Here is a 72089-nt window from a genome sequence, read left to right on the forward strand (position 1 = left end):
AATAAGGCTGCTAAAATCATTATTGCACTGTGGAAATCCTGGAAATGTGCCAATAATTTAATTGACTTATGGAATATTATTCTATTAGCATATACAATTTTGTGTAATGATTTTTGAGGGTAATTTTAATAGACGGCAAGCAAATACATCCGCAATCCTCCTGTCAACACCATTTGTTGTAAGTATAACTACTGTTGATGAGAATCTATTTTGAACCTGCATATTCGACTGAACCCTTAACATGCTTTTTTTGTTTTTTAACAAATAAACATAAGAAAGTGACTGAGATCATACGGGGTATTTATACATTGGTGAATTTATTCGAACGATGAAAATATCTGCATTTCATAAATCACTAATACAGAAATATTTATGTGTAACGCTAAGCGAAGTAAATTATGTTCTTTCAAGCGATCTCTAAATTGTTTTTGTATGTTTTTTTTTATATTCTCTCCTTCTATGTTTCTAAAGCATACATATAAAAAATGTAAATGAGGTATAAATAATCAGTAATAATCCTCAAAACACCCTTATACATACACACTTATAAGAGATAACGTAACAGTATCGACACGGCTCCGAATAATGGAAACAAATCGCGACCCGAGAATTACAAGGTTCTAAGTGTCGATTTTTGGCCAAACTAAAGTAATAATGAGGCAGTCTTCCAAGTCACATTATCTACATACTATATCAATATGGGGTCAATATTTATTATATTTTTTCATTAAACCCCAATACTACCGAGTTCTATGTGCACTTTACAAAATATCTGTGGTACTACAGAGTTCTATCATAATCTAAAAAGATCCGTCGTTCTACAAAGTTCTATGTGCTTTGACATTTCGTGGTTGTGAATACATTTAAAGTTGTCAAAATGGTTTAAATTGCAATATGAAGAGTAAAATCTTGTTGTTTTGTATTTTAAATTTATTATTAATACTTTATGCAGTGTATTTAACAATAAACCACGAGTATTTACTTAAACTACTATAGCTTCAAGATACATAACCTCAAAAAATGTTTTAATTGTGAACTCACTAATAGATGAATAATAATATTGTGAAATGTAAGTAGGGTTTAATTATATTATCGTTATTTTTTGAAATTTCGTTACAAACGACGTTACAGTTACATATTCACAAACCGTTAATTTCAATACCTACATAATTGATTATTTTAATAATGTGAATGTCGAACGAACATTGTACACTTTATTCTTTAACCTTTTTGGTAATAATAATGTCTAAATATTGAGAGTATTTTAAGGCTATTTCATTCATTTATTTAATGTTTTAGGTTTAAAAGTCTTCCTGGAAGTGATATAAATGTTTGAGATGTTTCAAATCTCAGTAGAGGAGGTGAAGAAATGGTTATGTTGTATTCTAAAATCCCTATTCCTGAGAATTCCCACACTATAGAGATTTAGTATACTAATTATACAATATCGTTATGATGGATCTGAAAGATATGCCTCTTGCTGGCTAGAAGTTTATTCTAAAACTGAGGCGAATAATTTAATAGAAGAATTTTTACACAACATTCCCTCAGCCATTAGTAACAACGATCTTGTATACATAATTACAATAAATGTATCTGATGTAGATGCAAGACAACAAGCCAGTTGAAATTAAACAATGAACATTGAGCTTGTTGCATCAACAATAGTTTTGTATTTGTATTAAATTATATTTTCAACATAATTTTCATTTTAAAATGATATTAAACCAAAATTACAAAAAAATATTTAAGTTTTTCCGAATTTCCCATTTTCCCAACAATTTCTATACATTTTCTCCGGAAAAAAATATTATATTAGATAACTTTCAAGAATTTTATTTATTTTAACTGAAACTATGTATCCTGAATCACCAGGATTTCCATACAAATTTCAGTTAGAACCTTGTAGTAAAGGCGATTTGTTTGAGTTTCAGGTGGACAAAGTTCTAACTGAATTTATGATACATAAAAATAACCATTAAAAACTAGTTTTAACGTAATTTTATTGATAGCTACATTATAGCAGTACCATCATTGATATATTCATTAAAAAAAATAATTGAAAACATTCACAATTAACAAAATACAAGCGTTCAAAACTTCAACAGTCCATAACTTTTTTGCTGCAGTTGTTCACTTAGAACCCTGTAGTTCTAGGGTCGCGAAATCCAAGATTCTTCTGGATAAAAAGTCATTCAGGGATAGCCAGAAACGAGGAAACAACAGATACAAGACCTTTAACTTAGACACACTTCCCCCTAAGTGAAGCAAAGAAAATAAAGACACAATTAATAGAGCTATGGTATAGCATAATACACAACATCCGCCACATAATCAATAATGCAAAAATGTATTCCATATACCTAATACAATATCTGTCATTACTCTTGCCAGGAAAATGAAAACATCACAAGAACTCCACTACTGACGGATAACACTGAGAACCTATATACACAGATTTAAATTTAAGGACGATGACTAACAGCTACGCATTTCAAACATTGTGGGGTGTCATTAACGACTGCCCAATATAATAAAATGGGCAACAATCATGAAATTCATCTCCACACACCTCACGAAATACTAAACAACAAAATATCACAAGATACTACACACAATATCATTGAATTCTGCCAGCGCCAGAAGTAGTCGTGGCTCCCACTTCTCACCTCCCTAACTAGGTACTTCAAGGCGCAAGGCCTCAGTATTGTGTGCATAAAAATATGAGAGATGCATTTTATTTTATAATTCTTATACCTCAGACTAAGTCTACACGATAAGCAATGTGGATCCCACTCATCACCCTCCCTACTTGGTATTAAGGCATACTTCTAGTACTAATATGATATACGCACGTTGACTTCTGTTATGTTAATGCATTTGCATGTTACTTTATAAAACCTAAGCAACAGACTGGAATCCAACGTTCAAACGCTACGTGCGTTACAGCGACGTGGCAGTCAAATAATCTACAGTCAACGCATTATTCAATGTCAATAAACATCAGATAAGTTTTTGGATAATATGCATTCTTTCACAGTACTGTAAACACCTATCTTACTTTCCTTAATCGTTACCATATTATAATATAATACTCGCCAAAAGTTGGCAAGTCAATAATTTAGGTATTAAGAGTTAACAACGGATTATGTGCCTATAAAAATATGTATTCTAGAAAAAAAAAATCATGGTCATCCGATATTAATATAGAACATGCACATAAAGCACAATCCACTATGCCTGATTTTAGAGGGCTTATCAATATAATTACAATTATTGGTCCATAATATCGCACCCGGGAAATAATAATGGCACAAGTCCAAATTTGTCGTTATTGAGTTAAGTATGCAGAAATGTTCCAAGATATCATTCTATCCGCACAAATGGCGGCATAATTCTTAAAAATATAATGGTGGCCTTAAAAGCATTTCTGTCATTATCATATAAGATTTTATTTGAATTCAAGCAGAAATAGTGGCACAATGATCATTGTGCCATTGTTATTGCTGATTCAAAATGAGATGACTCATGTGTATCAAATTTACGCTATTATAAAGTAAATTAAAAAAAAACTGATTTAAGACACCAAAATAAAATATTCAAACTGCTCTCCTGCAAAAACAAGATTTTCGAGTTGTGCCACTATTATTTCCCAGGTGCGATATGATTTCAAGACTCACCATTTTTTTGCAGTATCCCCACAATATAATATACTACTCTAAAGTGGTGACACCCAACATGAAAAATCACTACTTTAGGGCTGTCTTTAAACAGTGAAATCGAAGGTAATATCTCCCACTTTCGAACCGACGTAAAGATCCATTCATATAGTTCTTCTTCATCTTCTTCAACTTCAATATAATCAATTATCACAAGATTTTTTAGGTTGTTATCTTGGCTGCGTGATATGTGACCAAACACAATGGAATGAGCATAGGAAGGAAGAAAATAAATATTACTGTGGACATCGAATTCGATAATATTATTAATATTTTAATAAATATTATGCATATATTAATGATAACCGAATGCAAATTTATTCTCGAATCTACAATAACAGGAGATGATTTACGATTACTTTAACAGGGCCTCGAATAGTCATACGATAAAAGAATAATATTATGCTAATTTCTTTAAAAGTACGAAAAGTTTAAATTCTAATATCTCGCAATAGGTAGGCGCTTTCTCATAAGTATTTTAAAAAGTGATCATTCATGCCGAGACAGTAATCCTTGTTGTCGTACTACATCATAAAGCGTAAAATTACTGTGGAAAATTGAAATTGAATAGTATAATATTTCTGAGATAAAATATTAAATCGAAAGTGCTACGTAAAAAAATAAATTACTTACTTGAAAAGTTCAAGTCGATAAAACTCTCAGAAGAAATGAAAATTGATAGTTTTCTTTTTCAAACTACTAACGCTATTTTGTCGAAAAATTTTAGTAACATAGGTTGCTTGTTTAATAAGATTTTTTGTGACCAATATTTCAATTTATAATAAAATATATTAACTCCCTAGAGAGTAAAAATGATTTTAAAAAGGCTTTATAAAGATTATAATATATGTTTTATCATATAAGTTCAACTTATTTGAATTTATTGGATGAGAGTAACATTTAAAAGATAAATATGATCATAATATTATGAAAAAGACCCATTACAAAATTGGAATTTTTAACATATTGGTATGAGGTGGTTGTTTTAGTATTGTTTTACCGTTTATCTATTTTTTTAATTACTTCATTCTAATCCGTCCCGTTGTACACTCAGTCATAATTGAGCGTACCATATTTAAGTTTAAAGTATCGGCATTTATTTATGTCAGAGAATGTTTAAGGATTAGTTACTTAAGACTGATGTTGTTATGCAGTAAGTTTAATCTGAGTGTACCCATAGGCGAGAATAAAATGGAGAACAAAAACAAAAAATAATACAAAACAAAGCTTATTCAAAACTGACGAAGATTCCATATAAAGAAATCTTCACGTGCGCAGTAATTTCGGTAAACCTTGCATTTTATTTAACAGAATAAAATTGGCTTCTGTGGCGACCAGATCGGATGGACTCAACAGGTGGTTGCAGCGATATTAGCATCTCTTCCCTTTCCATACACATTTAAGGACATTCTCAGAGATTGGGGTTTACGACCTGTATTTCTATACCTCATGTCCAAAAATTTTAGTAAATGTACCATGAAAAGTTGACCTACTACTAAACAAAAGCCTCCCTTAGCTATTTTCATTTTTTCCGGTCGCTAGTTATTCGCTCCCATATATTCCACCAACTAAGATGAATAATTCGTCTATTCAGCGTATTTCAGGGCTGGTTATGTAGAAATTTACTCACTTGTAGGTACCACCAGCAATTATGTACCCTTCGAGTAAAATATCAACCCTCGGCTATTTTATCAGTTTTACGATAACTATAAAATCACAATAACAAAAGATAAGTCAGGACAAAACATTCAAATTACATATTACGTTTATATAAAAATGATGACAGTATTTAACACTTCATAAAATTTAAAACTACTTAATCCAATGAAGAAAAAATCATTGTAAGTTGTCTTACTAACTAGTTATGTGTTCGTCTTCTAATTCATGAATAAATATGTATGTGGTGATGTGAAAACTGTTACTTATTTATAATTAACTATTTCTTTTATGTACCATTCTAATTATTGGACATACATAATTTTGAAATTTATATATGTTCCAAAATTCAATTCCATGTTTCAAAATTATGAATGTTCAATAATTAGAATGGTACATTCTAAAATCTTGTGAATTATTCGTTCAATAAAAGAAATAGTTAATTATAAATTATTAGCAAGTTCAAGAATATTGTATAAAAAATATTGGTGAAATCCACGACGTCGGTTAGTAATTGAAGTAATAAGTATCTACTTTGATTTAATAAACAAAAATCGATTGCCAAAGTAGCTTGATTTGGAAAAGCTGATGAGTGGGTATTAAAAGTGGCCAATAGTTAAAATTTGTCGCAATTAGTATGTCACTGCGTAGCATAGAGGTAATGCGCGGATAGGGCGTAAACCCGGGAGATGCAGGGTTTGATGCCCTGCCAGGGTGGCTGACTTTTTTCAAAAAAGATTTTTTCTATTGGTTATAATATAATCTCTCAGAAAGTGTTTTTCAAAATTATGTATGATACTTATTATTTTCAATAATATTACGTATTTTCTAGTTTATTCTTTCCTACCTTAATACTAAAATCAAGTTTATTTTTTCCAGGCCGCCATACTAGGAATAGTAATTCTGCCAGTCAGTCACCACCATCTGCCACTGATGAATTCACAAACGGTAAGTTTTTTTATTGCCTTTCTGTAATAAGACACTAATTAATTATTCGTATATAAATTTTCATGTTACTTACATTATAAGTTATAAAAATAGTTGATGGGTAATTAAAAACAAAAAAAATCATTTTTGTTTTAAATACTATAATACATAGAAAAAAAATACGTGTAACATCATTCTACTCTGCATTAATTTTTCGACCATGTCCGATCCTCATAGGATCATATGGGCCTCCACAGAGTGAAGGTTTGTATTAACAGATTTTGTTTTTTACGAGAAATGGATATCAGCCACTTGCTCAACATATTAGGTCCATACGTCCAAATTGAAAAAACGATATGTGTACTTGTCAGACCCAGGGTTCAAACCTGAGACCCACGACGCCAAAGGCCAACGCATAAGCCACGCGGCCATCGTGGGTAGGTAGGTAGGTTTTGTTATTAAAATAAAACATTAGCAATAATAATAAATTGTCAGCGTTTACGCAATCATAATTAGAACAGTAGTGTTTGTTTTGATTGAGAATTATGAAAATATACATGGCAATACAATATGTACTCCATTAATATAAATAAGAATACAAATCTATGAACTAACACTCCACTCATCGAGTCCGTCACGAGACGTAGCTACTGCTATTGTCACGAGTTCCTCATTTGAAATAGTACATCCGTTATTCCACTCGAATCAAATCTCTCAGTGCATTCTTATAATTAATCTCTTGATCATATCGATCTCATCGGTACATCATTGCCTCGCGATTATAATCTCACGTCACGTCATCATTCTTATTATTGTATCCAGTGTATTCTTGTATCAACCAATAAACCCATATCTCAACGACCAATCTACATCACTGTTTCCATCTACCTCCATCATCATACCGCCAAATATATTTTCAGCCGGGCTCAATTCACTGCTGGATGAAGGCCTCCCCCAGCTCCCTCCACTCTTCTCGGTTCCTTGCTTTTCTCTGCCACGTAATTCCACCAAACCTGACAAGTTCGTCAATCCAGTGGGTTTTGGGGCGCCTCTTTGGCCGCTTAGTGCCTCTCGGGTACCACTGAATGACTGTATTCGTCCAGCGGTTGTCCGTTTGCCGTGCGATATGTTCGACCCATTTCATCAATTTGGTGACCTCTATCACATCTCTCACTCTTATTTGCTTTCTTATTCATTGGTTTCTTCTGCGGTGCCGGTATGCCACGTTACGCAACTCTCAATTTTGGATCTCTCGTGACACGTAAACATTTATAGTAATGCAACAGCAAGTGTAAAGCTTCATAAACCATCCTGTAGGTTTCCAATTAGCAAGGGTGTCCGCCAAGGTGACTCAATCTCACCCAAACTATTTACATCCATTCTAGAAGATATTATATTTGGAAGCATCGACTGGGCGAGAAGAGGAATCCTCATCAACGGAGAATACCTCAGTGACCTGCGCTTTCAGACGACATTGTTGTCTTCGCGGAAACTCAAGAAGATCTCCAGGGCATGATGCAACAGCTCGAAAATGAAAGCTTGAAAGTAGGTTTAAAGATTAATGTCTCAAAGACAAAAGTAACGATATACTACTTCGCTAATCTAAAAGAGATCTTCATCAACGGCAATCAAATCGAGAGGATCAACAGCTATGTCTACCTCGGGCAGCAAATGTCTGTAGATGGAGGCATAGATGACGAGATTACTCGAAGAGACAAGCTAACATAGAGTGCATTCGGGTACTTAAGTAATATCTTCAAGAGCGACCTTCCAATATGCTTGAAGCGTAAAATGTTCAACCAATGTGTGCTACCAGTGCTAACGTATGCTTGCAAAACATAGACTCTCAACACCGCCAAATACCTACTACGTATTTAGATCAATATTTCTGTCTAAAGCAATATCCTTCATAAGCCGTAGTCAATCCACTGCAGGATTTTGGCCTCATATAGCTCATTTTTTCTGACTCTCTCTGCTGAGCTCTGCTGCTACATACATCCATTGAATTTAAGTATTTATCAATTCAGCTTGTTTTAGAGCATCATTGTGGTTCTTAAGTACCGGTTGAGTGCCACTGTATGACTCAATTTGTCCGGCCATTGCTAATTAATTAGCTTGGCGATATTTATCACATTGCTTATAATTCTCAACTGCTACTTTATTGACTGGTTTCTTTTGCGGCCTTTCCGTGATATGCTCAACATGCACCTTTCCATTCAACGTGGCATTACTCATAGTTTATGGATTAGAAAGGTTTTGAAAAATAAATCCAAAATAACTACTATCTTATACGAAGTTTATATGCATACTACAATTTTTGGCGTCAATGGCATCATCTAGAAATATTAAATAAATGCAGATTTTAAAAAATTACCTTTAAATGAAAACTGGGAAAATAGATAAGTAAAAGTCTTTAAGCTTTCAAAAGTGTTTGATTAGTGAACGATTAAAAATAAATCAAATCTACATACATTTTATCACGTAAAACAATGCAAAATATTTATATCGTATCATTTAATTATGTGCGTCATCCTCATAGATGATGACTTTTATTAGCTAATTGTACTAATGTCAACTAAATATAATATAATATAGCTTTTAATTATGATTTAATAAAAAAAACAATTTGGATTGACGTGAGACAAACAAATTAGGCAGTGTCAGTCAGTTTGAAATTGGATAATATATTAATAACCTAAGTGATGAAATTATTTTTTTATTGAAAATATAAACATATTTAAATTAATTATATTTCTGTAGAACACTGGCAGTTAATTTGTGGAGGAGAAAATAGCGAATTCAAATCAAGCACGTGGAAAATTCACATATTGTGTTTTTAGGATATAGCAAGTCGATTTGAGTTCTGCATCTGAAAAAAATTGCATATAATTTTCTTCAGTATTTAAAATTCAAATTATTTATTTTACATAATACAATGAACATGACAAATTACAAATTCAAAGCGTTGACGACATGACATAAATTAAGTGTAAGTAACAATTTCAAATAAAAATACAGTAATATGAGTAAAGAATACAATAAGAAAATAAGAAAAATAAAAGCACCTACATCGAAGTACACAGAGAGTGACCTATTTTGATAGATCCTATCTTAAAAACCTCTAAAACAACGTACACCTAAATTCACCCTCGCGTAAGTGGAATATATCAATATCCAAAGCGATTTGAGTAAACATAGTTATTGCCCTCCCAATTAGCATTACTAATTGGCATTCTGCATCTTGGGAGAACAAACAACGGATGTCCTCGATTCCTAAGATAATTATCAGAGACACACAGGCCAATACCACTAAGAATAGCAGATTTTCCATTTAAAATATATAGCTGTTTGGATATAAATCATAGCTTATAATATAACAGTAATCTGTACCTTAGAGCTCAAAGGCTGGAAGTCACATATTCAATATTTTGCAGGAGAGCAGTTTTAACATAGTTATTCTAATATAGTTAAAATACTCACCGCGTTCGGACTAAAACTCCATATATTGGATTTTCGCACTTTTACAATTATTAATCTTTTTGCTATAGCTTAAAGAAAAAAATACTTAAATTAGACATCCACTCTTTCAGCTATAAATAATAATTTGACTACCGTAGTTTTAGAAGTAAGTATTTTGAAAAACATGTGTCATTGGACTCCTAAAATGTTCAGCATTAAGAGAACGTGAATACATATTTAAATCTGCATACTTAACTAAAAAATGATAAAAATGTGACTTCCGCACTTTCAGCTCTAAGCAACTCTAAGTACTTAACTCAGCAGTTTGTTTAAACTATCAATTTTCTACGTTATTAATTTTTTTTAAATAATATAAATCTTAGTAAACAAAGAATAATACATAATTATGTTTTTAATAAAGTTCTAATATATTATTATCTAATAATAAATAATTTTGTTTTAATCTTATTAAACGAAAAAACAATGCTACACTATATTCTCGTCATATAATTTAACTAGACATTACTAGTCTTGGGTATTTTACGCTTCACATGAGCGGTAAGGATACTTCGTAGCAGCGTAGCTCCGTAGAGGGTCTACGGTGTGTAGCGGTTCTACGAGTCGTAGAAGGGTGTAGAAGATGAAAGAAGGTTATGTGTTTTATTGTCGTCTAATTTTAGTTTATAGTCCAATCCCAAGGTATAGCCGACGTTAAACGTTGTTTCGCATACAGCATGTAAAATACATACGTGTATGTATTATTATAGTGGGTATATTATGTATTATTGTATTTTGTTGTAAAAAATAAAAATAGTTTACTATGGCCTCGTAGCTTTACAGTTTAGATTGTGAGATTTTCACTGTTATAATTAATTGTATTATATTATTTTTATTATTTACTGAGCAATACTTCTACGTGACGTACGGAAATATAAAGTCTACAGATATACCTACACATTGAAGAAATGAACTGATTTCGTAAAGTTTCTTAACATTAATTATACGTACGCTGTTAAGATTCGACATAAATAGTTCATACTGAACTTTGTCACTCATAGTTATTTGTTTTCATTGAACTAAGAATACAATTTGCAGACGGTGCTGGTTAATTTTTTTAAATCAAACAAACCCTGCCCTAACCAAATCATAGTAGTTTAGATACCATGCTATAGGTGATCCGACAAAACACTGCACACTTTTTTAGTAACACTTAGTTTTTTCGTTGAATTAAGAATACAATATATTATTACAGATGGTTTTGTTAAGTTTTTTTTAAAAAAACATTAAGCCCTGCCTAACCAAACCGTTATCAATAAAAAATATTCTTGTATTAATAAAATATTGTTCTACTATTATCTTATATAGCTTAGATTACGCAGGGCTTAATTAAATTAAGGGTTTAATTAAATTAAGGGTTTAATTAAATTAAGGGTTTTATTAAAAATAAACAAATTATACACACATTGTAGTGTTAGTTTATTGAAAACAAATACGTTTCATTGACAAAGTTTAGTGTGCAGTATTTATGTCGGATGTTTACAGCCTATCTCCACCCTTCGCTACTGTTCGGCAGCTATATGGACAACAGTTAAATGAAGGTTCGCGCCCTTTATCTGCATTTCACCTCACCATTTCATCGCCGCTATCTAACACTACCTACGCGTGTTAAATTGTTACATATGAGTTATTCGAGAATAGTTGAATCGTCCGCCTCTTTACCTGCACCTCACCTCATCATTGTATCCAGATATCAACGGTGGAATATTAAGGTAAAGTTTGGACGGAAGAAGGATATGCGCCTATATTCAACCATTATCAATCGCGAGAGCTTAGTCGGAGCTAATAATAAAATTCAGTCCCAAATGAGTAAACAAACTGGTAAGATAGTGACAATGAAGTGGCTTGGTTAGTGGCAGATAGTAATACATGCCTATATCGGGTCTAGGACGATTCGGCGCCGGGATAACTGGGCGCCACGCAATCGAATAAAATTCAAAAATAAATAGACGTTCGTGAATTATTTGCACTTCTAAAATATTAAGTATATTTAATATTATTATTTATATTTATATTATTATATATAAAATTATTTAATAATTCGTGAGAATTTTAATTTACACACGTACATAAATAATGATTGAATTGTGCATATGTTTAAGTTCTTAAGAGATTTATTTTATTTTTATATAATAAAGCCTCAGGCATGATAATTCTCAATCCGCAATAAAAAACATTATGTTTTATTTAAACTGTAAAATCGTAACGAAAATCTATTTATTTTATTCGACAGAGCGGCGCCCAATAATTGTCCTGGCGCCCAGTTGGCGTATTCTCACTATATCTATATAATTAAAAAAAATAACCTTATCATGTGGATGTGTAATCTAACAGTCGTGGGTGATCGCTATTCATTAATAAAAATGTCACATTATAATTCATTTCAACCGTTGTGATATTATAATAAAAAATTAACATTGAACGCGATTCACGGCTCGTTACCAATTCAACAACAGAATGAATAAAATTAAATAATCACAACGGTATTATTTCCGCCCGGCAAAATCGCCGCAAATAATTTCAATCAGGCCCGAAAGAGCCCCGACACACATTCGTACGCAAAGTGACATAGCCGGTTGTATTATTATTAGCCAGTGGCGGTCGGTGGTGATACATTGGCTGTTGTCACGTAAACTTTCGACATAATGGAGGTAACTTCCCCGATTTATGGCTACAATCACGCCCGCTTGTTTTGCCGGATAGCCTTTTCTAACTCGGTCCCTCTCGTTCTTACACTGAAATCAACTCCGCAAATATGACCTATCTTTATCAGCAAACTATTTTTTTACCTTAGTAAGTATACCCTAGTCAAATAGGGTAGAGGTGGGAAAACTGGTCGATTTTCAAGACTAAGTATACTTACTACCAGGGGCCTTATGTTGTAACTTGTGAGTTGAAGTCGCCCAGCGACATGACGTCATATGACATCATTGTGACGTACTACCGGAGTTAGTAAATAGTCTTCGAGAAATTAACGCTACTCTAATAGCGTTATTCATTGTCCCCATACACAAATAGGTGTTTCAGCATAATAATATCTATGGTTAGCCGTGTACATTGGGCGGCTCGCTTTGATGCGTGTATTGACCATACGTCACAATTACGTCATGTCGTCGGGTGACTTCATGTCACAAGTTACAACATAGGGCTGCAGTATAAAAAAATACTTAGTATCGAAACTTGTTCCAAATTGCTTACTAGTATTTGAGATATTATATAGAGCGTTTGGCGTGCAAAGCTATTTCAGTGTTTTTTAGAAACCATTTTTACACATTTTTTTTATAATATAATTATTATCCATTTACACAATCACGCATAAAATTTGAATTCAGTATATAAGTTTTAATTATAACACTAAAAAAACTCGACGTGACGAAATCAGATAGACGCGTAAATACTTATCAGTCTCATACTCAACTGAAACTAAAACTAACTCCATATTATTACTATAAAACGAACTTGTCACCATTTCTGTCCTCCACTATACCAACTTCACAACTGGGGAGAAAGGCAGAGAAATGACGCCAATGACAGTTGAGTATATCACGGCTCGGCATACGTGTATTCTGCTATCTCGCTCGCGCGCATTTAATGTCAATAGTATTGAAAGTCTACCAACAGTACCAACTAGAGAGTCGCGGCGATGATCTCATCGCATGCGTTCGAACTTCGAACAAGTTTATTGGGCCACACGTACTGAGTATGGGTAGTAGCATGCCAAGACTTGAGTACACAAACTGGTGACAGTATTTCTAACTCACCTCTAATAGGGACCAGTGGCGAAGGGTAGAGGTAGGCTATTAAGATCCGCACATAAATACTTCACAGTATACTTTGTCAGTCATACGTATTTGTTTTCATTGAAATAAGGCTACAATTTACAGCTGATGGTGTTGATAAGTTTTTAAAATTTAATTAAACCCTGTAAAAACCAAGCCATTATAGATAATAGTCAAAAAATACTCATCTATTTATAAAATATCTAACATTATTATAATTAAATCATACATAATTTTGAATGATTTAAAGATAGAATATTTTTTTTAACTATTATAGTTTGGTTTAGGCAGGTTATAATGAATTTTAAAAAATGAACCAACAAGACGTATGAATGACGAAGTATGCACAATTTTGTCGTATCGCCCAAAATATACCAAAATTATTATGGTTTGGTTTCGGCAGGGTTTCATTGATTTTTAAAAACTAGCCAATAACATCTGTAAATAATTGTAGTCTTAGTTTAATAAAAACAAATACGTATGACTAACAAAGCTAAATGTGCACTATTTATGGCGGATCTTCACAGCCTACCTCCATCCCATGCTATAAGTTAGCTAGTTAACTAGTTAGCTTAGCTCAAAATTTCTCTGAGGAAATAATGCCATTCGACCATTCCAAATGTATTTTCTTTATAATTCAATAAAACAAAAAATAATCAAAAATTTATTCAACGTGTCATAAAATCGAATACTTAACCTTTCTGCGATTAATCATTAATGCAATTATAAACAGAAATGTCTGGGTTGATTATTGGTTAAACCATAAATTTTTATTAAGCATTGCTAAGTTCATTTGAACTAAATAAAAAATAAACACATTTACTTCAAAAATTAGTAGGAGTATGGCGTATGCAGATGACAAAGTCGTGTTTGACTCGACGATCGTAAGGTTGGAGGTAACCGTGAACAGGCTCGCCGCGAACTCAAAACGTGTGGGTCTTCATCTAAATACGGCTAAGACCAAATCCATGTGCAGTGCTGCATGCATTGACACCGACACTCCTCTGCGGGTTTCAGGTCTGCCCGTCGAGCTGGTGTCCAGGTTCAAATACTTGGGTACCACGATTGCCGATGATGGTGGTATTTCTAGTGAGCTTGGAAACCGCATGGGTGTGGCGGGCTCTACGTTAAACCAACTTGGAGTCACATGGAGGTATTCTGTGAGGACCAAATGTTGATTGTTTAGCACGTGCGTGCTACCTATGCTCCTGTATGGCTGTGAGACATGGCATCTCACTAAGCTTCAAGAATCTCGGCTTTTGAGCTTTGAGAATCGATGTCTCCGCCGAATCTTAGGGGTACATTAGTACGACCGCGTTACAAACACCCGAGTTCATGGGCAGATACAACAGCCTTCGGTGATTGAAGTTATCACGAAGAGACGCTTTACGTGGCTGGGACACGCATTCCGGATGCCGCCAAAAAGTGCGGCACTTTGTACCCTTGTGGCACAGTCTCAAGGGTTCCGTTGCCGTGGCCGGCCCTCCCTCACCCTGCAGCGGTGCTACAAGAGCAACCGACGTGCTGCAGGTCTGACATGGCGGGAGGCACTCGAGTTGGCGATGGACCGAGGGAAGTGGCGCCAACTTGTGCTTGCCCTATGTCCCAATGTTGGGACGTGACAGGGTGGAAGAAGACTTCAAAAATTAAGGTTTTAACATTGAAATGAGAATTTATGCAAAATTTTCAAACACTATTATCTTATAATACGGTATTTTGAGTTGTTTCCCTATAGAACTAAGGTATAAGTATTGGTCATCGGTATGTAAGGAAAATCTGTCCAGTTTTTAATGTCTATAACTTGAAGACCAACAGCTTATATGATGTTTAGTAAGAGAGACATGGTACTATCTAGCGATAATAAGCGCTTGGTCAGGTGATGAAAGCACGCAGTCTGAAACAGTACGCCAAAGCAAAGGCTGATTTTACTCATAATGCAAGTACACATTAATTTTGCGACTTTATGAAACATCAATGTAAGTTTATACTGTCGGAGCTAAATTAGATCTCATGCACTAAAACAGGTGTGTCTAATTTCAAGTAATCTGTATTTTACTTTTCAATATCAAAATTGGCAGTGTTCTACTACACTGTCTTATTGACATTTTTTTAATTTAATAAAACCTTTAATATTAATTGAATGAGGATATTACGGCGTTAAAAATTAAACAAGTCTTTCATCATCATGTTTACATAGTGTTATCTGTGTAATAATATGTCAATGTGTGAATCGATGTTTTATTGTAATTGTGAGTGATTGACCAAATCAGAGCCAGTTTGATTTTATTCAAAATTTACGCGTTTTTAACAAGATGCACTTCCTCCCTACGAAAACGGTATATATTTTCTATCATAAGCGTTTTAATTCCAGCCAGGACAGAAGAAATTATACTCATGTGTAAACAAGTAGTCGATTTAAAAATGTAACTTTCCGAGGTTTGTTTTTTTTCGTACCGAGAGAGTATGTCGCGATTTCAGCCAATAAATTAAAAAAACCAATTCTATAAGCCACACAAATATTTTAATAAACTAACTATACTCTCTTTTGTGGTCGTTTCCTCGTGGCTGAGAATCGTGACCATCTTTGAATTTAGTCATCCTTTGGGCGACCAAGATTTTTCATCCCTCTCAATCCTCTGTTTTTCTCTGGGCAAAGTGAATACTGCCCCCGTTAGCTCCGTTACTTGGTCGCTACAACTCTTCGTCTGCTTTGCCTTACCTGGAGGCCACCCAAAACTACCAGTTACTCCAGGTCGTCCGGTCCATGCTGAAGAATATGTCCAAAATACTGCATATGTGTCGCTACATTTAAAAATCAGCCAAGTCCACCTTTAGGTATTTTTGATTTTTTTTTGTGAATTGCTAAAGAACTACTGCTTTCTAACATTTCTGCATTATCAAAATGTGTAATTTATTAATTTTAAATATTCTATACTCGAAATAATATAAACTTTCACCCTTTTGACTGTGTATTTGAGAAAACAAAAAGCTGTTTTTCTCCTATTCATCTATTATGGACTTGGCTGATTTTGAAATCTAGCGACACATATACTATATGTATATAAGACATAATATATATAAGACATAATGTCGAGAGCCATTCCTTTTTCTGCAGTCTCTGGATGATTGACTGGTTAGTCCTGTACTGTTACCAAGAAAAACAAAGCATTCGGCGCTAACACTACATCTTTAAGACATCAATTATTGCCTTCCGCTTTCTTGCCTTTAGAGTACATGACTCGACACTGTATAAAGTTATTGGAGGACATTAATGTTTGTCAAGCAAATTTCTCAATTTGTTGCCAATTTTAATTCTCCGATTCTTCAATAGTATAGTAATAAAACATTCCATCGCATTTTTCGCAATATGTGTGTTTTTATCTCTGATTCACATCCGCCTTTTTACTATTGGTCAATCCCGATCATAACCTAAATAATTAGTAAAAAAATAAACATATTTAGTCAAACCCAACCGCAAACAAAGGCCCCATTTTAAATTACTTACTCCTCAACTCGTGACTAAGTCCAGCTTCCTGGCATTCTATTTAAAGTACCGTAAACTCCAGTAATATAAAAGGTAATATGTAGTCATTGCTCTAAACAGAGGCCCCATTTTAAATTACTTACCCCTCAACTCGTGACTAAGCTCAGCTTCCTGGCATTCTATTTAAAGTACCGTAAACTTCAGTATTATTAAATGTATGTAGTCATTGCTCTTAACTCGTTTTCTTAATTATTTGTCTTTTAAACCTCAATCAATAATATTATACTTAAAATGATTTATCCACATTTTATAATAAGACCATTTTTTGTGTAGAAGAGAATGTTTAATATTTTTATAACAAAACATTGAATACATAATCAATTTATTAACCGAGTGTGCGATAAAGTCGATTGTTATTTTTTAGCCTGAAAAACAAAAAAAAAACTATTAGTAACAAAGGTCACCTTTCTTGGTGTGCTCTACAATCTACTCACGTCGTCTTGCCTTGGGAATAAAGGTCGCCCCATGTGTGTGCGTATTACGCGCCACCACTGAAGAAAGCACTAAACTTTTTTTCATTAATTGATTGTATACAATTGTTTCATTGGAGTTCTGCAATGGTTTCGCTAATTAGTCGAATTCATAGAATATGTTTTTGAAGTCAAAGTTTTTACGCACGTAGTCAGTGTTGCCAACTGTTGTTGACAAAATATACCAGACGGCTTAAAAAATAAATCAGTAATATATCGATTTGAGTTCAGAATAATTCACCTAAAGTATCGACCATTTTACTAACAAGTAATAATGGATGACGATATTCTAGAAACTCAAAGAATCTAGCCACTTTATTTGAAGAGCAGGGAAACTAGAAAACCTAACAAAAGGTAAAGTCCCTACATTTTTCAAGAGGTGTATTAACTTTATAAAAAAATCTCACTTTCATACTATTATATCGTTTCTTGGTAGCAACAGTGAAATAATGTAAAAAAGACGATTTTGAGATAAGTATGTCAATCATTTCCTGAAAACTATGAGCGGAATGCAGAATCCAATATTTTGATCTTAAGGATAAGTTGCCGAAAAGGATGACTTAACTATAGACTATACTGAATATAGAGTCAAGGAATCTTTAACGATATACTACTTTTGTTATGAACAAACCCCCTTCTGTATTACCATTTACTACTGACAGCTGCCGTCAAAATAAATTCGCGTGTCTATAAAACAGTCCATACACTCAAATTCATTTAACAGTTAATCTCAATATGGATATTGGTAGTGTTAATTCATTTGGTATGTACTTGCAGAATATTATTTTACTTTTTATACGCCAGCCCACAGAAATACAAGATGCCAGACAGAATGACACTTGACGCTAGTGTTACCACGTTAAAAAAAATATCTTGCAGTGCCTGTGGAATCACGTATAATGACTGACTGAAACATACGAGTATTATAATTAAATATTAATTATGTATTTATAGTTATTACATTTATAAAGTGCAGTTGTCATATTTTTGTAGTCGCTTAACAATTACAAAATAATTTACCTAAACTATAGGAAAGAGAATTCTTAAATATGGTATTATTTTCAATAGAAAAAACGAACGAAGCTTTAAGACGAGGTGAACCATAGACAACATAACTTAATCTGATCTTAACTAAAGACAATGTTTTTGCGTAGTGTTTTCTGCTAAGGAAATTTATGACAAATTTGTCTGCATTTCGCTCTATAGTTACCTACATAATGAATGACTGAGATTTTTTTTTAAATTATATAAAAGAAAAATATTATTGTTGCATTTATTAAAAAAATGTCAAGGTTTAATTAAATAGCCGATGGTTAATAATTCTATATAAGAAATCTTTATCTGACCATGTATCTTAATAATATCATGATATGATATTATTATGGGCCTCCACAGAGTGGATGTTTGTCTTAACAGATTTAGTTTTTAGGAGAAATGGATATCAGCCACTTGGTCAACCTATTAAGTCCATACTCTGATGATGACTCATAACTGAAACACAAATTTAAAAACAATATGTGTACTTTGCCAGACCCAGGATTCAAACCTAGGACCCACAACGCTATTAACCAACGCTTAACCCGCGCGGCCATCGTGGGACTGTAATCTTTTGATATATTTTAATCTCTCAATGAAGACATATATCTTAATGGAAATGTGGATGATGTTTAAGGTTATCCAAATGCATAAGAGTGATACATGCAGAATAATTAGTAGATAACTAAAGGCCGGTAGCTATTATCTTTGTAAGCTGATAGCTGCGAACCTGATTTCTCTAAAACGTAAGTCATTTACGACAAATGGACAGTATGCATTTAGTTTAGTTAGAGCTAGGACAGCCCTTAAGCTAAGCTGGGGTCATGTTGGTGGTAATTAATACTACATATTCATTCAGCACCATCCACCTATTTTTATTGTAATAATTTAACTGGCGATTACGTGAAAATACCTCATTATAACGATTTTAAAAGAAAATATTTGTAACAATTTACAATGGGTACTAGTGGCGAAGGCTCCATAGTAGGCGATTATTTAAAAGCCTACCTTCTAAGAAAAATAGACTACAATTAAAAAATAAACAGACCCTTCTATCATCGGAATCTTTAAGTTTTAAATTTAGAACTGTAAAAATATGCGACAGCGCAATCTGTCTTCAACTATTGTAGTTATATGATTACTTTGTTAGGAATTCAGGTTTATTTTGTCATCTTGTTATCTCTAGTAAGTATACCTGACAAGTGTGATCTTTTTCTCTGATCTCCACAACCTCCCTCTTTCCAAAAGTCACGCTTCGCCACTGATACGTAACTTTGTTTCATAATCACTAAAATTTATATTTAAAATTAGTCGCATTTCAATCATAATACAAAATTGGCATCTGTTTAATATTGACTATGCAAGAGCCCCCATTAAATTAATTGACAATTTTCAACTGAACTACATGAGCTGAATTTCACAATTAGTAGCGAATGTGTGATCACGCAAACAGTTGAAAAAATTAAATAAAATAAAAATAATCATTCTCAAACATTTTTCCCAACGCCGATGCTTTCCCGGTTCGTTTCCCCGCTAGGTACTCTGTCGGCGGACCGCGGAAGCTGCGAGGGTCATCAACAGTTCATGAATAAAACACTGCGACATCTGGCGCCCTGTTGGCAATGCACTCAACCGCTGCTCGCTTCATACAGTGCGACCCCATTGAATTTTAATATTCATGCCGCGCCATGAAATTTCGACCGCATTTTGCCGGCACCGAGTATTTTTTCCCGACCTAAAATACTGAGCCACTCAAAATTGTTCTCATTTTTCGGACGCGCTGTGATTTCAACTCATCTTTTACGAACACGTTTTAATGTTTTTAAATGTTTTTTTTTACCTGTCACTTAACCTGATTTAATCTTGAAAGTATTATACCTACGTCATAGGCTAAAAAATGAGCCACCTTATTTTATTTTAATCCATAAATGGTTCTTTTTAACTTTGTAGCATATTCACGGTAAATCGAAAAATACTTTTTCAAAATCTTTCTTCGTCTTATTGTGCTATTATGTTCCAAAGGGAGGAAGCAAAGAAAGCTTGGGTTGACAAGAACCTGCGGGTCTATTCTATACACAAGGTTGCTTTCGGTTCGCTACAGCAGCTAAATAGGGTAGGAAAGTATCGAATTATTAACACTTATTGTAACAATTACAATAATTATATTTATAATATTGTTAGAATAAGTACTATTTTTAATAGCACCTCTCGTGGCTGTGATAAATTTTAGACCGAGATAGACAGTTTTGATAGTTCAGACGGGTAACTTATTGTAATTTTTACAATACGTGTTAATAATTCGATACTTTTTTACCCTATTTAGCTGCCGTAGCGGACCGAAAGCAGGCTTTTGTATTAGAATAGACCCGCTGAGTTGATGGTGTTATACTTCGTTCATCTCCTTACCAAAGATTGGACTTCTGTGCAACTTCTGAATAGTATTAACAGCTGTTATATTTAAAAACCGTCGCCTTAAAGGTAATTGTTAGATGATTTACCTTTAAGGATCTATTTAGACTAGATGGCGGAAGATGATTGGGAAACAATAAGCATTCACGAATGTTAAAACATTACAGCTTAATCAACGGAAATGCGAGTACATATACAGTGGACAAGATATACGTGTTACAAAAATTTAAAAATAATAGACGAAGGGCAGGAGGTGCGTGTCCCTTTTTATACATTTTTGGTGATATCATTTTAATTAGTTTATTGACGTCTTGTGTATGATATCCGGCGTAGGTATATAGTTCTATGACCGCCTGAAGTCCCACACGATTATGTTGTTTGTTTTTTGTTATTGTTATTTTGTTATTGTTTATCAGTGTTTATTAGAGTAATTCTGTAGGTATTGCATCATATTACATGGGTATTGTTTATTAAACCTTATTAACTTGCAAGGTGTAGTAAGTATAACATTCTCTAAAACATGGGAGATCATACAACAGTGCCATCCTAATATTTACGTGGCATTTTTGGACACCATTCGAAGCACAGTACTTACTTTTTAAGCTACTTCGCGTTTCCAAGTTTTACGACACTACCAGTTTCGAAAATTGGGCTCCGGGATGATTATTGCTTTATTATCTGCTACCTGGATTAAATCGCTATAGCAACCCTCTAATCATTGAAGATCTTTAGCTACAAAATATATTAATTGAGTTAGCATTTACTTGGTAGAATTCCATTTTACAAGAAATGAAAATATAATTAATATTAAATTCTACAGGTCTAGTACAAAACCTGTAGAATTTAATATTAATTATATTTTCATTTCTTACAAAATATATGCGTAGTCTTATGCTACGTCTACTATTGATCCTTCTTTGGATGACAAGTTAAAGAATACTCAACCCCTTCCTAATAAAGTGGCAAAGATACTATTTTTTTTTCATTTAAATCTTCTCAGTTCTTTCAGTCTTTTAATAAACTGTTAGTATGAGCATATAACAAGGCATTCAAATCGGGCCAATCCAAAACTGATTAATTGAGGGTAAACCGTTTAAACGCCCAAAAATTTTCACACCTAAGTAAACCTCCTATAATATAAACTAGACCAACATTACTTTATTATCGACGTACTCTTAAGATGACTTACATATTATTATTAGTATTGTGCCAGCCTATTTGTTTGGTCAAATTTTGAAGTAAGAAAAGTGCTGCCCCTTAAAAAATCACGTATATTATGCAACTGACTAGGTATCCCATGGCCATTTATAGAGACGTCTTAGGATGTCCACAACTTCCTTGTATTTTATGTTAATCCCCTAAATCTAATCCACGTGCACGTACATTACCTCTATAAAACTATAATGGAATTAAATAAACCACAAAATACGTATATAGGAACATATTAAATTAGTATAATGTTATCAAGCACTGCTCTGGGACCAATAATTAGGCACACTAAAAAAACAACCCGCGAGTTTATAGTTTCTTAATAATTATTATGTTCACTGATTCGGGTGTATCGAGTTTAGGGATTGCAATACCGGTATTTCAAACCGGTATTCAATTATTTATCGATACTCAAATACCGGTTTCAAACATTCAAAATACCGGTATTTTCGGTATTAATAAAACATATTTACGTTTATGTTTTTCGAAAATGAATTAAATGTTATTTTTTCATCACTCACTGCTATAAATTTAGTATATAAGTTTTATACTGCCTAAAAATAATGATAAAAGTTAAATAACATTAAAAACAAAATCTCTCAAATATACTTATAGAATTGTCGTGATGAATTATTAACAATTATTTTTGAAAAAGAAAACATTCGTGGCAAATATTACCAAGTATTCTATAAAATTGAAGCAAAATTGATAGTACATCCAAAAAACCTTGAATTTGGGAAAGATTTTCCTATACCCGGACTTTGTAAAAAATAACAGTTCTAAAATAATTATGATATATAGGTATAATATTATATTTATAAAGGTCAACATAATAAATATTGGTAGGTACTTTAGGTTGCTATAAAATAGTGTTTTAAATAGATTTTAATTGTTATATTTATTGATAGGTACTTCTTTAAGATGAAATGAGAAAATTCTTTTTTCCAATAATATGTTTTGACGAATATCTGTTTTAATACCGGTGTTCAATAATAAATACCTAAATATCAGTATTGATAATATCGTCTCTGTTCTGGCAGAACACACTAACTGGAGAATACTAGTTTTGAGTAATTTGACCTTGAAGTTGTTAAAATGTTTGAAATGGTCTATCATGTGAGTTTATTAAGTAATCGTAAAAAAAATGACTTTAAAATAAAGACTCTTTATTTATTAAGAAGGTTTCCAGACGGTAAATTTTGATATAAGGAACATTTTGGTATAACTAACTCAATATGTCATTTTTTTCGAATTAGTGTCTTCTGCCAGAACAGTGACGATATATTCATTCGGTATTGCAATCCCTAATCGAATTATGTTATAATCTCTAAAATTTTTTTCATTTCAGAATCACTATTTCCACAATTCGCTGAGCCAATTCTCAACGTGACCGTCACAATTGGACGTGACGCACTCCTAGCGTGTGTGATCGACAATCTCAGAGGATTCAAGGTATAAAATGAATTAATTACATTAATCCAGTATGACAAACCTTCCTTTAAATAAAATTTTATATGCAGAGTTAAATTGCTGTAATAAATAGAGTGTGAGTACGTTTACTTCATTTCCTCAATCATAACTAGACCGGGGTCTCGACAAACCGCCCGAACCAAAACCGCCCGGGCATTAGGAATTAGACAATTTTTATTTGTACATATTATTATATTTTTGATACATAAATAAAATAAACAAACGAATATAGACATAAAAATAAAGATATGTATAAAAAATATGAAATATTTAAAATTAAAATTCAATATTGTGTGCTCCTTCTTCGATGGCGCTAGAGCTCAAGTCAAGCCCTGGCCTCCTCCATCGCCGTCCTCCAGCCGGTACGGTCCTCCGCACGTCTTTTCTAGTTCCTGATTTTTAACAGCTGGTTGGTATCTTTTGTAACGTTATCACCCCATCGTGTGCGTGGCTTTCCCACTGGCCTTTTCCCCTTGGGTTTCCTTCGAGGATCTTCTTCGGTATCCGTGACTCAGGCATGCGCTGGATATGGCCTGCCCAGTTTAGTCTCTGGAGTTTTATGAAGGTAGAGAGTTTTGAATCTTGGTATAAGCGGTGTAGTTCCGTGTTGTACCTAATTCTCCACTCTCTACCATCATTCATGGGTCCGTATATTCACCTCAGAATCTTTCTCTCAAAGCAGTCTACCATTTCAGCTGCTTTCATAGGTATGCAACGACTGTGCGTATGACGGTTTTATAGAGCCAGATCTTAGTTTTTCTATGGACATTTCTGGATTTAAATATGGGTAGCAATGAGAAGTACGATTTATTTGCAGCGGTTATTCGGGCTTTTATTTCTTCCAGTTCCTCGTTCTCTTTTGTGATATTGGAACCCAGGTATGTGAACCGATTGAAAACTTCCTTAAATATGCTAAATTAGAAATACGATGTACCATAGAAAGGCATTAAGTTATGCAGTCTTTCGTGTGATTGGATATATTTATACTTTGACGCAATTGGTATTCTGAAACCTTATGCTTATTTATATTTTAATTTCAACGTGATCCTGTTCTTGTCTAAGTTGTTCTATTGCGGACGTGAAGATCTCTTCACATAGTTTTGGATGTCCGTATTGTTTTAGCTTTTTCTTTTGTACTTATTGATATGAATCATATAATTTTGTTAGTTCACGGTGATCCCGTCTCCTATCGGCACTTTTTATTTTTATTTGAAAATCTCTTGAAAATTCTCAGGCATAAAAAAACTCCCGATGCGTCACAACCAAACGTAGGGCGCAGATACACAATTAAGACCGACTGTGGTGCAGAAAAGGTTGATTTGAAGTGGTCTATGTTTGTGTTGGAAAGATGAACTCATAAAGTTTGTTAGATAATATATATATGGCACCAAAGAACCAAGGACTGAGAAGTGTGAAAGGAGCGTATAAGAGGACTAGTAGAAAAAACTGTATTTTTTATTCAATTTGATTATTTGTGGACTGTCATTTTGAAGGATGCTTGTAAATTCCGGATTGGGGTAGGGAGATATTCAAACAGGATGCCAGGCACTGACCTTTGATGTTGGGAGGGCAAGCGCACGCTGGAACTTGTCTCGGGTCATGCACTCACGCACTAATAGGTAAATAGTTTTAGAATGTCACTATTACTGTTACATTTAAGTTGATATGAATGATGATGACGTTTGTATGAAGAATCAGATACCATGTGTCGGTAACACGGCTTGAATAGATTTCTGATTTACTGAGCTCGTGCGGAGACTCTTTTTGAGTACTCCCATTCACTGCGTCCAACGCAACTGGTGCGTTGCCCATCAGGTGGTCATTAGATATAATTAGCATGTAATTTAAATGTGGTGATTAAATATTAAATAAAATGTCCGCAGCGAATGGGGATAGCCACACCGTGGCACGTTGATTCTCTCGTTGTCTACTAATAACTGACTATCATTAAATCACGGTCCACTGATGACCCATGATTGTAAAGTGTCTGGATAACAATAATAATACGGATGGTAAGTGTGACATATTTTTGCGGATTTAAGCCATTCCAGACAGAATTAATTTTTCAGGATCACTTAAAAAGGCACACTGATTACTAAAATTGATATAACTCATGTATTATTCATTCAATTCAAATACATCTTTTAAATATTTATAGGTTTTGAATTGTTATATTAAGTATTTACATTTTAAGTAAACTTTGTGTATAAGTGGAATGAAAAAAACATGTCAAATTTAGTTTTTTGGGTTTTTTTAGCCTTTTTTTATACAAAATGACATAGATAAAAATTCCATGATAGAAGTAAATAATAAAAAGAAGATATACTAAAACTGGAGCTAAATATAATACTCTTCAAGATATTAAGAAGATGGAGGGCCATTTTATGTTTTTTACTGTCTCAAACACCTCATACCTAGCGAACTGATCATTATTTTGACAAATTTAAATAAAAATAGATTTTATAAATCAAATATTTGTTGAAAAATCATAAAATGATAGCTACATATATTATTAAGTAATTTCAACTTTAAAAAAAATCAAAATATGATTATTTTTTTATTATTTTCATCAAGTCCTGCATCCTGTAACACCGGCGCCAAATTGGCGCCGATAGGGCGCGATGGGATGAGGATCAACCAATCTGTCTACTTTTTCATAATAATATAATATGTCATGTAAAAAGTCACAAGAGATCGACATTACTTGTATAAATAATAATATAATATTCAGTTTTAATGAAAATTGATTAGAGGTAAATATTATTTTAATGGATTTGAAATCATCTCAGTATCCTTAGGCAATCAAATCAAATCAACATTCGCTACCAACCAACACAACAATGTTATAATTGTTTCACTGATATCACAAAGGCATGAATACAATTTTTTCCATTGAAGGCCATATTATTTAGATTACATCCCCAACAGGTATTTCAATGGATTAATTTTAATCCGGATATTTTAATCCCTCTGTTATGTTATTCCAGGAAGGATATAAATTTAAAAAAATATATATTTTGTAAACGTAACGAGATTTCAACATGCTTAGCAAAAAATAATATTATTAAACACAGCGCTGTTATTTTACGTGCTTAAAAAAGCATATGCATTTTGAATAACATTATTCTGTATTAAAACAAGCAGAAAAAATAATAAAAAAAATATAATTTGTTTATATTTTCAGAAAAAAACATTCATTAAAAAATTTATAATTAAAACAAGTGATAGGTACTATTTAATTTCAAAGTATATTTTTATTTTTCTGATATTTTATTTGATTGTAATCCTATAAGTACCTTACCTTTATAATATAATATGTGTAGTAGTTCTACGTTATACGTCCATTTATTTTGTAGTTAACTTCTAATGGATTCAAGCTCTGTACTATTCCATTTAAGTCGTTTTTTGCGACCCGGGTTTCGCCTTTCGGCATCTTCAGGCGTCGTGTACGCTCACCAAAGGCAAACACATACTGACAACGAACACCCTTAACTCTACCTTATATAATATCTCATGTCTTTATATTTATGTTATTCTTAATCTCTATCTTGTTAGGCTTAACTATATTATAATGTTTATATGGAAACTTTGCTGGTTGCAATAACTTTTCATTATTATATTTTAAATTTTTGTAATCAATATCTAACTGTTTGTTTCCCTTATAAATATAATAAAATTATTTAATATCTATTTTTGGATATCTTTATTGTTTTACTAGTGAGGATCTATAATTATATAAAGATACTAGCTGACCCGGCAAACGTTGTTCTGCCATATAAATTATTTCTAGTGAATATTTTGGTTATTAATTAAAAAATAATGAATGTATCGTAAGTGTGTGGGGATAGGATCTATGACAGAAAGAGGAATAGAGCGCTGTAGACGATGACCGCCGATAAAAAAAAAAACATCAACCATTCATTTTCTCAATTCAAAATGACTAATGATGTTCATAATGAATGAATTACCTGTGACAGGATCTCGTTGTTGAATGTTTATGCAATATCCGTTTTGTGCCTTCCAGAAAATTAGCAGATATTGGAGAGCGTCGTATGAACGGTGTGTGTCAGCGATGAACTCCATATTATTGTTTTTTCTTCGAATCACGATTTCTCGCGTCGATGTGTAGTCGCCAACCATGATTCCAGCAATGTCATCAACAACAGGTGCATTGAATCGACGCACGTGCTCTCCAGCTGGTGTTTTATCAGGATTGATGACAATAGCGTGATTGTCACTTTACAATTCGTGCATGTGTGCTTTGAAGAATTTCAATAATTCATTGTGCTCATTCAACAGGGCGTCCAGTTCGCCGACGATGCGCCTGGAAATAGGCGAATTGAGGCCATTGTAGCCGCAACTTGCATCTACATGATTGATGTCCTCACCGCCCATGAAGTAGATTTGTAAAAATGTATGTGGTTCGTTTGGCATTGGCAGCAATGAGCCTACTTTGTGGTATACTTGGCCTTTGATTTTGAACGTAGAATGGAATTGTTGACCATTTGCCGCAGTATAGTGAACTATTTCTGTTGCTCCGAACGAAGTCTTTTGGAAGCATGAATTGAATGTGCGAATGGACTTCAGGAACAGGTTTGAATCTGGAACCGTGCCGATGAGCAAGCCGTTCAATGGTTTTGGTGGTATCTCAATTTCTGGTAGTTGCACTTTTCCTGATACGCAACACATCCCGGCTGACTCATGTTTGAATTTGAGCGCATGACAATGGGGCCATTCTTTGTCCATAGCACCAATCAGCACTTTTGGATGAGCGGAATATTCAATATCTGGCTCGTACTCGAATGCGAGACGAAAGAACGAAGCGGATGTAAATGTTCGATGTACTTGTTGGCGTTGTCGGTCATTTGCTCTGCGTGTGTTAACTACGAACCGGCGCGCTTGGCTCCGTTCCAATTGTCGTTGTTGATTTCGTTCAGCTCGTGCCTCTTATGATTGAGATGCACGCAATTGCGACATGCTTACACGCACGTTTTTGTTTTCTTGTTGGATTTGTTAGTCTGTTCTTTCTGCTCTACTATTTTGCATGTTTGTTGCTTTATTCGTTTGAGGGCCTTAATGGCCCCCCTTGCGTCTTGTTGGCATTGTGCAATGTAATACACGCACATAAAAATAGATAAATTAAAATAAATCGTACAAAATTTTGCACGCACTGCGTTGTGATATGCCGAATGAAATGTCAAAATGGCGCGACGCTTCTCTTGAATTCTTCTCGGACGTAGCGCCATCTGTCATTCAACAACATAAATAATTTCGTTCTGTTAGAAATACGAACGACGGTTAAATTTGTTCATACAAAAATAATAAAATCGCGATTAAAAAATGGAAAGGTGGGGGTAGGAGGGTTAAAATTTGGGGTTATATGTATTTTTTGATGCAAAATAATAAAAAAAATACAAAAAAACAATTGTCAAAAAAATAAAAGAAAATTTTTCTGGATAGAGATATCCTAATTACCTAGCGGTATGAAATATACTTGTTGACCTATTTTCATACCTATCAAATATACATAAAAAAATTCATAAAAATCGGTCGAGCCATTTCGGAGGAGTTCGACCACAAACATCGTGACACGAGATTTTTATATATGATATTATTTTTTTATTTATTTATTTATTTATAAAAAAGAGTATTACGGCATTACAGCTTTTGGCCAATGCGCCATAATACATAATACATACAAATATATAAAAATATCTTAATTACAAATAACAACTAATATGACAAGAAAGTGGAAAAGACAGCATGTGTAAATATTAAAGAAATATGATAATATTTACAATTATAAATTTATCCTATTTAAAACGTCTACAAACATTATATAATTAATAAAAAACAAATCAACTTTTATGGTGTCATCAAATAAGCTAATTGCACGATACACAGCATCATGAAACATAACATCTGTCCTGCGACGAGGTATCTTGAAGACCGTGGAGCTGCGAGTGATATTGGTGGGAACATGAAAATTAATATTTGCCAGTATATGCGGATTGTAAATGAACCCACGAAGAAGTAAAAAGAAATGCTTTTACTGCTGAAAAAAAAAAAAACGTCAGTTTATAATAAACTTTCCGGTGACGAGAGTAACTACTTCACTCTCAACCTGTACAGTTTCTTTTCTTGTTAATAGCTGATGTTACTTGTTAGTAGATATTATATACAATCCATGACCATTTGTTAGGTAAATAGGATTAAACCAAAGGTTCATTGCAAAGTTTGTTGTTTATAACGATCCTCGTAGTTCAGTGCGTAAAGCGCTGAACTTTCATCCATGGGCTCCGGATTCGATGAAGTTACAATATATTTATGTGATTTTCTCAAAGCCTGGATGTATGTAATTTTACAACGTTTTTCTTAGCTCGTATTCTCATGTTTGTCCGCTGGTTCTTTGTCCAGTACAAATCTTGCAATCGAATTTTAACTAACTTCCCGACTAGCTAGACATTTGAAACTTTTAGAATATATCAGAACACGATGCTAATGCATTTTTTAATACTTATTTTAGCCATCTTTAAGTAGAATTGAATTCATTTTCAGTTAATTCTGTTTTGTATGAAAAGTTACTTCGACACCGTTATTGGTTGCTAGGGGGTCTGGGGTCCTAGCAACTAAATTATTAGTATATACGTGCGTTACTATGGAAATCAATATGACATGTGAAAATGACATTTCAGTATTATTTCTATCAAGTACAAAAATCAAGTACAAGCTTAAGCTAGTCAAGTTTATATGATTCAACAGAAAATTTAAAAACGTTCTTTTTATCTTGTAATTATTATTTTCTCTTATATTACTAAATAATTATACTACCGTTTCACAGCAATTCTTCCATTGGGTCTCATCGCCTATTGTAGTGTTAAAAAGATTATCCTTAGATTGTAGATATAATTCATCAGCCGGTATTTGCAATATTTTACGATTCATTTAAAAAAAAAATCTTTTAATGACTAATAATAGGCCGCTCTCGTGGTGCAGTGCGTAAGGCGCTTGCCTTCCACCCGAGAGTTCTGGGTTCGATTCCTGGTCAGGACACAATATGTATGTGCTTTTCTCAAAGCCTGGGTATTTGTGGTTGTTCAAAATTACTAACAACCACCTTGTACGAAAAAGCAAGGACATCGTTATTAATAATTCTAAAAAAAAAATACTAATAATACTTTATTTCGCAATTCGCTTTTTCTAATTATAATACTTATAAGTTTGCAATAATGAATTATTCTATTTGGCATTTGCAGTCCTAAAATGGCAGAAAATTGAGGTTACCTACTTTTAAACGAACACCCTTAAGTGTTTAAAACATTATCCTAATCTTTTTCTTCTTTTCGTACCGTCTTCTATTGAAACTTCTTAAATATTAAAGCTGTACGTTATTTTTTTTTTGCAGGTTGCCTGGGTAAGAGTTGATACGCAGACAATTTTGAGCATTCATCACAACATTATCTCTCAGAATCCAAGAATCGGTTTGTCCTACAATGATCACAGATCCTGGTATCTTCACATCAAAAGCGTCCAAGAGAACGACAGAGGATGGTACATGTGCCAAGTAAACACAGATCCGATGCGATTCAGGCAGGGATACTTGCAAGTCGTCGGTAAGGATATATTATTATTGTGTATACAAAATATTGTAAAATAGATTATGGGAAATAAGCAATATCTATCACGTCTCGTCTTGTCTTTTTCTCTCCACTTCTTCCTTATTATGTTCAGTTCTGTTGATGGTTTACCATTACAGCAGGTGATGTTAAATTGCATTGATTAAACATCAAACATCAAATCAAACAGATACAGACATAGCAACTCTAATACCTAGCTGGCAGGTAGTCCACAGCACCCTCCAGAATTGACTTCTAACATCACCAGTTATTTGCGTTAGCTCATCATGCAAACATGTCGAGAGTCTTTAAATGTTTTCCCACTCCACTAAGTCACAGCTTTTCGGATTGCATTCATCCATATTTTTCCTTAACTTCAACTGCGAACCTTATCATTATTATTTGTTTACAATATTATTACTACTTTGGGTATTAACGGTAATTGGGGCACCTAGACACTTGGACCTTATCTCCGTCATCTCAAGTGTTAGTCAGTAAAAAGTTTTGGTGAATTTACTCCAGCCTTTGGGGGCTTCGCGGTCTGCAGCGGCTGATGGTATGGTAATGTATGTGTGGCAGTGGCAAAGGATGGAGGTAGTCTGTTATGATCCACCATAAATTGTAGACAATAAACTTTGTCAGTCATACGTATTTGTGTTCATTGAAATAAAACTACAATTTACAGATGCTGTTGCTTAGTTTTTAAAATTCAATAAAACCCTGCGAAACCAAGCCATAATAATTAATAATAGTCAAAAAATTCTCGTATATCTATAAATTATCAATTAAATCATACATAATTTTAAATATTTTATAGGTAGAATACTATTTTACCACGTTTTTATTAGCTCGTATTCTTGTTTATCCAGTACAATTTTTTTCTTTTTTGTCCAATACAAATCTTGCAATAATCGATTTTTAACTAACTTTCCGACTAGCTAGACATTTGAAACTTTTAGAATATATCAGAACACAATGACAATGCATTCTTCTAATACTTTTAGCCATCTTTAAGCAGAATTGAATTCATTTTCAGTTAATTCTGTTTTGTATGGAAAGTTATTTCGGAAAAAAAATCGTAAAAAGTAAAACACTATTATTAGTTGCTAAGGGTGTCCTAGCAACTAAATTATAAATATATACGTGCGTTACTATGGAAATCAATATGAAATGTGAAAATGACATTTCAGTATTCTATATTTATTCAGTATTTCTATCAAGTACAAAAAAAGTATTTATTAATACACAGAATTGTCAAGTTTATATGATTAAACAGAAAATTTAAAAACGTGGTATATAAAACGTTCTTTTTATCATGTAATTATATTATTATAGTTTGGTTTAGGCGGGGCTTATTGAATTTAAAAAAATAAACAACGTAATATTAATTCTTAATACAACGAGAACAAATATAAAATAGGTACTTATGAATAAAAAAGTGTGAACAATTAATTTTGTCGTATCGTTCAAAATGTACTAAAACTATTATGGTTTGGTTCGGCAGGGTTTAATTGATTTTTAAAAGCTGACCAATATCATGTATGTAAATTATTATAGTCTTAGTTCAATAAAAACAAATTTGTTTGACTATCAAAGTTTAATGTGCAGTATTTATGGCGGATCCTAACAGGCTATCTCTACCCTTCACTACTGATATATGGCTATGATTCCATATCACCTTGGACTCGTGATATGCTCGATTAAGACCGTATGTGATGCGGGGCAGGTTGGTTTGAAGGGTTCATGTTTGTGTTGTTGATGAAAGTGTACATGTTAATTGTGGCAACGGAGAATTACATATCGGTACAGTATTAAGAAATTGACATACTATGTGTAACGCTTATCGTCGCTATAGGATTGGTTTCCCGAATATCCATTTTTGTCGAAATCGACTTCTTAATGCAGAATGTTTTTTTATATCTAATTGGACTAGAACCATCCCTTTATTTAAATTACTTTGTAATGGTAATGAATACATCATTCATATGCTGTAAAAATAACAATTTAAATATCTCCATATATTTAAATATAGGATTATGAAATTTGTTTTTCGTCTCCTGAACATTTGGTCTATTCGGGAAACCAATCCTACAGCGACGTTATGGCGTCACTGAATCTGTACGTCAGGGTAAAATCTGGGCCCATACAATATTATTGTGTTATTTTTCTTTTATAGTGCCTCCCGTTATCATTGACGAGAAAACTGCTACAGACTTAGTTGTTCGGGAATCGAGTAACGTGAGCTTGATGTGCAAGGCGACGGGATATCCAGATCCATACATTATCTGGAGAAGAGAAGACGGCGAGGATATAAGTTACAATGGAGAAAATGGTAAATCTAATCATTTTTTGTTCAAAAATCACTGCCAAAAGTTGGTAAGTCTCTAAATCATGTTATGGAGTAATTACAATTTGAACTTTGACATGCCCTCTAATATCAGACATAATGCTAATTTCTTTGTGCTCTATGTACGTGTTCTATATTATATCGGATGACGTTGAATTTTTTGTCTCTCTCTCTCGACCTTGTACGATCCTATTAGGATCATAATATGGGCCTCCACAGAGTGAAGGTTTGTATTAATAGATTTTGTTTTTACGAGAAATGGATGTCAGCCACTTGCTAACAACTAATTAGGTCCATACTTTGATTTATACACAAATTGAAAAACAATATGTGTACTTTCCAGACCCAGGATTTAAACCTGGAACCTACGAGGCTATAGGCCGACGCTTAAGTCACTCTTAATCACAAAATTATTGACTTACCAACTTTTGGCAGCTACCTGACAAATGTAGTTATTGGAAATTTTTTATTTGTTACAAACTTTTATTGATTTTACTTGGACTCTATACTATCATGTAATACAATAACTACATTTGTCAGGTAGCTGCCAAAAGTTGGTAAGTCAATAATTTTGTGATTTAGAGTGACTTAAGCGTCGGCCTATAGCCTCGTAGGTTCCAGGTTTGAATCCTGGGTCTGGAAAGTACACATATTGTTTTTCAATTTGTGTATAAATCAAAGTATGGACCTAATTAGTTGTTAGCAAGTGGCTGACATCCATTTCTCGTAAAAACAAAATCTATTAATACAAACCTTCACTCTGTGGAGGCCCATATTATGATCCTAAAAGGATCGTACAAGGTCGAGAGAAAGAGACAAAAAATTCAACGTCATCCGATATAATATAGAACACGCACATAGAGCACAAAGAAATTAGCATTATGTCTGATATTAGAGGGCATGTCAAAGTTCAAATTGTAATTACTCCATAACATGATTAAGAGACTTACCAACTTTTGGCAGTGATTTCTGATATATTATATCGTCACCGTTCAGGCAAAAGTCACCAACCCTGAAAATGGCAGTTTTGAGTTGAGTATGTCACCCGAAGCGTAAAATTATGTTCTTTAAGATGCAAAACTCACCACGGTACACTAGTTAGTAAAATTTTGCTAAAATCCGAATTATTTGTTTTTCACTAAATGACTTTCGAAAAAATCTTAACAAGCAAAAGTCATTATAGGTGAATAGACATTATTGACCCTATAAAAAAAATAAATCCTTCGTTATAAATATACAAGCAAAAGTCACTATACTATGGATGGTGAGTTTTATTGATCCTTCTTTTGGCTAAAATTGTTCAGATTATTAACAAGCAAAAGTCACCAAACCATAATTGAGCTACCTTGCCTCCTTCAAAACCTTCCAGATGTTTTAATTAGCATCAAAAAGTATATTTACTTTAAAGAAATTATTAAAAAGACATGAGAAAATAATTTAATGTAGATAAAACCTTAAAAACATTAAAATCTGATTTTTCCTGCATTTTCAAACTTTCAAATTGCGATATCTCAAAACTATGTTTTTAGGGTTGGTGACTTTTGCCTGAACGGTGACGATATTATGTATACTCTAGAAAGGTAAGGTAGATCTCAAATGTATTTCTTTTCCGCTATATATAAAAAAACTAATTCTGTGTTGATGATTCTATCGAACCAAACGGTTTCCAGGTAGAAAAGGAAAAAAAAAATATGGTGTCGTCGTTTTACTTTTTGAGATAAAATTACACAATCTATTGTAGTATGCACGTATTGCGAAGAGAGCCGCACAGGCAGGAGGGTCATGGGACAGGGAGTCGGGGTGTGAATAGTACATATTTATTTCAGCACTAAATCATTATTTTATACCGGAGTTATTTACTGGTGTTTGGTGTTGTTTGCTAACGTTTGATGTCAACTATCTCAGAAATTAAATCGACAAGACCTATTTTAAATAATTCACGAGTGCCAATTTTTATGTATCTGTGTATAAATATGGGAAATAAGATAAACAATCATCGGCAGTTGAATGGAAAAATAGTATGGTATTAATGTATATTCAAATTGTTATTAATGTGTATAAGTTAAAAAGAGATCTGAAATTTTAGTTGAGTTACTATCACTTGGCATGTAGAAAAATTGGGACGAATCGAATGAACACCGCGAAATGAATATATTTCAAGCCTTTTCAGTATATGATTCATATAAACTATGTTCTCAACTGTTAAATTTAATTTAATTAGAATTGGATTTGGCTCTTTTTCCTAGAAAGTATTTTAAATCTGTTCCCATGACAATCCAGTGGCGTACTCTTAATTTGCTAATATGATTAAGACCGTGACATATTTCAAGTCAGAGCGTTGTGTCAATTAATTTTATTAACCGCGTGCACGTCAAATAAAACGTTAACACTCAAATGATCATTTAGCATCAAGTCGAGCGACACTTTGAAACGATTCAACCCTTTGGATGCTTTTGTATATAGCATCACTACATATAATTGGTGGGGTGACGGCCAAAAGTTGTTAAGTCGATAATTTAGGTATTCATAATGTGTCTATATATAAATGTGTATGCTAGAAAAAAATTCTAGGTCTTCCGATATAATATAGAAAATGCACATTAAGCACAAATAAATCAGCATTATGCCTAATTTTAGAGGGTATGTCAAACTTCAAATTGTAATTACTCCATAACGAATACGTGTATTAATTAAGGCGCTAAGTACCAAAAAAATAAAAACTGACATTTTTATAGAAAAATGTTCTACATACCAACCCCAATAACTTCAACTATGGTCTGAGTGCCTCAAGCAAGCCAAAAAAGTACAGCAAAATATTTAAACCTGTCGACGTTGTAAGTCCGTTGGCGTGTTTTATTTATAATGGAGTAAGTAGCACTGCATTGGTCAACAGCATTTAATATAAAATGGCTGACGATGGTGTGTTGACACTTGCGAGTTCTTAATACCTAAAATTATAGAAGCTGCCGTGATTGCTTCACACTGTAAAATCACATTTTTCAAAAGGTCTGCTTCAGGAAATTTTACTGCAATGACTCGGTATTTTGCAACTATAGGCAATACTACTTTTTGGTACTTAGAGCTTTAATTAATACACGTATTCACATGATTTCGACACTAAGGATACCCAGACTATCCAGCTATGATCAATCCACTGGTCTTCCCTAGCTCAATCCGCTCATTTACCGAACTTTAAGTGTTCGGCTATCCAGCCGGGTATCCATGTGGACGTTTAGTGATACTGAAAGTTAAAGTTTGAAATTACGCGGTAAACATTTTTGATAATAAATTGTAGAATCATATAAAATCTTAACCATTGGCATATAGAGCGTTTTGCTCAACATTGCGCTCAGTAAAAATGACTGATTAGACGGTTCACGCCTTATGTTTTGAACCTGATTTCTATTGTCTACTTTTTAGAAGGAAAACAAAAAGAAATCCGGTAACAAAGATTAAATAAAATACACAAGGAGAAAAACTTAACTATCCCGACACCGATTATTGAAAATTAATACCTATTATTACCAAATACAACCCTCTCCATAAAAAATATCTCGAATGCCGTATCAGGAATTTTACATCCATATCAAACAGCTCTGAATAATAGTTCACCTCCCAATCGAAGTGATGCTTACGAATAATCCTGCCAGTATACACGTGAGTCCATTCATTCTTCTTGGTATCACTTTTTAGTTTTTTTACCACCCCTAGTGCTATATTTTTTTTGCATTTATAACGAAACAATCAGGAGGGCTGGCATAAACTCTATTTTTTATTAGTATAGGTTTATAATATGTTAATAAAACTTGTCATAAGAAGAGTATTACTGTAGTTCCTGCCAAAGTAGGTAGATATTTATAGTAAATGTAACCTAACTATTTTTTTTTATATATATTGTTATCCTCTCTGATAAGAACAAAAAAATAGAAAGTGTCACACAGGCAAACTGAGATTTATAAAATTAAAATGCCGAAAACATAACAATTCAAATAATTAGCATAATATATATTATAATATTAAATAAATCATATTTTTTTTATTCTCATCATATATAATGTTTTACATATTGCTGCCTGGGATTACACACCCAAAACTCTGTATCTGGTTGGTTAAACACGTCATAGCATTGCGTGACTAACGTCACCCTGAAGATAATTAATATTCTGCTAGTATTCCTAATTAAGATTTAACTGGATGGGTCGGGAATGTGATGGCTTAACTTGCTTCAACAGATAGCTCCACTACGGCAGATTTTTATACGGTCATAATCTCACATAGCACATTGCAAAAGTGATACATAACCCTTATAAACTGTTTTTTTTATTCAACGTTTATTAAATTATTAGCAAGTGCAAGTACGTTATAACAAAATCTGGGAACAAAACCGACATCGGTTAATAATTAAAGTAATTTAATACTTTGATTTTATATAAAAAAGCCGATTGCCAATAAGGTAGATAGTAATTCAATTAAGAAAGCACTTTTGAGAGTATTGTATAAACTATTGGTTAAAATTTGTTGAAATTAGCTAAAATACCTATTGCATAGTGATCAGTGCATATGGGCGCGATTGTCAAAACCTGCTGGGTGTCGTATTTTTTCTAGTGGTTATATATTTCTCAGAAGTATTTTCAAATTGTGTAATTTTTGAAAGCTTGATGCTGGTGGTTTAAATATACCCAACTATTACTGACTACAGTAACATGAAGATAAATTTATTGGTATTTATACTCGACTAAAAAGCAGTTATAATAATATAATATTTAAATCGTCGAGTCACAAAACTCGCTCTGGCGAATTTTCTACTGAAGAAAAGGTCACGTAAAACGCTTTTCACTTAATACCTTCTACGTAAATACATAAACTTTATTTTCCTTTTATATTAATTATTACTAATATAAAACGATGAAGACAAAATACTAAAATTTGCAGGAAAACATCAAGTAATTTATGAAAAAATTGGTTTAAAGATATCCAGACCGGTTTTTGCGACTCTTTAACGAAATTCATTTTTTCAGTCTTATACAGCTGTGTATAAGACTACATTTTAAAAATGTGAATCAATTCAGTGTAATTAATATTTCAGTTTAAAATTTTATAACACTCGATACATAAATATGGTTGAAACTAGACATATTATAATGTTTTAAGCTGCATTTAGACCAAGCGATCGAATGTTTGTTCTTCCCCCACTCCAGCAAAATTCTCTTGACATAAACGCTTTTTGTTGAGCGAGCATAAGAATTTTGCTGGAGTGGAAGAAGAACAAACATTCGCTCGCTTGATCTAAATGCGGCTTTACTTGCACTAGAACTGCCAAACTAAATAGTTGAAATTATTTCTTTTCAAAAACAGAGGTGCTCGTAATGACGAAAGCAGCGCATTGCTCCTCAATCTGTCACACATGCAGTATCAGTCAGTCGAGGGAGTAGCTAACGTCTGTATCGCTCATTGCGGACAAATGATCTATTAATTGTATGCTATGGTTTGAATGAGGTGGATTACCGTTGTTTATTGCCCCTCGGGTACTATTATATAATAAAAATTATCCAGTGGTAATCCATTCGCAGAGCAACATGTGCGGTTCATTGGAATTTAAACAGCCTACGGACTTTTAATATATCGCGTAGATTGTTTTTTTTGTAGTTTTTATGGCTATACCCTACGTGCACCTTTGTCTATAATGTGCCTTTACTCGTAGTGTTTGGATTTATTATTTATCATTTACCTGGTTATCGCCTATCTAGAAATTATGTCGTTCACTCAACATACTGACCCTCAAATGAGTGTTTCACAACCAAAGTGAACCAAGTCCATTCTGGTTATTTTTGAGTAAACTAAGTTCAAACATACTATTTGAGTATTTTTTATTCTGTACGGGTATGATTTCCCTTACATAATAACTTAAATTTACTCAAAATAATACATCAGACTTGCAATTATACCCTTACAGAATCATACATATTATGTTTGAACCTAGCTTAATAAAAATAACCAGAATGGACTTGGTTCACTATGGTTGTGAAACACTCAATTTAGATTTTGATTTCGTGATTTTCTATTGAGTAGAAAGTAACCATAACTTATTAGTTCTATTAACACTATAAGTAACTTTTTTTAGACATACAAATACTCTCTTTTTACAACATTTTTATTAGCTCTTATTCTTATTTGTCCGGTACAATTCTTGCAATTTTAACTATCTTCACAACTAACTAGACATTTGAAACTTTTAGAATATATCAAAACACGATGCCAATGCATTTTTTTAATACTTTAGCCATCTTTAAGTAGAATTGATATCATTTTCAGTTAATTCTGTTTTGTATAAAAAGTAATCCAATTCACTATAATTGGTTGGTATGGGTCTGGGGTCGTAGCAACTAAATTAATAATATATACGTGCGTTACTATGGAAATTAAAATGACATTTCATTATTATTTCTATCAAGTACAATTTTTTTTGATCGTTTAAGCTAGCAAATTAAGTTTATATGATTCCACAGAAAATTTAAAAACGTTTTAAGTATATAAAAAGTTCTTTTTATATTTTAATTATTTATCATTTTGTTTATCAGCGTATATTTTGTTATTACTATTAAAAAAATGATCCTTTTATAGAGTAAACACAAATTAAAAATCCGCTAGTGTATGATTAAATACGGCAATGAATCCGGACTAACAATATTCAGCCAATCGCGTTTTATTAACAGGGATTGGCTTAATTATACTTTGAAATAAAATCAAATATTCCCCGAAACATTAATTTTATTTTCATTCCGTATTGTCACATCGAATCGTTATATTTTTCGGAGATGCAGTAAAAACGTTGCAGCAGTAATTGGACCCCTTTCAATAACTGTGAATAGTTATTCGCTTTTCGTAGGATTTAATCTGATATTAATTTTATGAGATGGGAGTTAAATTTTTAGTCTCTGATATTATCATACATATTACGAGTAGAATAATTATTTCGTAAAAGGAGAACTTGTTTAATATGCTAACTGCTATAAACGAAATAAATATTAAACTTTATTTCACTTTTTCCTATACTGTTTAAATCTATATTACCAACGTTACAACCTTCGATTGATCCCTACATATTGCAATATTTAAATATTCGGTACTGTTCGGTTATACGGAATACAGCGGAAAACACATTTTGAAAATACCCGATATAATGGATTATTTGTTAGTTTCGGTTAGTTTAGGTTAGGTTAGGTTGGGTTAGGTTAACCTAACAAATAATCCAGTTTATCGGCTATATTCAAAATGTGTTTTCCGCTGTATTCCGTATAACCGAACAGTACCAAATATTCAAATAAATTAATATAATAATAATATGACTAGCAGAGCCAGCTGGCAGTCGCCATTATATCTTGCTAGGTCTTGCAGACGACTTGGCGGTGTTTGATTTTAATATAATTGTGAAGTATGCATAGACGGCGCCATAGTTTTTCCTTCGGGATGGATTTTCATTCACCTTAGACAGTTTGACATTTCGCCGATTTGCAAGTTGCCACTACCAATATAAATTTAGGGCTTCTGTAGACTCATCCATTTCAATTCGTGACACTCAGTATCCGGGTACACAAAGCGCTTAACGTCAGCGAATAGCAGAGCCAGTCCAAAAAACAAAAAAAATCTTTCTTAACTTTCTTCTTTAAGCACTACTGTGCATGGTTGCAGCATCAGTCCCGTGCGGCTCTGTCTCGGGACGGAATGAGCACTTAAAATCACTTCTTTCAGACACGTTTAAAGCGTCATAGAAAGCGGCCGTGCATATCCACGGCTGTGCATATATGACGGGTGGTGGTGGCTACATTAACGTAGTGTGAAATTTCACCGATTTGCAAGTCGTCACCGCCAATATAAATTTGGGGTCATATGAGTAGTCTATTTTGGAGTCTGGCCTTCACAATATCGTCTGACACCACTCTGAAGGGGTGTGTTCATATGCTTTGCTTAGGAGCAAAATGGTATTTTATTTTATAATTAGTACGTTCTAAATAATACTACTGAATAAATTCCAACATGCTCAATTTATTATTTAACAAATTATCTGGGTGAGGAAATAAAAATGATACTATTTTTATCACGTAAAAAAATAGTAAAGTAGTACCTACTAATTATAGTACCTAACTACCTAATTATGGCGTAAAATAGTAATAATTGACTATTATACTATTATTCGCCAATAAGCGATAAGATATATAAGCGATATTACAGGTGATAAAGAATAAATGATACGTTATGTCATTTTTTACAATATTAATAAGAAGAAACATTATTGCAATTTCATTATTATTAATAACATCGCGAATTAAATATTTGTAATAAACGTCACATGAATATCATTTACCTACCTACCTAAATGTAAAAATAGTACTATCACATACTGATAACCTTATATTTTAAATATGGTAGTATGTAATACATATTATTATTTTAATATCCTATATTAGGTATGAATAATTATCTGAAAGTATTCATTAATAGTAGTATTAAAATTCTCCATTATTATTATTAGCAATGAATATACATATAATATTGCAATAAATGTCTATGCTATTTGAAATGTCACATTACTGTTCGATGTTTTCTTGAATTTTCACAAATTCTAAATTTTAAAATATACTGAGACGTCAACTAATCAGTGAAAGAAACAAATGACAATCATTAGTCTATTAATTTGACAGATAAAAACAGTGACCGTGGTTTTAGATTATACTTTCGTAGTAATTAGTGAGGAAATATCCATTTATTTCTTGTTAAAACTCATAGTATTGGTGCCTCTTACAGATTTGAATAGTTTTGTGAAATTATCATTGTGTTTTGTGAAATATCGATTATATAGAATGTATTAAGCAATATTATAATTAATTTGCGGTAGATGGACAGGAAGACGCGAAAATGTATGATGATGGATATAAAACGCGATTTAAAAATGATTTCATCTGTGATTGTTTCGAGTTTTATCAGATTGTGCCGGATTCAAATGGAAGTAGATTCCGGACTCTAAAAAATAAATTGAAATAGCTTAAAATCAACAAAATGGTATTTAAATAAAAAAATTGGTGCGTTTTCCAAAATCTCTTAGGATAATATTATATAGGAAATGGTTGATACTTATTATTTCTACATCATATGCATTAAACATCTGCAATGTTTTTTGGTCATATTTTCATCTGTCCGTTACTACTCTGAAGTCTGAAAATGGATGGAGTGTTGAATTCAAACCAGATTCTAAGATTCACAAGGCAGGAGTTTTATCTTGATAATACTTAAAATACCTCAGACATATACATAATAGAAAAAAATCGTTAAAAAAAAATATATATTATGACAATTGGATTCCGGTCAATATATTTCACTAATTGAGGTACCTACGTCCTACTTAATTACAATGAAAGTAGTAAGTAATATAATATAGTCGTAGGGACGTAGGTACAACTGAGGCTCTTATCCAATAGCGTTAATATATCATAATAACTAGTTTCTGTGAATAGAAGTTTCAAAAATTGATAGGTATACCTTGATTACTAGCCAGCATCAAGATGAAAATTTTAGTGTAATGTACTTGCACGTCTTGCTAATAATTAAAAACATTTTTAATTTAATATTGGATACAAAGGTTGCGATTGATCTTTAAGAGTACATAATTGTGATTGTTTCTCATTATATTTCTAAATACATTACTGTTACATTACACTACTGTCATTAGGCCGCATGCCTCAAAAATTTAAAAAGAATAATGAATGTATTATGTATTTTTATTAGAATAAATCCTAAAAATATAATATATTAAATAATATAACGTTTTACATCCCCCAAGGGCCCACTTGCTTAGCGTAGGTCAAAATAGGGCTTTTATGCTATTTTCAGAGCATAACCCTGGACATTCCTTAAACGTTGTAGATAATCTATTTATATAATTTTGAAGCCTTATTATCTATATTTATATATTTATTTATATTTATTTTAAATATTTTGATGACTGCATAAAGTATTTTTATTACATAAAATAGTAATTTTTTAAACCTCTCGCTCTAATGTTTTAGAATATAGTCATATTTCAGTACATCCATGTGCAGTGGTGTGAAGATTTTTTAATTTTTAAACGCATTTACAAAATCATTAGTAAAATTAATGTTAACATTATATCGTGACATATTTACGATAAAAAAATATATTTTATAATCTTTGTGATCCCAAATTTGACGAGAATTAGGCATTATATTACTCAAAAAATGAGCACGATTAATAAATTTGAAGATAATTCTAAATATACTAATTATAAGCTACGTCTTTGACCATTCAAATGCGATAAATATCCTACGAATAATGTTTGCTTTATAATAATAATTGACCTAAGAATAAGGTAGTGATATAAATAGATTATCTACAACGTTTAAGAAATGTCCAGGGTTATGCTCTGAATATACCATAAAAGCTCCATTCCGACCTACGCTGAGCATGTGGGCCGTTAAATTAATTTACAGAAAAACATACTCTATTGGATAAACATAACCAATGAAATATTATGTTACGTCATAAAATAAAATATAGGTATTTTGTTTTGTCTGTTTTTTTTACGATTTATTATATTATATTAGTTATTGAAATATCATACATTATATTATTTTGTGCTACTCGTATATTAATTATTGTAAAATATAATTTGTTAATAAATAGCGCAAATTATAAAATTTTCTTCAAAATCCGATGGAAAGATGGATCAACACAAATTCCGATGGAAAGAAAACCCAAAATATTTTACAAAATAATTTTTAGCGAATTCAATGGACAATAATATGTACCTACATACCTAAACCTGTCAAAAGAATGAAATATTGTTCAATTAGCATGAATATCTTTAAAGTAAAATCTTACTTTAATCTTATTTTATAAGAATTTTAAATAATGGTATTTATGACGTGATAATAAAATTATTTATATGATAATAAAATGAATATTCTTACCTAGAGAAAACATAAAGCATCAAAATTTTCTTCTTTTCGATCTTTTTGATCTTTGCCATACCGGAAATTTTTCACATTATAATTTCTGGCACCTTTCTCTTTGATAATTAATAATTTGAAAGATGAAGGATTATATTCCTATTATTTTTGTTATAATCTCTAAAGAAATATATAATCAATATGTTGGCTGCGCTTTTTAGTGGACTGTAAATTTTGATGTTATGATTAGGATGCTAAAGAGGGTTATGTGTGGGATGCCAGGCACTGACTTTTTATGCTGTTGAGGCTGGCTCCTTGGTCTCGTTGTCACTTCTGGTTGGTATATCATTCTCGCGTGGTATTTTTTACTGGGTCAACCGGTGCGCGGCACTTGACAGTCAAATATGTTTAGGTTATAAGTGTTTATACGTGTACGCTTGATGAATGAATCTGTATGCGCTTTGAATTCCTCATTAACGACAGTCTAGCTGTAACAATGCTAGATGCGCTCGTTGTCTTGAGACAAATATTTTTTTTCAATCACGGTCGACTGATGACCCGTAACTGATTTGCGCCGGGAGTTGCAAAAATATTGAAGATTTGAGGTAGAAGGGAAATATACAAATGAGGGCGACTATAATTGGCCCAACCAAATATGTTATCATTAAAGCTTGAATATACAAAAAAAGCTTACCGGAGACACAAGTAAATCCAATACTATGTTCGTTGATACCCTTAAATGATACCAAATATTAAATTTACATCCCATCATATCACCATATTGAGTTAAACATACTATAATATTATTATTGGCTGATATTATTCATTTTTTTAACAGTTAATGTTGTTGATGGAGAGGTTCTATCCATCCCGAAGGTTTCTCGTCTCCACATGGGAGCATATCTCTGCATCGCATCTAATGGAGTACCACCTTCCATCAGTAAGAGAGTTATGCTGATGGTCCAATGTAAGTATTTTTCTTCCTTTTGTTTTCTTTAACGCTATTGTTTAATAAAATAATATGTACTGTGGAATAAAATTTATACTATCAATATAATATTATAGTTGTACATAAGCGAAATATTTATTAATATCAACTTATTTTTTTAATTCATTAGTTCCACCAATGCTGTCAATTCCAAACCAGCTGGAGGGAGCATTTCTGGGTCAGGACGTAGCTTTGGAATGCCATACAGAAGCTTATCCCGCTTCCATCAACTACTGGACCACAGAAAGAGGAGACATGATTCTGTCAGGTGATTATCGCATACCTAATTCTTTTTACTTTCATTTTAATTATTTTTTAGCCAAGTGAGTTCATTAACTCTGGTATTCTTGTGAATAATTCCTAATAATAAAACTATTGGATATGTTTTAAATACCATTAAGAAGTGGATACCATTTTAATAATCGGAATTTGCTTTAATTTTAAGATTTAAGAGACATATAGAATACGTCAGTGGCGAAGACTCCATACTAGGCGATTATTTAAAGCCTACCTTCTTAAGAGAAATAATTTTTATTTTCATGTTGACGTATTTATATAATCACAAATAATAATATATTCAATATGCCCAAAGACATCTATCGTATGATTGTCATAATTTTACGATCTTTTCCCATATTTCAATAAACACCATCTATGGCATCTCTCGAAAGTTTAAAAAAATAGAACACACCGCGTTTCGCTTCACATATTGTACCTATAGGATTATTTTCGCGTGAATCGACGGGTTTTTCAATATGAAGTTTTTTCTCATTATTTCAAAATATCTGGCGTCCCGCATACAAATGTACAAGCTGTTTAGTTAGCGCTTATGTCGCGAGAGCACATTTATTCAAAATAATTAATAAGAAGATAATTTAAAAAATAATTTCTATGGGATTCAATCACATAAATATGTATTGATCGTTGATAAAAATATAAAATAATTCATCTCGTGATTTTTATTTATTTATTAGTTCACTCATTAGACAATTTAGATATCTGATATTGTACCTACCTAAGTCTGTGTTTTAAATATAGAAGTATTTTAAAATGTCTAGTTTTACGGGTTAAATTATAAATTGTTATGGAACATAATATATATACAACAACGGATATTTTCATAGATGATAGGTAATATATTTTGAGCGTATGTTACGTTTATAAATGCTTAGGAAAATACATAAGTAATTCAAACTAATTGCTTATTTTTATGAACTAATTATAACAAACCAATTAAGCTTTTGAAATTTCTTCGTTTTAGCGTACCTATTCATCAGTAGTAACATTGGGTTATCTTCTTATTTCCCGCAAATATATCTGACAAGCATGGTTACTCCCACAGCCTACCTCTTTCTAAAAGTCACCCTTTGCCACTGCAATACGTACTTTAAAAATACGCTGCCATCACCGGCACTACAACCCAATGTGTATTTTGCCAGTCTTTATGAAACATTTTCACTCCCCTTAGTCTACAGCAAGCTACCTCCACCGCCTTATCTTCAGGGATACTATTTTTCTTTGTACATACTCCGATATTTCTATGATCTAGGCCTTTCAACCCTTCATTGAGCTTCCGGTTTATTAAAAAGTCTCTGTCAAGGTTAGATATCTTCATTCCTCAAAGAAACAGTTTGTCGTTGTATAGTGGAACAATTATTTTACTTTGAATATGCTCAGATGCAATTTCTTCTAGTGCGCACAAACTACAAAATCGATTTTATTACGGTTTCTTTTCTTAAATTCACTTTCTCTCTCCATTTGGCATTAATTGGCATTAATTCATGACTGAGGATTGTACCCACTCTAAAACTCAGTAATTCCTTGAGCAATCAAGACTCTCTACCCTCTTGACTGCGGGGTGAAAACTACACTCAGTAAACTCCTTCACTTGGGCACACCGAGGCTCTTTCTCTGCTTTGCTTACCTTGGAAATTACCGAAAACCACCAGTTTCTCTATGTTATCCGATCCTCGACGAATAATATGTTAAATAACAGCAAAATGCGTCTCAGACATAATCTTGTCGATAGCCGTCCTTTTATATTGAAGTCTCTCTATATTCATCGATTTGTCTCGTACTCTGTCCAAGATATACGAAGCATTCTACGTCAATACAACATATTTTAAAAGACCTTCGTCCACTTTTTTGCCCTTATGATACATGATTACACAGTAAAAAAAATATGAAGAACACTTATGATTGCACAAGCATCATTTCCTTGGAAATAGATTTTATTTAATGCTTCCATATTGTGGTAAAACATGTAATCGCATTTTTTTTTCAATTTGTGTACGTCTTCATATTTCTGCTTCACATCCAATTTTTCCACTAATATACTTCACTTCACCAACTGACTTACAACAATCCTATTGCATAATTTACTCTAACTCGTAAATGTGGTACTGCCACCTTCACATCCTGAAGACCTTTACACAACATTCAGGCCACATTTAAGTACGTGGTGACCTCAGTCTTAGGTAACTTCTAAGAAATTAACAAGCGTAAAAAAACTACTGATGCTAAACGTATAGTTTCGTGATACACTCGATTAAGATCGAGTGTGATACGGAGCAGATTGATTTGGTGGGCTTATGTAAAATGATATGTCCAGTTTCCTATCACCTTTTTTGATAAACCATTATATCCCACATAACAATATGGACCTGATATGAGGCTTTGTCTGATTTTGTTTTGAACTCCTGTAAAATGTTGTAAAAATATTAGCCTATTCCCAGAAAAATCTCCTTTAAGATTATATTTCACATTATTCAATTCCGGTAAACGCCCTTGGACGCCACTTTGAAATAAGCGAATACAATATCAAACATGTATGAGGTAAATGAATATTTATTTGACGTTTAAACTTGAACTGAATCTAAAACCAAAACGGCCTACTTGCAGAAAGGTCACACTGCCTGAATTCACTAAATTCTCCCTAACTCTAATCAATATTTAGTGGAACCATAAATTCTTATTTCTACAAATGTGTTCGGTATTTTGCATGACTCAGCCATTGAAACATGCCTTTCATAATTTATTAGGTCGCTATTCCATAACCATCCACTTCTCTTTGAATTATATTAGTGAATTATATTATATAAAAAAGCTCATTCATATACTTAAGTATAATTTTACATTTTCAAAATTTTGAAGCCTGAAATATGCAAAAATCTTCTGCGTAGTTTAAATTTCAAAAACATAATTTTAAAGTGATATGTTTATAAGTAAAATTTTTCGTACATATTATACATTGTATATAAAATAATTAAAATATTATGGAATATTTTACAAAGCATGAAAAAGATTTATTGGAAGGTTTAAGAGACAACTTCAATAATTATTTATTGCTTAATACTAAAATTGTACATAATCATGACATTTTACTTGGAAGTTATAAAACAAATGGGATTAGGCACTAACCTTTCAACAGGGCTTTATTTTATCAGAATCACTTTAAAACATATTATTGTTCAATTTTATTAAATATCAAATAGGATACATAATTTTTGAAAACACTTCTGAGAAAATATATTAAAACCCAAAGAAAAAATCCCTCGGCTTCGCGCCTATGCACATAGACTACTATGCTAAAGGTACCATACTTAATTACGACAAATTTTGACTAATGGCTCTTATAATACTGCCCTTCTAAGGAAGAAGGCAGTAACTGACTCTCACACTTTCGAAATAAATGGCATTATGTAGTTTTTTTTCCAACTTTAGTGCTGTGAATTAATAAAAACTGTGATAATTTTTATTAGTAGGATGTTAAAATACAAATAAAGTAATAATAAACAACCAGTAACTGCAATAAATAGGTGCAATTACTGGATTTTTGCTAAGAAATTTGTATTATTTTAGCAGATGTCCATTTTTTCACTACGGACTTTAACGGAATTTTAGTGATACTTCTGATTTTAAAGTGAACAGAATATATAGCTTTCAAAATTACCTAACGGATGGCATTCATAACTTAATTTCACAAATTTTGCGAGTGACTGCCTTCTTCCTTAGAAGGGCAGAATACTCTCTGAAGCGTTTTCTAAATTGAGCTACTATTGGCTATCGGCTTTTGTATTTTGTATTGTACTTTTTTCAAATGATTTTTTCTATTGGTTTTAATATATTTTCTCAGAAGTGTTTTCATAAATTATGTATGTTCAATAATTAGAATGTTACATTCTTAAAACTTGTGAATTATTTGTTGAATAAAAAAAGTAAATAATTAAAAATTATTAAATATCGTTAATTGTTGTGCCAATTAGATTTTCTTTATAAAGGTTTTTTTAATATTCGTGTCATTTTTTATTCAATTACACAGGGATGATTATTGTTTGGGAGCATTCATTTTTAAAGGATTATCATCCTAGGACCTATTTGATTAGATGACCAAGTATTTTACATCCAACCTATAACCTGTAGATCCCGATATGTTGCCCCAAATTAAATAAATAAGAAATAACTTAAAATAATACTTAATGTAATGCATAAGGAAACAGAAAAAAAGTAAAAAAAATGAAAGTCTGAAATTCATTTTATTTCATAGACAAACAATGAAAAATAACGATTTTGTAAGCCAGAATAATAAGCCAAACGTAATGCTCGATACAAACGAAATAAAGGCTATTTAAAAAACCATTATTGGTACCATTTCTTTGCAAGCCCCAATTTATATATGATTTTATTTCATATAATAATATCTTATTGGATTTACGTTAAACATCACCATATCATATTTATAGTTTTTGGAGATTGAAAATACATTTATTTATACAGACGCACTGAGATCAAAGTACACGCATGTTACACATAATCATTAATTGATGTTATCGCCATCAATAGCTAAAGAACACAGAACAGATTAATAAATAGAATTCGGATAGATCCAATACACTTCATTTTGACGCAGGGTTTTGAATGTGTGAGTGTCCTACGAAAATTGACCACATAAAATAGACGTGCAATGGTGACTGTTGCAACCTTCAAATACACCAATATTGAATGAGCGTCAGTACATAAACCGTGAGCAGTTATCAGAAAGAAGGACAAGCGTATTTTTCATCGTAACATTCTTTTATTGATCAAAAACAAATATATAACCAATAGAAAAAATCTTTTTTGAAAAAAATACGTCACCCGATAGTATTTTCAGTAGTATTTCAAATTATTTTCATTATTTTTATTTTCTATTTCACCATGTTTTTATTAGCTCGTATTCTTGTTTGTCCCGTACAGATTTTTTCTTGTTTGTTCAAGATTTTTAACTAACTTCCCGACTAGCTAGACATTTGAAATTTTTAAAATATATTAGAACACGACGACAATGCATTTTTTGAATACTTTTGGTAATCTTTAAGCAGAATTGAATTCATTTTCAGTTAATTCTGTTTTGTATGTTTCGGAAAAAAATCGTTAAAAGTAATATTTTACTACTCACTATTATTGGATGCTAAGAGTGTGCCTAGCAACTAAATTATTAATTTATACGTGCGTTACTATGGAAATCAATGTGAAATGTCAAAATGACATTTCAGTATTCTATAATATTTATTAATACATATAATTGTCAAGTTTATATGATTCAACAGAAAATTTAAAAACGTGGAATATAAAAAGTTCTTTTTACCTTGTAATTATTTTATTTTATTTTCAAAAGTATTTTCAAATTATGTTCAATTAGAGATAATATCCAGTGAAAGACAATAACGATGGTTTTCAAATATAATATTTGTTTTGTATTTGATTGTTGAGTTGCCCATTACTGGACGGTGGCCGATCACTATATATCTTGCCCCACACCGTCCATATTTTTTACTTTGTGGTCAAAGTCTCAACTTCATAAACAAAGATTAAGAAAACTAAAGATTTGACCGGGTAAATTTCATTGGTCCATTTTGATATGATGCTGTATTTCTATATAATATCTCGCTAGAGTCAAAAATAGTTTTTCTTTAAAATGCATGCATCATGAGTAAATTTTGTAAAGTAAACAAAAACTGTCACTGTGAAATGGAGATCATAAAAAAACAAAAAATCGTCTTATGAAAACACTGCTGGAAATAAATACGAGTTATGAACGTGATTCGGAAAAATAAATTTCATATAATAAACTTGGAGTTTTATGACATGAGTAAAAATGAAAAAGGTATTTTCTGAGTCAATTTGTTTGAGTGCTTCTACGGAGAGCCCATTTAATTAATTTTTAGATAATAAAATACGCTTTTTGAGTGGTACAAAAGCGATACATCCGAAGTAAGCCCTTAAAGTCTAAAATACATTGTTATTAAATTGCTTCATATGACTTAGTGTTATTCAATATTAAATTTGTCACATAATATAATATTAAATAATAAATACGAGTGTTATTGTCAAATTCTATAATATGACAGATATAAATAATAGCCGGACAAAGAAAAAATAAATTACGCGATAGATTTTTTTGCGGATTTTTGTTTATTAAATTACTTAGAGCGCGATGCAGAGCCCAATTTCGGCAACCTAAGTTCAGTGAGAAAAACATACTCGTATTATATTAAACTTATTAGAACGCCTAAGTGGAAGAGAACATGTGACGTATTTCGTAATAATATTATTTAAATGGCAGTTTAATATACACAACTCTGCATTCAATTCTTAAGTTAAATTTATATAAGTTCAATGAAATAATACATATTTATATATTACGAGTATTATGATTGACCTGTTAAAACCTCTGATGTGACAAAATTGAAATTTTAAAAAAGTAAATTAACATATATTCAAATGTTTTTTATCGTTGAGAGTTTTTAATATCTAAGATACTCGTATAATGCTTCTGTGCATTGGAGGTATAATGATCTTCTTAATATTTTTGATATATTGTATACCTATCAATAGTTTCTAAAAGTAATTATATTTTAATTTGTAGTCTATAAGCAAAATAAATTATAAAAAAAACTTTTAGGAAAATTGTCACTTCGGTGGTTTTAACTGCTCAGTTATAATATTCTCATATAACATTATACGCTGCTTACACATGCATGAATTTACTGCTAACAGTACGTATTATCGCAGCCTTAACAAGAAAATGGAAGTGTAAACACTTATTATCGTACAAGATGCAAGATTGCATGCATGCTTCAAAAAATTGTGTGAAATCTGCGCCTGCGCAGTAAAACGATATTGACAAATCTGCCGGAAAAAAATTGGACTACACCGCACATAGCATTTTGATGTTTACCAATTTTCACAACCTGTCAAATAGCACCATAAAATGACAACAACGCGTCTCTTGTCAAGGGTGTGTCTTATATCCCATTAACACGTGCTTGGACTTATTGCTGACAGTACGTACTATCGCGGCCATAACAAGAAAATGCACATATCAACACGTATTGTCATGCAAGTTGCAAGATTGCATTCATGAATAAAAACGTTCGGAAGCTTCTGAATTTTTATTGACAGTTGAATTATTTTCGATCTGCGCCTGCGCAGTATAACGATAGTGGCAAACCTGCCTGCAAAAAACGAACTACACCGCGCAGAGACTCATTTTGAGGTTAACCGATGTTTACGATCCATTAAATAGTACCATAAAATGACAACATCGCATCTCGCTTATTCTTAAAGACTGACATTGGCGAGACAATCAGCACTTGTACATGTAAAAACAATTATTATCGCGATAGTTTAATTTTTACACTCTTAGTGCCAGTAAATTCATGCAAGTATACAAGGGCTATTACATTATATATTTCTTTATATGTATATGCCCGTAACGCAGCGCAACACAGTACATCACACACATACAGAAACACACGCTCTCTCTCTATGTGTCTGTCAAATGTATGAACAGCACAGCGCACACTCTCTGTCTACGCATTGAATACATTGAATAAATCGAACGCATCTACAAGAATGTTGACAGGTGGCAAGGGTTTTTCTAGTTATTATATAATATTTTAATTATTACATGTTTGCCAATACATAGACCATACTGAGGTACCCCGGTCTTCCAAGTAAATGCATGATTTTCATCGTAGAAATGGAACCTACAGGTGACAAGTACGAGGCGGTTTCGATGGACAGCGGCTACAACCGTTACATGATGCTGAAGATTCGGAGCGTGTCTTCGAGGGACTTTGGATCTTACAAGTGTGTTGCTAGGAATTCACTTGGGGAAACGGATGGAGTTATCAGACTTGACGGTGAGGATTATAATATCTACTTATTACAATTAACTTACCTACGACATAATATTATGACAGCCAAAAAATGTATTTTATTTACGTTAAATCAAAATAATTTTTGATTGTTACCACATTTATGTATTCCGATATTGTTGTAGCAAAAATACTGTAAATAATATATTTTTTTTTGTTCTTCTTTAAATTCTTGCCTATCTACGATAAAGTTTATTAACATCGTTGATTTCAACATGAAGAACCTATAGATACACAATAATAACAATAAAAGATTATAATAAAAATAACATTGCTAAAAGGTGTAAAATTAAATGATATTATATTGAAGTTAATCCCTCCAAACCAAAACCCGCCACGCACCACTCCCGGCCTTAATCGGGCGTATCACGTGGCCTTACATTGGCGATGTGAAGCATCTAGTTAAGTTTTAGGCCGAGAATGCCCTAGGAGGAGATACCCAGGACTAAGGTTGCTACGCTCAGAGTGAGCTCTGACTGAGTTTTAAAGTTATTTTCTAATGCAAAGTGCCGGGGAGAGAAGAGCACAGGGAAATTATGAAAATAAAAATGATTCTAGTATATATAAAACAAAATAATGAAGCTTATCATACGGACAGCAAAAATTATGTTAAGAGATCTTCACGCCCGCAGTAAAACGCCGCAAATTTTTTAAATGCAAGATAATTGACCTTATTAGCAACCAAGTCGGACGGCCCGATGGGCCCAACAGCTAGTAGGACCGACCTGAGCATCTCCTCCCGTTCGGAGCACATTCTAAGACATTCGATATTATAAGTATAATATGCTTATATAAAAGTTGGTATGTCGGTAATTTATTTATTTAAAGTTAGTAACAGATTATGAGAGTGTATATGTTACGCCGAATATGCGAAATTGACTATTACATGAAATGGGCAAAATTTTGCCTAATTCATGTAATAGTCAAGCCCGTTGCCTTATTTATGAATTAGGTAAATTATCTGCCGAGTGGGTGAATTCGCCAGTGTATGGAATTCTTAAACTGTCAACATGACAGTAGAAAAAGTAAATTTAATACGGATGGTTTTATTAGTTATAATTGGACATGTATAATATTATTATTATTAGGTAAGGTTAAGTTTTGTAAATCAGAATTCAAATGAATATCCATTTTGAGGTTAGTTAACAAGTGTCAACAAACTATCAAATCATACTATCACAAACAAATAATTGACCATTGCACGATTGATACACAAGCACGAATCAAATCGCGAAAATACTTTTAAATAAAATTCTTCCGTTATCATTTATTATAGTTCTAGATTTTTTTGGGCATAGTAAATGAATATGAACGTCATATTATAATCAATGACATTTGACACATTTGGTTAGTTTGATTAGTTGCAAAAAACACCATCAGAGCGCGACCATCTATTTTGACCAATGCATTATCATTTGACACATTTGGTTTAGTTGCAAAAAAACACCACCGGAGCGCCATAATCCAATTTACCCAATGCATGAACTAGGCAGAAAAATTACTGCCGATTTCACGCACTTGGCAGATATTTGCCTAATTCATGAATAAGGCAACGGGCTTGCATTATTCATGCTTTAGGCAAAATTTTGCCCACTTTGTGTAATAGTCAATTTCACACATTCGGCGTAACATAATATATAAATATGAATACTAGAAAAAAATCAAGGCCAGCTGACATAATAGAACATGCACATAAAGTACAAATAAATTAGCATTTTTCGATTATTGAGAGCATATATTATTATTGTCTTCAAATTGCAATAATTACTCTATAAGATAATTTCGAGACTTACCAACTTTTGCAACAATTGGTAAATTAAAATTACAAATGCATATTAATTTTTTCTAATTTAGAAATACCAGCTCCATCGACATCAACTACTTTGGCGCCAATTTTACCAGACATAATAATTCCGTCAAGAAAAAAGGGTACGTATATAACTGAATGTGTTATTAATATCTATATGCCATAAATTTTATTTGTTTGAGTATTATAAAAATAACAATATAGGCTCTAACTGTCAGATAATGCTCTGTATGTGAGCAAACGTGGAACTAGCAGTGTATATAAAATTATTTGAAATTGGAATATTGAAACCATTAAATCAACCTTTTTCCACTTCCAACAATCATCTTCTCAAGCTCTGCCTACTTTTATCAGTTTCTTGTTGTTTTCCTACCACGTTATTTCTTTGAACTATAATAATATGTTGTCAATTCAGCGTACTTTGGGGTGATCTTTTGATCACCATGTATCTCTCGACTATCGCATTCGTCCAACGGCCATCTTATATATTAAATATCTGTCTGAATTTTTCTTACATATTTAAAGCTTTTAATATATTTGAATATGTATGCATACTCTCATTTTCCCTTTTATATATTCGATCGTGTTTCTGTTTTTACGCGAGAAGTTTGATATGCACCCTCTCATCCCACATTGTGCAACTTTTCATTTATGATTTTTTTCTGTTACTAAGAAACGAAATTTCACATGGATATTCATTTTATTGATTTTGGTAACTGACATTTTTCATTTTCAGCTCAAAATGTGATAGGTACTATGAGCATCTATCTGATATATTATTACTATACAAAGTAAAACAACATTACACGCTTTTTTCCCGTGGCCAGAACTTACTTTAAGATCACACGCTCACGTTACGTGATCGTAATAATGTTTATAGTATTAAAACCATTTTACACAAGTATAAAATATCCGGGTTACCGGCTACCAACTGTTTCTTAATTATGCAAACTGTAATGTTCGTCAAAACGCGGCTAATCATATAAAACACACTGTAACTGATTAGGAATAACAAAATGGCACAACATAACTCTGTATACCAGAGGTAAACTACGTCAAATCCAAAATGACAACTTCACAGGAGAGACGAATTTGTGATTTTTGGAACATTCAATTTGTGACATTCGTGAATGGAAATAGATAAAATAATTTATCTATTTATCAAAACCTTTTTGTTTGTTTACCGCTGTAGTTCAATTATAAGTTTCATCAAAAGAATTGTATGTTTTCTTACTGTTGTTTAACTCTAATAGTTATGGAGTTACAATGACATTTTTAATTTTTAACTTTTATAATAAGAGTAATATGAGTTACAGCTGTTTACCACGTATGCAGGATAAGTAATGAAGTAACAATATAAAAATAACTCCATTTCACGATTTTTGGAGTAACAATAATTTATCTCTGGTATACAGAACTGATGCAGCAAAATAGCCGGTCTATATTGCATCCAGGGGCGTTCTAACCGCTGCCCGTCTTCCAAACACCCCTTTCCGCAACCGGTTAAATGTTTGTGCGAACAGACAAATTATAAACTAATGGTTCTTTTTAAAGCGTGGTCGATAGTACCTTCTCGTGTAGAATGCCACTAAGAGACAATGAGACAATTCACTATAAATGATTGACTGAAGACAAAAGCAGATAACTAGATAGAATGAATGAAGCCAAGGTTCACTCCGAACTGTTATTTTGAATTATTTAAAGAATAGTCTAATACAACATGTGAATTTAAATAAACGTTAGCATTTGAATCATTACCCTATTAACAATAATTTATAATCTTGAACCAATCATGAGATTTGAATCCAAAAAATCTCGATTTTCATTAAAATAATATGTAAATTCAATTCAAAGGTCCACTGTACTGAAATTAATTAGAATATATCATAATCGGTACCTAACACGTAGTTTACTCAATATAATATATTAATACGTCGGTACACATATATGAATGCCTATTATAATTTCAAGGTAGTTCATCATATATGCACAGTGATCATAATATTTGAAATTGCTTTGAGACACGTGTCAGGTATTTCTAGTAAGTGACTGATACAATAATTCTCAGAACAAGATATTTGCCTGTTATATATTTCTCAGTTATGTATAATATACAGCTAGCCTACTTAAAAAACAAACTTATACTTCTGAGACTCCACCCCCCCCCCCCCCATGAGACTCTACACTCCATGCCACCTTCAGCCCCCATCCCAACTCGTCAAACCCACCATCTTCACACTTGAAACAACGACGACCACTGATGAAATATTATTTTAAATCTATTATGTCTCTCGAAAAGTATATCGCAGATACTAACATTATTTTACATTTTTATCTAAAAATTGACCTTGATAAATCTATTTATTAATTTTAAAATCGATAATGTCCTAAAAAACCTTCATTTACTGCAAATACGAGTATGCTATATCATTGCATTCAAAGTTAAGCAATAATTAGCACTACCATCAGAAATCGCAAGTTAGTGCCGCACCATGCCGATAGACGGCCTTGACTAAATCATTATAATATTATTTATTTGATGTTAGTTGAAGGTCACTTTAAGCCGGTTCGCACATCGAAACTCATCTCGTCGTGAAGTCGTCGTTATTCACAAAACACACGTGGCCAAATGGAGTTCTAAAGATTGGTCGAATGCAACTATTTAGTTTAAAAAATACATTTGGTGCTGCTAACAATAAATTGCATGCATCTCGGGCTGCGAGTTGAAGCTACCAGAACGCATACACACATCTACGAATTAGTCATTCCTATACCGGCTCGTCGGTCGCCGCATCCAAATATGTATACGTTTCGAGAGGTTATGCGTGACTGTCGCTAATGAGTATCTGGCAGACAAGGCGAGTTTAGATGTGAGAGCCGGCTAAAGCTTTAACTAGTAATGCTGTAATTACGGCTATTAAAAATAGTTTAAAACTTATTTGAAGTTATAATTTAATTTCTCTTCAAATATTATATACATTCTATAATGCAATTTTATTAATAGGTACTGTATGATTTGAAAACTTACATGCGTTGAACCCATGAGTATATAACCCTAACATCAAAAGTCCATTAAAACAAACTTAATAAATAATGTCGTTACGATCACTGTTTGACAACAAAGTTATAGTTGTGGATTCGCAACTTATTTTTATCACTCTTCGTAGTGCACTGGAAACTTTTAATTTTTATTTAGTTATAGTGAAGTTTAAATAGATTCTGCTCACTTTTGAGTTAAGACTGTGACGTTTGCCTCTTAATGTTATTATGTTCAGTATTAATCAACGAGGTTTTTGGAAAATTGTGAAATACTGACCCTTAATAAAGGTTGCTGCCAAAAATTGGTATGTCGATAATTTAAGTATTTAGAATTAACAATGGATTCTGCGTCTATATAAATATGAATGATAGAAACAAAAGTGCAAGGTCACCTAATATATTATAGAACATGCACATAGAGCATAAAGAAATTAACTTCATGCCTGCTTTTAAAGGGCATGTCAAACATCAAATTGCAATTACTCTATAACATGACTTCGAGACTTACCAACTTTTGGTAGTAATCCCACAATATTATGTATAGGACAAATAAAAAATAGAAGTTATGCAACGTGTTTTGGAAATGTCTATATTGGACATAGTACGCATACAGCCCAAAGAAGTACCTATACCAGAGAGTTTGTCAATAATTAGAGATATGTATTATGTGTTAAATATAATAATTCCAATTAAAAAAAAAATGCCCATTCGCTGCGTACCTTTTAATTAATATTTAATTACCACATTTAAATAACATGCTAATTATATCAAATGGTCACCTGATGGGCAACGCACCAGTTGCATTGAACGCAGCGAATATATTAATTAAATTATTTATGTCGAAAGCTTTTTCAGGCTATGAATAATTCATAGCTTATTTATTCATCTTAAGTAATCTTGGTGAAGATGGCTTTTAACACAAATAACTCAACTATATTTTTGTTTATTATCGAGTCGTCGATTAAGGAAAATTATTATATAGGAATATTAAAATATTATATATAATAAATAGGAAGAGAATTCCTGAGATTAAGGAAGTGGAAGGCAATTGATACATTCGAAATCTGGTGTTGGCACTCAATGATTCGTATTTCTTGGATGGAGCACAGGAAGAAGCAGTCAATCATCCAGAGACTAGAGATAAAAGAACGGTTTTCGAGAATATATTATTTGCGATGCATTCCGCAGTTTTTTTAGATGAGTTGTTCAGCGTGGACAGGATAACCTGGAGACAACCTGGAGAAGCAACCAACTGAAGAAACTGCCCTGCGAGAGGATCGAGATGGGCGGAAAGTCTTGGTCGCTCAAAAGATTACAAAATTCCATGGTTGTCACGTTTCTCAACCACGAAGAAATGAATAAGAAGAAGATTGTACAAATATTATAAAAAAACGTTGGGTTAGAATTATTGAGCTATACCACGTAAATGCCATTTCAGTTAATAAACTTTGTTTCAATTCTACCATAGAAGTTTCTAAACAAAGTTGCCCAAAGCTTAATCTTCTTTTAGTTTTCATGATAAGTAATGATTTTAGACTTATCCAAAAATACTTTTTTTATTATTATGTCAACATTTATACATGTGGTGATATTAATTTTATTTTATCTCTAAAATGTTATATTAATTAAATCATTTTACTGTTGCAGAAAAGCATTGGAGAAAAATCCATAAGCAGAAATATGCACAAAACAGAGTCGTTGACGACGAGTACGATACACAGGACAGGAAAGATGCAGGTTAGACACTATTATATTATTTTACTTATTATGGTAACATATTTGCTACTATTAGCTGCAGAGTCTGGCTACCATGATTGGTATGATAGAGCAATCGCTGGAAAATTACCCCTTTTGTAATTCGAATCAAATAAACCAAATGCCATTGTTCCAATTTTGAAATATAATTCAAAAAACAAAATACTAATAGAATAGATATAGTTTATAAATTTTATGTGAATATTCGGAGGTTTTTTAAGCCATTGAAAGAAAATCAAAGTCGATTGCATCGAAATACCAAAAGAAACAAAATGAGAATCTCTTTTTGTATATTATGTACCTACTGTATTTTGATGATGATTGTTTACTACCTGGAAATCTTTTGATAGCTGGATTTTTTGCGGATTCATTTGTTTTTGTCAGGGATGTTTTTTTTTTTTAAATAATATCTATTTTAATTTATAGTTTTCGGAATATCTCAAAATAAATTTAATAATACTTATTTTTTACCAAGAAAAAGAAGTGTAAAATTGGCACCGATTGTCCAGAATCACTTAGTCAATACCGGTGTCAAATTGGTTTCGATTGTTGCCAATGGATTAAATAATGGTCAACGCTTACTTTTATAAAAATGTATAATTTGTTTTGGAACAAAATTTTGATTAAAATAATAATATTAATAAATTTTCTTTAAACGTATCCCTAATTGTAAACTCAGCGTATTTATTGTTTCAAGTTTTCTTGATTTATTTTTTAATTAATAAAAAATAGTTTAACAATTTTTCTCTATAATATGGAAGAAAGTTTTAAAATTTTCTAATTTATTAATTGAAATATAATAATCATGTAATAATAATAATATATTATGACTTATTTCTTATTGTTAAATGATAATCTGGACCGGTGTCGTCTACATCATTAGACATTATTAACAGCTGATAATTATGAAACTATGTGAAATACTGTTTTATTTTAATACAATTCTTTTCCAACAAGAATAATGGACAGCTAACAACATCAAATTCATATTATCAATTTATTATGCATACTATAATTACCTAACGTATATACTACTATTTTAATTGCAATACAAGGGTAATATTATATTCATTCAAAGTTTATGAAAACTGTAGATATACGTAGGGAAAATATATTTACTGAAAATAATATATATATATTATACCATAATATTTTTTTATGTATAGGTACCTAACCAATCGAGATTACATTTATAAAATAAACCGTATTATTGTAATAACAAAAATAATTCGATTCCTGTTAAAATCATTGAGATAATTAATAAAACGCCCACGGTGGCCGCGCGGCTTAAACGATGGACTATAACGCCGTGGGTCCTAGGTTTGAATCCTGTGTCTGGCAAGTACACATATTGTTTTTCAATTTGTGTGTGAGTCAGGGTATGGACTTAATATGTTGAGCAAGTGGCTGATATCCATTTCTCGTAAAAAACAAAATCTGTTAATACAAACCTCTACTCTGTGGAGGCCCATATGATCCTATTAGGATCGGACATGGTCGGAAATAAAAAATAATAATGGACAATAATTAACAACATCAAATTAATTAATATTATCAATATATAAAGGCAATAATATTATATTCATTCGGAATTTGTGAAAACCGTAGATATACGCAGGGAAAATATGTTTTACAGAAAATTATATATTATAACATAATATTAATATTCTATATATACGTACCTAACCAATCGAGAGTACACTTTATAAAATTACAGTATTATTTTATTAACAAAAATAATTCGTTTCTCGTTAAAATCGTTTGGGATAATTAATAAAATGCTCACTCAACTCCAATAAAAGGAGATTATTTAGCTAGGTTTTCTAAAGCATTTTTTTTAAATATTTATCATTGCTTTCGTCTGTGAAAGTTTTTTTTTAGTAAATTAGATGTAATTAGGTGTCTAGAAACAAAAACGTAAGTTTTTAAAAATCGACAGAAACAAAAACGGCAATATTCTGGTTGCAGCTGGTGAACGATTCCATTTTTGTTTTTATTAATTTTAAAAACTTCCGTTTTTGTTTCCAGCCGCCCCAATTGCTTGTTTCTCAAATCCGTAATTAGATGATTTTAAGCCCTATCACACTAAATTCTAAAACATTAATTAATATCCAAAATCCAGATGAACATTAAGAACTTGGATCATACTCTATAGCAGTGTTGCACAAACTATTTGAAAGAAGGGTCGATTAATCCATGTTCTAATTTTTCACGGGCCGCAGTGGCTAAAGTGTTATATTATAACTAGACGAGACCAGCGTTACCAATATATCGCTTTTCTTATCAGATCTATCATTTTCCGATAGGCATCTAGCTTGCAAAAACCGCATCTGGCTTGTGGCGTTTTCACTAGCGTTTTTTGATGCCTCCAACAGCTTTAAATGTGTTGAAAAAACGCTAGATATTTAGTTTATTTATTTTCATGCGCATCAAATTTCTGACTATCAGATACTTAAAGGGGGACGTGCGCCGCGTAGGTTAAAAGAGCTTTTATGGTATTTTTAAAGCGTGATCCTGGACATTCCTTAAACGTTGTAGATAATTTATTTATATAATTTTGAAGCCTTATTATCCTTTATATTTATTTTAAACATTTGATGACTACATAAAGTATTTTTATTACGTAAAATATTATACTACCTTATACCCAATAATAATTATTATTATTCGTAGGACGTTTATCACACTTGAATGGTCAAAGAAATAGCTTATAATCAGTATCTTTAGAATTTTTGAATATTAAAATGCCTAATTCTTATCAAATTTGGGATCACAGAGATTATCAATATATTTTTTTATCGTAAATATTTCACTATAATAATGTCAACATACATTTTACTAATGGTTTTATAAATGCGTTTAATAATTAATAAATGTAAAAAATCTAACCACCACTGCACAAGGATGTACTGAAATATGACTATATTCTACAACATTAGATAGAGAGGTTTAAAAGAATACTATTTTATGTAATAAAAATACTTTATGCGCAGTCATCAAATGTTTAAAATAAATATAAAAGATAATAAGGCTTCAAAATTAAATAAATAGATTATCCACAGCGTTTAAAGAATGTCCAGGATCACGCTTTGAAAATACCATAAAAGCTCCATTTTGAGCTACGCGGAGCACGTGGGCCGTTAATGCAGGTAGGTCGGTTCCTATTTTAGTGATAAATCAAACACGATTAAATAATTTCATTTTTTATTTTTATGTTTTTGTATGTTATTGCGAATCTCCGCGTACATAAAATAATAATTCAACAATAATTATTATGCATCTAATCGGTACGTTCTTTAATTCTCTGTCTGTATTATAAGAAAGAAGCTCTCGTCTTCAAACATGAATCTAAACTTCAAAGCTGTTGACACACTATAGATATTTATTGTCAATTTGTTGATGTTGTATTAAAGTTAATATCTATCGTATTGACCTAATATTTTAAATATAATATATTAAGTTTATTAATAGTTTAACTAATATAACTTTTTTAAGGGACCACCCCCTTAGCAACCAATAAAAGTCTTTTACTTTTTACGGATTTTTCTGAAAAAAATTTCCATACAAAACAGAATTACCTGAAAATAAATTCAATTCTGCTTAAAGATGGCTAAAAGTATTAAAAAATGCATTGGCATCGTGTTATGATATATTCTAAAAGTTTCAAATGTCTAGCTAGTCGAGAAGTTAGTTAAAAATTGATTGAAACCGGACAAACAAGAATACGAGCTAATAAAAACGTTGTAAAAATACGAATAGTTGAAGTCTTTGTAAAATACCCTACCTAATAAAGCATTAGATACCCAATCACTAATAATACATTAAATAGGCGTATAAATTATTGTCAATACTGATAAAATAATGGCACTGCGTAACGTATTGAGAATTTACGGGGTTAACTAATAAGAAATTTCAATAATGTAAGTACCTGCTAATGATAAATAACTATCGGTATTAATAATCCATAATCGGTTGACAGAATGCAAAAATCACTGTACCAAACGTGCTCCGCGTAGGTCAAAATGGAGCTTTTATGGTATTTTAAAAGCATGATCCTGGACATTCCTTAAACGTTGTAGATAATCTTTTTATAAAATTTTAAAGCCTTATTACCCTTAATATTTATGTTAAACATTAAATTTAATGACTTTTAAACCTCTTCTCTCGCTCTAATGTTTTAGAATATAGTCATATTTCAGAACATCCATGTGCAGTGGTGTTAAAAAATTTAGTTTTTTTATTTTTTAAACACATTTACAAAACCATTAGTAAAATTAATATTAACATTATATTGTGACGTATTTACGATAAAAAAATATATTTTATAATCCTTGTGATCCCAAATTTAAGAAGAATTAGACATTTTTTTTATTCAAAAAATGGGCACGATTAACACATTTGAAGATAATTATAAAGATACTGATTATAAGCTATGTCTTTTACCATTCAAGTGTAATAAACATCCTAAGAATAAGCTAAATTATTATTAATATATACGTGTGTTACTATGGAAATCAAAATAAAATGTCAAGATGACATTTCAGTATTCTAAATTTGTTTGTTTGTTTTTTTATTTACTTCATATCAAGTACGAGTACAAGTATACAACAGAAAATATAAAAACGTTGTATATTAAAAGTTCTTTTTATCTTGTAATTATTTTATATTTGATCCTTGTCTTAATAAATAGATAATAAAGTTGTTAGCTAGTTTATTGTATTAATTTATTACATTAGTTAGAATTGAGTGTATTCGTTGTTAATGTGTATTTGCTATTAAAGAGCACGCATAGTGCCTGGAGATGCCTAAAGGTGAAACCCGGGTTGCAAAAAACGACTCTAATGGAATAGTAAAAAACTTAAATCCATAAGAACTTATTTAAGAGAAATATATTTAAATTTTACTAAAATCTGCTTTCAAATAAATGTTAAAAACTGTTTCATTTTGAAGCTAGTAAGGTAATGGGGCTTATTAAAGAAGTGAGGGGAAGGTTAAATAAATTAAACTGAAAAGCACAAATAATTATTTAGCTCTGGTTATGAAAACATATTTATTGCATGATGGAAATGGGTATTTCCAAGGCATATCTTGCATTTATTATTCAAACTAACTTAAAGCATGGTAAATATTAACATTTCAACAGTTTTAATTTCTCAGAAACACTTAAAGATTTATGCTTTCCTAATAAATTATTTTAATTCGTGGAAAATTATTGTATATTATTACTTAATGTAGATTTTATGACTATTTTCCGAGGGTCCTATAGTATATTTTATTAGATTATTGGTAGAAACGAGGTTTTCCACTAGTATTTTGTAAATAATGTTACGAGTAGATAGATGAAACTTTGTTTGAGAGAATTTATAAAAATATTATTGAGATCATTTTTCGCTTCAGGTGGGTTATTATCACGGTTACATGTAAATTATTGTACGTATTACCAGAACACGGTTTGCCGTGAGCTTTTTTATCTAAAAGATATGAAAAAAATATGCTTTTAACGCTTTCATTATTTTTATCATATACTTATTGAATTTGATACGTTCGATTTAATATTTTGTATTTCTAATTCATTTATATATTAACTTTTTTTCTACTGTCTTTCCTTTGTATTTCGTTATTACATACATATTTTGTAAGTGTTTTTGGTGTAAGTCGGTTTAAAGGAAACCAGGCGGTAACCACACCAATTTTTATGGCCGATTTTGACAAAATTTGTGAATTCAATAATGAAAACCTAACCTAACATTACTTAACATAACTGGCTTCCCGTAATCTCAGTACTATACGATGCAAAGAAGTTGGACGGTCTTTAATATTATATGACTATATATTTCCGATATACCATTTCATGGTGAAGTGTAATACGGCGAACTGCATATTATTTACAAATTTCTGGACACGTATTATCACATAGTTGGTTATTACCTATTTATTAAACATGGTATGAGCAGTGAAACTTTAAAATTGTATTTGATTTATGTTTTGAATGTGTTATAATTAATATACATCTCATTTTTGTGAGATAATGGAAATCTTATCGATAGGTAGGTATTTTATATGTATCCTCGTGTTCTAATCCCGATTTTGGAAAATTTAGATATGTTTTTTTGAAGTTTGTCTATGTTCAGAATATATATAATATAACGAAAAACATGTGGCCTATTTCAATTTCTTATAGGATAATTTTTCATAAGCAAATTACAAAAAGTTATTGCATATTATATCTGCAGAAAAAATAAACAAAATAGTGATATGGAAGTGAGATGAAATAGTAAACCAGAGGGTAGGTAGGTTGACTCCAATAATAAGAAGGTTGATGCGTGCATTAAACGAACCCTGGTTTTATTATCTCCTTTCAAATAAATATTAATTTAATTATTACAGATAAGTTTATAGATTATAATTTAGCTTAATGAAATCACAGGAATGCGTTCTGATAAATTACGAGTTCGACCGGGCAAAGCGCAACGATAACCTTACGGCTAAATCTTTGATAACTTAATGACGATGTTGATTTCTTCTACTGAGTATTTTATACTGATTTGAAACAAAGGAAATGCTATGTTAGTTTAAGGCGAACGACCTGGAAATGCATGTTATTATGGAATCATTGTCGAGGCGGTTTTACTCTCCCGAGTTTACTTACTCGAAGCGTGCTATCACCAATAATTAAAAGACATACTTAGCAACTGATTTCTTACAAAGTAACATAGGTTCTAAGGTGCTTAAAGAAACTATGATGATAACTTAAATATACCCTATGATCGAGATTCATGGTGTTCCCACAGTGATACTAGCGATGAAAATAATATTACTCCTAACCAGTGGCGGTTGGTGGTTCATGTATTTTTTCGTTGGTAGTGCACTGCAAAAGTGCCTTTCTTTTAAATACATTGTAATGATATGTTTCCTAAAAATGTGTCAATTAAGTACATATTATAATTAATTGAGTCAATTTAAAAGAGATCCATTTTTTCTGTCGATAATAATATAGCATGTGAATTTTCTAGACGTGGAAATTGACCCTACAATCCACAGCTTTATGTAATATCATTTTTGTATTATTCTTGACATGCATCTTTAAATACCACTTTTATTATACTTATTTTTAATAATATAGGTAACTCTTTCTTGTAGTCATATTTCACTCTGCGAGAGCTTTGTAGTGAGATTTCAATTTAAAGGGTTAATATTTCTAAGAATTAAAAACAAACCCGCAAAAATTTTAACGTTTACAGAAACTTTAGAAGATGCACTGTTGTTTCCCCAATTTGATGGTAAATAAGGCCTATGACCATTTTATTTTTTGACTACCCCTTCACCAATGAGAATTTTATGAACCTTTTTTAAAGTAAATCGATAATGATTTCCATAATATTATATCTGTCACATTATTTATTCTATTCACTCTAAATATTATTTAATGATGTATAACATTTTTATTTCAGAATACGACTATCCGTTTGGTTCAGCTCGTCCTCCTCCATCCGCCCTGAGCTCCGGAAATCAATTAATGTTTAGTAAAGTATACTTAGGTGTTGTAAACGCAATAGTATGTTTAGCATTAGCTTTATATTTTAATGTAATAAACAATAACATAATAATATACAGTTGAGCTTTTCGGCCAAGCTTTGTGAAAATGAACATGTTATACTGTTAACAATAAATTGAAACAATAAACTTATTGTATATTATTAGGTATTATAAAAATAAAATGTAAAAGTTATTAATACTTTGACTTTTGTGTGAATATCAATTTTTAATATTTTTTTTGTAAGTACTATTTTTATCTAATTATTAATTTATTTAAAAATATACTTTACTTTGCACATTATGCAGTGACCATATTAAATGGGACAATTTGTTTATTTTTCTAGTAAAATATTATTTTCGATAGAAATAGAGCATTATTTATGAATGATTATTAGCCATTATTATTTTGGTATAAACACACTTAAAAAAAAACAACATGAAATAATATTTAACAGTCACAAGTTCAGACTTGCAGCCATGATTTTTGAGACGTGAGCACTACCAGCTACTCCATCGTGGATGATTTCAACACATTAACATAAAACTTAGTTTTGACAGTAGACTCGTGTTATTTATTAACCACGAACCAATTTAAATATTATTTAAAACAAACAATTTATTAGTTACACTATTTTTAAAATTTATTATAAGTCACATAAATGATACTGCGAGCTGTATTATTGAGGTACCTAGCATTTTTCTCAGACCCAAATCATCCTTATCATTCCAATAATTACCTCTTTCCTTTGATTATAGTAGATTTAACAACCAGACATTTAACTACCGACGATGGCCGCGGCGCTTAAGCGTTGGCCTATAGCGTCGTGGGTCTTAGGTTCGAATTCTGGATCTGACAAGTATACATATTGTTTTTCAAATTGTGTATGAGTCAGAGTATGGACCCAATAGGTTGATCAAGTGGCTGACATCCATTTCTCGGAAAAAAACAAATATATGTCAATACAAACATCCACTCTGTGGAGACCCATATGATCATATTAGTATCGGACATGATTGAAAGAAAAGAAAGAATAACCAGAATAATTATGGTTAATATATTCAAATATAAATAATAAAATAGATTACACAATATATTATTACAACGAGAAAACCTTTCACATAATATTTAAAATTTAAATTTTTGTTTAGTAATTTATGTATTTTTGAACATACATAATTTTGAAAACACTTCTGAGAAAATATGTTATAACCAATTGAAAAAATCTTTTTGAAAAAAGTAAAACACCCCACAGGAATCGAACCTGCATCTCTCGGGTTTCGCGCCTATGCACGTAGACCACTATGCTAAAGCCGCCATACTTAATTGTGACAAATTTTAACTAATAGCTCTTAATACTCTCTGAAGCGCTTCCCAAATTGAGCTACTATTGGCGATCGGCTTTTGTATTTTAAATCATTAGATATTATGAGTATAATAGAGCGCACATAAGCATGCAAGTATGGGCGCAACACCCGAGAGATGCAGGTTCAATTATAATATATTTTCTCAAAAATGTAAAAATCATGTGTGTTCAATAATTAGAATGTTATATTCTTTAATCTTGTGAATTATTCGTCGAAAAAAAAATAGTTATTTATGTATTTTTGTTGTCGAATGGTAAAAAATATATAAAGTTTACGTAATATTTTGTGTATCATTTTATAATTCAGAATAAAAAATATTTAATGTTTTAATTAATAATAATTTAACTTACTCGTAGTATAATTAATTACCTACTCTGAAAGCTGCGCTTCCCAGATAAATAAAATATTAACTATGTACATAATATTAATACTATAATTAAACTTATGTTAAAATTTTAAATATATTTCTAATAATTTAAGAATAAAAAAAGTATTATACGATTACAATTTATTATTAAGATGTTTATAACTATTTATAATCTTTTATATATTTGTAAAATACAGTACCATATTGATTGCTGAAAATTTTAAAACATTTTAAACTAAGCTTTTCTTCTAAGCTTAAATTATAGTTCATTGTGCATACTAAATAGTTCAGTTTTGTATAATGCTTACGATTAGTATGTAATTTTATAACATAAATACAAGAGCTGTGAAGTAAACTGCATTTTATTGTTGCATAAAAATCCGTTTTTAAATAAAATTAAATTTTAAAGTGTTATCACAACATTATAATACTTAACATATTTAAATTTTAAACGTTACGTAACTACAATAAATCAGTTTATCTTCTTTAAACCTATGTTATATAATTTGTGTATCTAAAATTATGTTCTACATAAATAAGTGGACTCGCACATTCAAACTCGGCGCAAGAGCAAATAGCAAGTACCTTAATGCAATGTTTTTTAATCTTTTTACATCCGCGGACCACAAAAAAATCAAAAAATGTTTTGCGGACCATCAACATTGGAATAAAATAATAAATATTTATATTTACAGTAGTTTTGAAGCAATTATTATGGAAATATAATACAGCCCCACTTCAAATGTAAGGTTTCTAGGTAAACCACGCCCCGTCCTTCTATGAAACGATTTATAACTACATAATATACTATTGTCATTAATTCCAGAAATAACTAGTTAATTCACTGTGAACCCTTGTAGGTCGACGAGTTTTGATAGATATTTTTTACTTTTGAAATTGAATATAATCTTTTAAAAATGGATACTAACAATTTTTGTACTAAAGAAAATTTTTGCGGACTACCGGTTAAGAAACTATATCTTTATGCACCTGTGCATACGAAATAATGGAAAACAACAGTTTTTCCTTCACCAAATTGTTATCGACGTGGTATTTTTATCGCTTTCATCGATCATTATTATAGTCAATTTAAATCTTTGGTGTAGATAATGATAGGCTCTCTTGTTGCAGTGCGTGAGGCACTGGCTTTTTATTGGGAAGCTCGTTTCCACGTGAGGACACAATATATTTATGTGATTTTCTCAAAACCTGGGTTTTTGTGATTGTTTTACTTCTTTTTTATCTTTTATAGTGTCAACTGTCAATTCATGGTGGAACTGTATTGTATTATTTGCTTAATTAAATAAAACACAATTTTATAGAAGGTACTTATTTCACTTTATTAATTAAAATTTAGACCGGTTTCATCCTCCTTAAAACGACATTATCAACATATTCACTTTATTTACTAACTGCACTACTGGTATTGGGCCTCTAGGCTTATTTCAGTGTTAAAAAGAATATACATTTATTTTATCTATTAAAAAATGGTACGACTCTATACAGTAAATTGCGTTAATGTGCGATGTGACTTGTATAATATTCTAAAGGCAATTTTGTTATATTTTATAAGTTAGCATCTTGCATCACTTACTTATGTGATGGATTGCCTAATGTTTGATTTTTTTTAAATTCTGTAATGGATTTTTATTAACAAAATTCAATTCATAAAGTTCTTTCAAAATCTTTAATAATATCTTGATAGCTAGTATTGTAATTAATTATTATATTGAATAAAAAAATACGTTTTAAACGCTTTATTTCTATTTAGTTCGAAAGGCAGCCAGATATAATATTTTAAAATATAATATATATATATATATATATTATATATATATATGATGGCGTTACTCTAAAGGGGTAGGTATATAGGTAAAAACTTAATTTTACAAGAGAAACGATAACACTTTTTAAAATCGGAAAATCTCATAATCTCTCAGCTTCGGCTTACTCTGATTAGCTCTAACCCTTTGGATCATATAGGTCCTCCATTTCGACACTCAGTACCTTACACTATTGAGATTCATTTCTAGTGTTAAGTATGGTTATCTAGTTGTCAAATGCGATACACACCTAAAAGTGAACTAATCCTTTGGCAAGTTCATCTGCTCATTAGGTCGAGTGAGTTATTTTATCTTGTTTATCTATTTCCGTGTACCGTTTGAAGTATTTTTTTTATTGTTTGTCAATCTCTGTGAACTCTGAATAAATAATATAAAAAAGGGGGTATCTATTTAAGTAGTATTTATTTATTTAAATATGATTCCTATCTACTGCACAATTTTAGTTAATGCATATAAACCCCTTTTATATTGTATGCATTCATGTATATTATTATTATGTACATTTTGGAGTGACTGTATTTCCATTTTT

The 72089-nt window shown here is 31.7% G+C and overlaps 1 protein-coding gene across 1 annotated transcript; it reads left to right on the forward strand.

Annotated features, from left to right (window-relative positions):
• The first annotated feature begins 6064 nt into the window (after nt 1-6064).
• Nucleotides 6065-60435, forward strand: LOC147073146 (lachesin-like). The gene is made up of 10 exons (XM_085945611.1): nt 6065-6071; nt 6255-6323; nt 23613-23716; nt 31140-31347; nt 33527-33682; nt 45497-45625; nt 45777-45914; nt 53668-53832; nt 55702-55776; nt 60341-60435. The coding sequence occupies exons 1-10, from the start codon at nt 6065-6067 to the stop codon at nt 60433-60435; spliced, it is 1146 nt and encodes a 381-aa protein (XP_085801737.1).
• The last annotated feature ends 11654 nt before the right edge of the window (nt 60436-72089 follow it).

Source organism: Rhyacophila brunnea, unplaced genomic scaffold, assembly GCF_057557595.1.
Source record: "Rhyacophila brunnea isolate RB1 unplaced genomic scaffold, BYU_Rbru_1.0 scaffold_18, whole genome shotgun sequence".
NCBI lineage: Eukaryota > Metazoa > Arthropoda > Insecta > Trichoptera > Rhyacophilidae > Rhyacophila > Rhyacophila brunnea.

Coding starts and splice junctions, on each gene's coding strand:
- LOC147073146 (XM_085945611.1), top strand. Junction 31,348..33,526: donor GGGATACTTGCAAGTCGTCG/GTAAGGATATAT, acceptor TTTCTTTTATAG/TGCCTCCCGTTATCATTGAC. Junction 33,683..45,496: donor AAGTTACAATGGAGAAAATG/GTAAATCTAATC, acceptor TTTTTTTAACAG/TTAATGTTGTTGATGGAGAG.